This window comes from Maylandia zebra, linkage group LG9 (genome assembly GCF_041146795.1).
Source record: "Maylandia zebra isolate NMK-2024a linkage group LG9, Mzebra_GT3a, whole genome shotgun sequence".
Classification (NCBI taxonomy): domain Eukaryota; kingdom Metazoa; phylum Chordata; class Actinopteri; order Cichliformes; family Cichlidae; genus Maylandia; species Maylandia zebra.
The window spans coordinates 25,585,587-25,644,070 of NC_135175.1; the positions used below are offsets into that span (position 1 = coordinate 25,585,587).

A 58,484-nucleotide genomic window follows, 5' to 3' on the forward strand; every position below is an offset into this window, starting at 1 on the left:
TAAAATTAACAGCAATATAAATTATACGATAATTTAACCCTTGCCTTTCCTGTAGGAAAAACTGTTCAAGGGTGGACTTGTTCACAGCTCACAGGTATGTGCGGTGTGCAAGAACAGGTCCTTTGCCCTATAATATGCAGCTTAATTAAATACGGTTTGGTTGTTACCATTAAAATTAGTTGGTTGTAAAATTTGAAACTTGCCAAACTTTGTGAGTGACCTTAAGCTGCCCTCTGGGATCTGAGTCATGTTTCCCTCCCTGTCAGGATTCCTCCTCTAATCCCACACTTCTAAATACTGAACCTGTGGGGAGGCGGTCAGCTGGTCCATCTATTACGAGGTTAAACCACTTAACCATCTTATGAGAGAGAACTGAGGCCTCAAACCTCAGCTGGCACGCTGGTATGAAGCAACACATCAGTGTACCAGAGGCCTACATGAACAGCGTAAACAAAATCTAGTGTTTACTAGACTGGAGGGGGGATCGACAGATGATGCAAATGGGCTATAACCAGTGAAGGGCAAGAAACATGTCAATTTGACCAAATTTGTCAGAGACTAAGTTAATAAGCTGCCTTAGGCAGGATGATTTCTCAATAAATACACAGGCAGGTTTTATTTTGCAAAAGAAAGAAAGTTAACAACACACACTTATAACAGGACATTTGGAAAAAAAAAATCATAGAAGGCTTGGTTAACCCCCCCCCCCAAAAAATCCTAAACAATAAGTAAAGTTATTAAATATATAAATGTTAAAACAGCACTTGGGAGACTTGAGTTTACATTCTGCTGCTGAGAAATCAGACCTGAGGCATGCACTGACACACTACTGCCCTCTACAGGCCAGAGAGTAGCATCGCATGCAATTACAAAACGTGACTCAACATTTTCTGCAGACGTTCATTAACTCATCCATCACAAGCAGAGTCTCTCGGTGCAAGCAGCAGCTCCAGGGCGCTCTATGAAAAATGCAGTATTACAATACAGGTGCTACATTTATTTTATTTTCATACAGGTCATAAAAAATAGGGATTTTTTTTTACAATCATCTTCACATTGTTGAAAATATTTAAGATATTTAACTTCAGTTCACACGGCTCTTTTTCAGCCTGGAGGTCTCTGCTGCTGCTTTACGTTTACGTGACGGTGTGCCTGGAGCTTCTTCAGAGGGAGCTTCAGTCAGGTGGTACAGCTCGATGGGTGGTGTTGGCTCCTTAAGCAAAGATGGGAAAAAAGGCCATTGCTAAAAATCCATCTTTAACATTCAATTTTGTGTGGGCTGCAACATGGAAGACATCAAACGTCTTTCAAGTGAGAAATTCAGCATCAGACTCAGCTGAGAATATATAAATGAAGAGCCCTGCTAACCTGCATGAGATAGTCTGCAATGTATTCTGGCTTCAGGCATGTGACTCCTTGTGAGGTAGCCTCTAAAACATCAACTCTGAAGTCTCCGGGTTTGAGTCGACTGAAGTCTGCAAAAAGATGTGTGGCCTCTTTGTACATGGATGGGGAGGGACCAGGAAGGACCTGCAGAGAAATGACAGACTGTGTGTTTGCTGTGTTTGTGGAAAGAAGTCAAATGAAGCAGACAAACGTAAACCCGCAAACAACACAATTCTTTCCTTCAGCATACTGCTGTGATGGTTATTTACCTCCATCTAAAACAACAGCCCCATCTTCTTAGCTCTTTTTTTTTTCTCCTCGCTTTCTTTTGACTCACTAGCTCAGTTTTATCAAGGATTCCAAATTTTACATCACAGACATTTCTAAAGATTATATCAAAAAATAAATATCAACCTACTGAAGCTGTTGCTGTTTTAAGACACTTTTAGGATGCTAATCTATCTTGGCTAAAGACTGCATGCTCCTGGATGTGTCTCAGAAAAGAAAAGCACTGAGAAACCTTCGCCCCGCCAGACTGCAGCAACCGCCTGAATCCCGATTCTCTGCTCTGGTCGATGTTCAGCATGACTGTCCATCCACTGAAGGCGCCCTGAAAAATACAAATGCCTGTTTATAGAACACAAAATGCCTCAGAGCCGTGGTTTTTATTGTGTGTATGAGCCTGCTCGTACCTCGTGTTCAGAGTGACCCTGCAGGCTTTTTCTCCAGCGCATGCCGGCTAACGCTAGTCTCTTTTGTTGGGAGGTGATGGAGGGCAATGCGTCAAGGATGGAGCTATTGCCCCACTCAAACTCCTCCTCCTAGATCACAGATTTGGAGATTTTTGGGGACAAGTCAAGAAAACCTTTTTTGTGGTTTTTATTAGAAGTGACCCGTTCCTTGTCTAGTCTAAAATAACAGCCTAAGATGACGGCTGTGTGGTGATACTTGCATGAAGGACTCTCCTTGAAAGTATTGGTGTTATCCGAGCGCTTATATTCCACATTCCCAGACTTTCTATCATATTTACGTGTGACAAAGATTGCTCTTCGGATTCTGACCTGAATGAAGAGACCCACAGAGCGGCACGCCTCCAGGTACGAGCGGTGCAGGATCCATTTCCCAGCTGCCATCGCTGCCAGGTACTTCTCATTACGCAGGGGTGTCCCGACGATGATGTGTGTGCAGCTGGGGTCAAAAGACTGCTTATCCAAGACTACACCACCTACAGCAACAGACAGAGACAGAAAACTACACACATGGTACACTTGGCCTGTGCAGGGATTATGGCTGCAACACTGATAACTGAATGGCATGAAAATGCAATATAAATATGAAGTTTATCCTATTCCACTGACTCTATCAGACCCTCTGATAACATGTTTCCAGCACCATGGATATAGTCACCATCTGTGCACCTATTTTAAACTGGTAAACTGGTTTGGATCTCGAAAGGTTGGATCACAGCACATTTTCCATGACCTCACATGTGATCGCTGACCCCAGTGAGTATTTTCATATTCTACAGGTTGGAAAGAGAAGATGTGCAACTCAAAAACGGTGGAAACAGACTGGTCTTTCAGCATTTATGGCTGATGAAGTAAATGCAACATTATCAGTGTAGCAGACATTGGTTGAATGCAACTTTTTGTTTGGTTGAAACAGGTTTAGTTTTGGATTACGGTTTGCCAATAATTAGTGAAGATTAAACTCATGTGTAAGAGGACTGAGAATGCTTTACTGTTAGTAAATGACCTCACAGAGACAGCCAAACAAACACGTCTTGTAGGGGAAATGCTGGTAATGAAGTGAACTTTTAGCCAATATATGACAACCGTTTATTCTAACAACCTCAAACTCAACGCTGCACTTATTTCAGTTCCCAGCAATACACCCACCAAGTTTAAAGCCTAGCAGATGAACGGCTGTCAAGCTATTAAGCTAGTAAGATGCGCTGAGGCAGAAATACAGTGTGAAAGTTTTAATAATGATATAACTTGTCATGACCAGTGAAGATCTGAGTCATGCTTTTTTTGACAGAGGAAACAGTGCTGGAGGAACTACTTCCATATCCTGGAGGCAGATCCTCAGTTATAGTCATCAGGGATTAGCTCCTCTGACTTCCAGTCTCTGATGTGCTGCCTTTTGTACTGCAGCACGATGAAACAGCGTTAGATCGCTAATTAGATGGGAGACTCACCAAGCTCCTCTATGAGGTGACTGTAATCAATGCGCTCCTGGGGGCTGAGGGAGGACAGCTGAAATCTGGGAGGTTGTTTTTCTTCCTTCTTCTCCTGAGAAAAATAAACAACCTTTTAGCACTAGTACTTTGCTTGAAAGAGACGTACAGATTGTACACTGCGCAGTACAAATGATCAGTTCATTATTATGTAACTGAATAAGCACCAGCATGCAGCTGTTTGCGTAACGCAGGAAAGTGGAGAGAAGTGTTACACAATGCTGAGCAATTAAATTTCATTTAGACCAGATTAAAGCTTCACGTGTTGTTGTCAGTGCAAATTTCGAACCCTTCACCTGTGGTTCTGGTGCTACTGCGGGGTTGGCGAGAGGAAAAGCAATGCTGGGAGCTTTAGGAGTGAGGACGTCATTCTCTGGCTCCTCGGGAGGAGGCGTCAGGACTTTCTTGTTCATGTGCTGCTCAATGACGTCACAAGCAGCTGCGGGAGCGACAACGGTGAAATGTTACCAACATATCAGAAACAGTGTTTCCCTATTATATGCATACACAGACTTTAAATAGACCTGAGACTAACTTGAGAGCTCTATACTAAGATGCACCACTTCTTCACCGTATCGCTACATCCTCCCAAAGCTTAGACCTTTCATTTTCATTTGCATGATTCACAGTTCAAAATCTTCTTTATCTGTCCAGGTAGGTGTAAACCCCTCTATGCATTAATTTAGCCCATTGTACGCTTTCAGACAGTTGGTGCAGCTGGATCCTCATTTCTTACCCATCTCTACCAGCTCTGAGTCCGTCATGGAGTCCCTTAGCTGTGGTCCGCTGTCTGCAGTTGGAGGAGGAGCGAGGGGCTCAGAGTGCTGCGATGGGCTTCCAGGCCACTGTAAATTATCAGCGAGCTTGGCCCTCTCTTCTCTGGCTGTGGGGTCATCCCAAACTATCTGTTCACTCTGGGATGGCTCTGTGTTCATGTCCATAGCCGCTTCTCGAGGAACCCTGAAATCACAACAGAGCAGTCAGCTATGTGAAGCCAAAAGAATACCATCTATGGTATTTATATGGTTTAGATCCTGAATTTAACACAAAAGGACTTTTCAAAGCTCAACGCGCCCCTACTGCTAACATAGTTCTGTAGGTAAAATGATGATATTTACTATTTCTTCTGCTGTCACCACAGCTCTGTACCCAAACATGCATACAGCACCTTCCACTTTTTTTTTTTTAAACAAATAAAAAAGCACTTTAAATTTTTTATAGTGGACTCTGCAAAACGCCCTGAGCTGCTGCCAGATTCCTTAAGAGATTCAAGCTTCTTTTAGTTTTAACATAAGCAGCTTCTTTCATACCTCAGAGCTTCTAGAGTCCGTCTATTACCGCTCCGTCCAACTCTGCTCCCTTCGGGTGTGTGGGGGCCCAAGTCTGCCCCTCCGGATCCCATCCTAGCGAGCCTGACTGAGGTACGCCTCCCTGTCGTCAGTTTAGTGGCTGACATGATCTCCTGCAGTTGTCTTTGCAGGTTCTCTCTCATCTCTAGCGTTTCTAAAATATCAGGATAGCAAAAAATATGTAAAACCTCATATACAACCATGTATACTGAAGACCTTTTACTTCTGTGACAGGCTTGGTTTGTCAGGATTACTCCAGAAGTTATGGACAGATTTGCAGATTGGTGGTGAGCCTTGAGAGTCTTAGACTCGTTTCAAGTACATGCAGAAGCTCAGTGGATTTAATTACCAGCAACAGAAAAGACACTCACCCCTCCTTTCTGTGCTATCATTCATCTCTTCTTGGTCTGTGCTTCCATCACTCACACGGCGTTGGGTTGCAGCTTCTTGTGTGGGATTGTGCACAAACTGCGACAAAGAAAACTAAAGATCAATTAAACAGGAAAAGAAAGATAATTGTGACATCCCAGCATTAATTGAACAATACATCCTGATTTTCCTGAGAAATTCCATCCTAAACCAACACAGGTCCCCCACTAACTCTGACTTTCAAATCAGACCCACCTCGTCTTCCTTCGTCTCCCTGATGTCTTTGCGTTGTGTTCGTGTTACAGGTGGTGACCTCTGAGAGTTGCTGGGCACCTGGCTCAGGTTTAAACTCATCTTAGGGTTGTAGGTGAAAGGATAGAGAGACTCCGGGACGTGCCTTTGCTCATCAGCGCACTGCACAGGATGAAAACAGACACGTTACTGCACACAGTATTTATCTACACACCAAAACGTAACTAAATAAAACAATTATGAGGAGACACACCACTGAAACGACGATGCCTCTGAATTTACACATCAAAGACGTTTTTCATTTAGTATTCTGCTTTTGTTGATGAGATGCTAATTGCTTCCCCAGGGTGAAATGTTGCAGGAGAATACAAATAATACCCAAATGAAATCAATTGCATCTTAATGCAGCTTTGTGAATCTTTATGAAGACGTAATTTCTCTAAATGCTTGTTTAAGCAAAGGAAACAGAAGCATGTGGCTTGAACCTTTTATAGGCATGGTTTATGTGCTCAGGTTGAAAGAAACTAAAGACTGAATTGTTTCCTAACATGTGTGTGTTAATTTTCTGCAGATCAGCTGATGCCTGCCTCTTACCCACTAAATACTGGGATGGGCTTCAACAGTGTACTGTGTTTTACACTACCTTATATCACTTCAAATAACACGAACACAGCATCACTTTCACACAGCAGACTTAATCAGCTGTCACAAATGATTAGAAATCAGTGAGAAAACACTACACTACTGGGAAACCCACCGCCTGCAACCAGTACTGGGAGACCACATGGAGCCCTCTCTCCTTCACTCCTCTGTATTCCCGGGTGTTGTCCCCCACACGGCCCTGGTAAATGTAGTGTGTTACTGTATCGTCACAAGCCCACCTGAAAAGAAGTTAGCAAAGATATGTTTGTACCGTTTGCATCATATTTGCAAAAAATAAAATCAACTGATAAAGTGTTACTTTCCAGGACTTTCTTACAACATTGATGGGTTACTTTTTGATAATTCGTGATCAGTAAGCAAAACATTTCACCCATTCTTTGTACAGGTGTCATGATGATTTAGAAGCAGTATACTTGGACTTTGGCCTTAATCCTTATGTAAGCCCAGTTTATGGAACTGATTTATTGCTCAGACTTGAAGGAAATCAAAGTGAAAAACTGTCATTTCTAAAAGTCATATGATGAAAAAATAAGAACAAACAGGTAAAACCAAACATTAATTCTCATTCTGTGGTTTTAAAATGCTGACACTGGGAAAGCATGCTTAGCTCGAAATAGAGGGAGAGTGGCGACAGATAGAACCAGGATTTGAAAGGTTTAAAAAAATGAAATACAATAAAAATCTCTTAAGTAAAGTTTACAAACCTGAAGTCGGCTCCAAGCGAGGCAGCGATGGCGTTTAGTTCACTCTGCATTTTGCTCAGTTTCTTTCCCACGCAGACCACAACACCATTCAGGGGCCCGGCTTCTTTTCGTGGACTCTAACACGCAAACACCATATTGTTTTTGTCTGTCTTTCTTTTGAGTTGTTATGTTTGTGACTGGGAAATAAAAACCTGTGTGTACTTCAATCTAACACTGATAATCGCTAAGATGTGCTGTGGCTCTGTAACCACCAGGCTCTAACACATTTGTATAGCAGTACTAGTGTTTACCTCCTTCTCAGCTGTCTTTGCAAGCTGGGGACTGGCAGAGACTGCTTGCATCTCTGAGACATTATTGCGGGTGCTATTAGCCAGCGCTACTTTCAGGTTCCTGTTGATGACATCAGTGAGTGGAGTCTCAATCCTCTTCCCTGGTTTCGATGCCCCACCCGGAGTTTCCATAGCTCCAAGTGCATCCTAAATAATATAAATACACATATTTAGAGAAACATTAATCAAATATCAGCAAACATGAAATGCCAGAAGTGTAAGCTGCTCAGTGAATCCCAACCTTGACATTAAAAGAGGGTCTGAAGAGCTGGTCTCGGTTGAGGAAACGAGAAGGGGTGTCCAGCTGCAGGGAGGCCTCGTTCTGTAGTGGGTTCCTTCTGCCACCCTCCTGGTTTTGTTTTGGGGTGCTGATGTCCTCTTTGGGCTTCATCTCATCCAAAACAGATCGGAACACTTTGCTCTGAAAGCGGCCTAAATCCAGAGGAGTGACAGCCTTACCGCTCCGGGGACCCAACAAAGGGATTTCTGGAGAGGAACGAGCCGCTGGAGGCATAATCTGTTTCTGCGAACCACCTACAAAACTCTCTTCATCCCTCTCTGTGGAAGAACAAAATAAAAACAGCCAGTCTCATTAATAAGCAATGACACACTAGACAAACTTGAGTCTACAATTACATTTAATAACATAATGAATTTAATAAATTAAGCGAACTGGAACTAAAACTAAACTAAAATTAAAAACCAATAAAAACTAAACTATCGTTCTTATAAAGACCCATCCCGAGCCAGGAAAATCTCTGGTGGTAGTCATTAGCAATCAGGTCAAACTGGTGCTACAAATGAATGCCTCTTAAAACTCCAGCCAAACTCCATCATACGGTTTAATTTAATGTAATTTATATCGTGTGTTGAGAATTACAGATCATAAAACAGATCTAGCAAAGTTAGTTATCTAACCTGGTGAGGGTGGCAGATCAACTAAAAATCTTCCCTCCTCTGCTCTCTTCCCAGTTCGAGCAGACTCTAGTATCCAGTGCATGGTAACAGCAGGAAGCCCCCACTTCTTTGCTGCCTGGTACTTTGTGCCCTCGGGGCTCTGCAGCACCAGATGCGTGCTGGCCAGCATGCCTTTCTTCTGGTTGGCCAGGCGCACAAAATAATCCTGGACGCTGCAGCAAGGAGACACAAAACAAATTTAAAGATTTAACACACATATCTCCTAATGAGCAGCAAGACTGGGCTATAAAGTATGCAGCAGAGCAAGTGAATTTAAGTTACAGCAATGCACACAGGCCAGGGCAGCTTCTTCTTTTATTAAACAGCTGTATCATCCTACTGCTCAGGAGCACATACAGATAGAAAAATGTACAGAAAACAGAAATTCATCCTCATTACTGCTCTGAACACAAAGCAACTGGCTTCACATTGAGTGTTCATGCATAATAATGAATGCAAATACCAGCTAATTTAAAAGTTTAATCAAACGTTCCTGCAGTAGTTAATGTTTATGGATATTATGCCTAAACATAACGACTGGTGCATGTAAGGTAGTCATACTCGGCTCCAAGGTGCTTGGCAAGCTCCACCAAAGACTCCCTCTCTGCTCCGGTGAACTGGCTGACAGAGAGGACGCAATCTTTGAGAGGAAACTGTCCGTCCATCACTGGGACAGGAGTGAACAAAGGGTGGGAGGACAGCTGCAGGACACACTCCTTCTCCACACACATGACCTGAGGTTTAATGAGAGAAATAGGTCAATCAAAAGCATAAGGCACTCTCATAACATGGAGCACTATTAACAAACTTACCAGCCAGGTATCAGTGACCACCTCTTCCACTGTGGCCTCCACTGAGCACCCCAAGAGAGGGACCACAGCATAGTCTGCGACAACCCGGGAGCGGCCCATCAGCACTTTGCCTCCATGTTCTGTCACCAGCAGAGAGAGCTGTGCCTCTGCCTCCGTACCAAACCCCACAAGAAGGAAACGTTTCCCGAAAAACAGTCCTGCCTCGCTGGCTTCCTGCAGGGTGGATTCTGTCCCATTAGTGCGGTTTGGTACCCAGGATTCAGGTTGGAGCTCTGCAGTTGTACTAATGGACTTCCTGCTTTTACTCTCTGCTGGTGGTGGAGGCGGCATATCAACTGGAACACAAACGGATATGAGCAGCTGTACCAATATGTAAAACTAACCTAAGTCTGAATCTTATTCATTCAGCTGTCTTATACAGACTCTTGATCCCATACGAACACCGTCAGCAACAGATACTTACTCACTGTAGGGTCATCATCCATGTACTGTGACAGTAGATCCTCGTCTGCTTTCTTTCTCCCCGGAGTGCTCGGGCTGCCAGCAGGTGGACCAGTTGAGATCCGGGATTTGGGAGTGTGGTAACCCGGCACCACTACATCAGCTGGAGCAGGAGGCAGACAGTCAGGGTGGAGGTAGCTGGCTTCTGGGAGCAGAGTGCCCTTTGAGAAGCTGTCTATTAGCCACTTTACTGTTACTACATGGGGCCTGTGAATTACAGAGAGAACATAAATTATATATTAACCACATTATGTCTTAATTAGAGATGGCACGATACCACTTTTTTATGTCCGATACCGATATCATAAATTTGGATATCTGCCGATACCGATATGAATCCGATATAATGTTTTTTAATCAACAAAACTGTTTTTTAAATATCTTGCTGCATTTTGTATAAGTTCATACTCAAGTTTAAAACAACAACTACACTAAAGCTATTCTGTTATACCTGTATGCAAAAAAAATATTTCATAGTTCAGCAATACTGATCAATCTAATAAACTTAAACCTACACCATCCTCCCTATTCTGGTATTTTAAAGAGTACTTAGCATAAATATTAAGCAACCTAACTAATAGGGTTCCAACTCCCAGCAACAACAAAAATAAATAAATAAAAAATAGGGAACCACCCCTCACGCTCCACCTCATGATGCTTAATCAACGTAATCAACCTTAATTTGATGCAGTGTGAAAAAAAAAATGCACAGAAATCAATTATTTTTCAAGAAATATTAAATAGATTCAACATCTTTCTTCAACAAAATTGCAGACTGCACAGATGGTACCTTCCCAAAGGAAAAAGTACTATAGCTTACTAGGGTATATATATTAGACTTAACAGTTACTATATACAATAATGGACTTCTATACATTTTACATCAGATTAAAACTTTGGGTGTAAGATTCAGATAAATATTAAATAATTAAAAGCTCGACATTTTAAATGAGAATAAGAAAGAAAAGTATGTCTTTGTGCCCCCTTTTCCCTGTTAATGCCCTATCGGCCCCCCTGGCTAAACTTTGCTAGATCCGCCCCTGCACAGTTACCAGCCGTCAGCTACGTAGAAAAAGATCCTGGAGTAGAAAGTAATATTAAATAAATTCTAACAACAGCTGATCAAGCTTAAACGTGCTGCTGTTGTTCAGCCGCTGGTTTCCTCTTTCTGGTGCAAAGTGGGCCAAAAGCAAACAAGAGAGACGGACTTGCGACAGAAAAGCCGATCAGCTGATCATTAAGCAGTTTCATGATTGAAGTAGCAGCCGGAGAGCGAGAGGCAGTCGCTAGTTAAGCTTAACGCAGGAATGCTTTACAAACATTCAGAGATGGACTTACACACTTGCTTTACTTCTCTCGGGGTAACTTTGTCAGAGATGAAATGCCGGGTTGCTAGCGAAGCTCCACATGCTATCCAGACCACCGACAGGTCCCGCATGCCACAGCTGCTCTATCACGTGATGCATACTGCTCCGACGTGCTAACGTTCTGAGGTGAGTTACGGCGTGTTGCAAGTTTTGTGAGGTGCTTTCGTGATATTTAATGGATCGGATTACATTTTTTATTTTTCTCCGATATCCGATCCAGTAATATAGGTCAGTATCGGACCGATACCGATACGTAATATCGGATCGGTCCATCTCTAGTCTTAATCCTTGCCTTTCTTTTTTCATATTTGTGTTTTTAATTTTTTTGAGAATGCTGACATCCAAAAAGCTGGGATGTAGTTGAAGATTTAAGACCCTGTTCTAATGGTCATCAAACCACATTTTTATTGACCTATGCTGACAAAACTTGTCATTAAGGGTACAGGGAAGCTCATTAAATGTCATCTTTATGGGAGAAAGATTTAAAGGCTACATTGAAAAAGTGTGTGTGGAAATGTTAGACAGATAAAATATAAACTTTTTTTTTTTAAGTTTCAATTTTACCTGGATGATTGAGCATGCATCAAGACTTTTTTTTTTCCAACATTCTGTGTTTAAGAGCTGAGACGACCGACTATTTTAAAGACAAATGTTTCAGATTCTTGTTTAATATAAGATTTTAGCTCTTCAATGGTTACTTTGACTTACTTTTTGTATTATAATGAGTCAGTGGGTGATGGACCCATTTGCATCTGGACTTTTTTACTATAAAGCTGCTGTTTCAATACATGCAGAAAGGATATTAAAGTGGGCAAAAAGCGGCCACGATAGAGCTTTCACTCCTGGATCAAAGCACGCAATTCTCCCTGTTGCTGAATTCTGTTGAGAATTGGATAAACCTAGAATCTCCATTTCTCAGTGTGTAATAGCCTTTAGTCTAAATTATTTTGCAGTCCAACCAAACATATTTTGGTATGAAAGGAAACATTAGAATCTCCAAGTTATTGTATTAATACAGAGGATATAAATATCATGAAGGTTATTAAAGCTCTTTAGTTCAGACCTGTGAGTTGCTTTGGAAAGAAAATTATTGAGGTCCTGGTCCAGCTCGCCCATGACCACATGAGAGAGCTCCTCACTGGGTTGGTTGAAGCGCAGACCTCCTGCAGCATTTACAAGACGCCGTAACTTCTCCAGTTTATTCCCTGGCAGGCCACACAGATACAGCTGTGTGACATTTAACACAAAATGACAGAAAGCCTCAAGTTTATCATTTATAGACTCAACTAACTCCTACTACAGAATTGAAAGAGGAAATACATAAAATCTCTATAAAAAGAAAACTGCAGACCATCTACTTACCTTACAGCCATCCAATAAATCATCAGCAGGGCACACAGTAAGATCCAGACTCTCTATGGGGTCTGGAGCTTCCAGGTGGCTGACAGTGCTGTTATTGGTGAGAGCCGTGTCGTTTATTGTTCTGCTAGTGTTCACAGAAATGTTGCTCAAGCCCAACAGTGACGGACCCTCTGGAAATGAAAAACATAACTCTTCAATCATTAAAGACAAACAGGTTCTGAATTACTGTGGAAAACCTTTATCATCTTATCAAATGCGACTCACCATCCTTCTTGCTGGTAGCAGTAGGTGTGGAAGTGTGTGGTCGAGTGGTTTTTGAAGCATTGCGCTCCACAGTGTACCTGCTCTCATCTTGACAGTAGCCCTTCTCTATGCTGTCAAAGAGCCAGTGCAAAGACACGCAATACACATTCCACTTCCGAGCACACTCGTACTTCTGACCTAGAACCAAGTACGATCGATGACAATCAATGACGCACAAATGATGGCATTACATCATTTTTTTTTAAAATACTGGTGACTTACCTGTTGGTTCATTAACAATGAGGTGTGTACACTCATTCATTTTGAGCTGACCGGTGTAGTTGGCCCCATGCTGCTCACAAAGTCTTTGTACTTCTTTGCGTTCTGTGCTGGACAGACCTGTCACACAAACACTACAGCCACGCAGCACAGGGCAAAGGTAGTCCTCTAAGGGCAGGTCTGTATATCTGAAAAGACTGGAAAAGCAGTACAGAGACACCATTCATGTTTTTGTAAATGTACAGTGATTTAAAATGTGAATTTGTATCAAACAGGAAACACAAGTCTTCATTTAATAGATGTAGCCATGTAAATCACAGTACATACCTATCCTGTGATTTCTCCCAGCAGGCTTTAACCCACATAGGCAACAGGATGGGTTTACTGAGGCTGGCTGCTACCAGGTACTTTTTACTGCCCACCTCTTCTGCAATCAGGTGTGTAACAGATACGTTTAGATCCGAATAGGCCCATCCACCCATGAGCTGCACCAGATCCATCAGCTCTTCCTGGAGTGTGAGAGAAGGTATGGACATAAACATGTCTCAGTGCTTCATATTTTATTAAAATGTATATAGCAGATCTCTTACCCGTATTGCTCTGTCCATACTGGTGCAGCAAATGGTGACATCAGCCATGGCCATGTTATAGACAGGCTTCTCTGCTTTGGGGACACAACGCTGTTGCTGCAGGCAGTACAACACCACCAGTGGACTCACTATTCTGCAACCAAGCTGCACAAGAAATAAAAAAAACAAAACAAGAGTCAATCTCTGATAGAGCCTCAGGAGTGACATTTCACTGTTTAAAAGTGTAGAGTTCAACCTTCTTGCAGTGAAGAAAGGCTGGAGATGTAAAACTGGTGAACACAAACAGAGACTTGTCCTTCTTATCCATGCGCAAAACATCATCTTCTGTGATGGTTTTCAAATATTTTTCAGATTGCAGCTCCAAAATGGTCTGAATAAACCGGAGACAAACATGATTACCAATTTGTAAAACAAAGAGACAGTAAACACTAGAAGAAAGACTGGACCAGGCAGTAGAGCTTACCTCATAAGCTTTGGCAGCACAGTCTTTTTTTGATCCTTCACTTTCCACAAACTTCACAATGAAGGCTACTTTTTCTGCCTTAGACATGGTGACCCTGTACCAGCGACAAGACCTGGCATTTATTATAATGGCTGTGGCTGGCCTTAGCAGTAGCATCCAAATATAAAATGATCACCTACAAAGATTAAGTTATGACTAAGCACCTTAAGCACCGCCATACATTCAACACAAGCCTGCTATTAGCTTAAAATAATAACTTACTAGTTACTTACCTTTAATAGAAGAGCTCAAGAGCGCCAGTAAAGACAGTCTGTGTATTCCGACGGGAATCAGTATAAACTCTGATTAGTCATATGAAGCTAGTTTTACCTTAGTGCGGCTTATCAGCGAGTCTGTTGTCACTTTTTAGAAAGCCTACACTGACTTTATGTTAGCTGCGCAACATAAACTTGCGAGCTAACGTTCAAACCTGCATGTAGCTCAGTTACAACATAAAAACATCCAAAAACTACCACTGCTCATGTTATCGTAAACCAACAGTCCAACCAACAGTCCCGAGATATGGGTTTAACTAACTGACATACATTTTAAAACAATTTAATCGTAATAGTTTAGATATATAAATTGTGATCTTTGTTGATAGTGTTCGCGCCTTTGGCGCAACTTCCGGCGTTACCTGCTAATCTGACCGACTGGAGTGAACGTTTCAAAGGTTCCGCTACAGACATTAGAAAGCGAATTGGGGGTGATAAACTATATATTAATGTTTTAAAAATTAGAAACTTGAAAACTTCACTGAAGGGACCGTGTTTTTTTTTTTAAATTCTGACATAAATATATTAAAACCGTTTTCATTTTTAGCACATTTTCCCTATTCACATTGCCCTCAATGGCAGCTGTATTGACAATTTTTATGAATTTCCTTGATTTACGGTCAGGCTTATGAGGTGAGACCTAGTCCCTAATTCATGGCATCTATGTAGCTGGTGTAATCCACTATAAATTCAATATCCACATCCGTGAAAAGTTATGGTTCTCAAATAGATTGACATAATATAAATGACATAACTCTATGAAACATTTGCACTTATAAGCAAACAAACATATTGCCTGAGGCCTCAAGTATATCACATTGATTCTTGTATAAAAACATTTAACTGCAAAAGTGATTGGATTGAGAAATATTTTGATACATACCCGCCCCCCTTTTCATCTCTCTCTCTCTCTCTCAACAGACTTAACAGCTATAATTATTGTGAACAGAAAAAACAAGTAGAACAACACTGTGGGTTCCCTTTTATTCTTAAAATTTTATGTACAAGTGTCAACTGATTTTTTTTTTTTTCAATGTACATTCAATATAAAGTTTATATACGTAATATTACATTGAACATTTCACAAATTGCACTAGTCTTTCACATAGATTGGTAATCAGAGTCAATGTCATTCGTCATGTCAGCAGAAGCTCATTTCAGGTGGTTATTATTCACTCATAAATATTCTAGTGCTTTTTGCATTCTGGGGGAGAGTTACTTTAAAAAATATGAGGCAGAAAAGGGTAGCCTTCAAAGAGAGAGCAGAATGAAGTATGAATAAGATCAGAGGAAAAAAAGGCTGGATATTATGAGAGCTCTGTGTCATCTTTGACAGAAGAGGACTGAAGCTGACCTGATCAAAGCAGACCAGAGGTCAGCAGAAGTCTAAGGGGTTAAAGTGGCATTTTCTTTTGGAGAAATAGGCCAGAGAAATCATACACATCCATTTCTTCATGTCCCGTGATTTTTTTTTTCTTTTCCACATGAGAATGCGTTAATATAGACAAGTAAACAAAATGTTTATTTCAGTGGTGGATAGGTCCTGTGCGCTTGTTCGTCACAAATGAGGCCTCAGAGATGTAAGGTTAAGGTAGCCAATCAGAATATGCCAAAGAGAAAAAAAAATTAACAAAAAAGAAGCCTCAGTCTTCCCATGACTGTCTAATGAAAAAAAAAAATCAAGAGTAAAAAATATATTCATACAAAAAGTAAACTCTTCTCTGTCATTAGAAGAAATAAGAAAAGTAGAACAGAAACTAAACAAATGTGGTCATCCATTAAAACAAAGCATTTCTGAAGACTTGAGTGTCATTTGTAAGGGGCAAAGCAGAGTGACGCTGCAGGAGGTGTCGCAGAGGTTTTGGTGACAGTCAATGACGGCCCGCTCTCTCACTCGTCTTTTTTTCAGTTGTTTTGTTTTCCTCTCAACATCCCCTTCATGTGGGGAGCTGAACAGTCCCTCTCTGAGCTGCGGCCGTGAAGCTGCACTCTGGGTGCCTGAGCCTTTCAGTGTGCGTGTCCTTCAGCCTTGGTCTCCAGTGTCATTGTCCACAGGGGGTGGGACGTTGGGCATTACTGTGGTGCCCGTTCCTGCTGTAAGGTAACCTGCTACTCCTGGACCTACAATGACAGCAAGGCAGAAGAGACAGTTCAGATGTAAATTACAAGGATAGATGCAGGGCTAATGGGGAGCTAGAATGATGTACTACACACTAAGACACCAAGCATGGATGGGATGATCGCTACACTGGCTACAATGTTTTCCATGGGCTTAATTTAGTTTGACTACTGTGTAAACAACTAATGGATAATTTTCTAGAAAATCTGATTCTATTTTCTATGTTTTTCACTTGTAACTCTACATTTCAGCCTTTTAAAATGTGCTGGCTACATATTGCATACATAACACAAGCTGGCTGTTTTCCAATACATGTTGAGGATCCAGAACGGGTGTTAAGAGGTAATGAATTATTTTCAGTGTGAGTAAGATGAAATGGGTGGGAATGGAGAATGGCATGTGCAGCCAGGATGGAGGTAAAGAGGAATGATGGTAGGAGCCAGGACGGTCTACCTGCATCAGAGCAAAAGAGAGGAGGGCTGTGAGGGCCCAGTTCAGGAGTCTAGAGCCCACCTCGCAGTGGGCTGCTGGCGGCCAGGAGAGAAGGAGTGGAAACCCCTGAGGAGGAAATGTGGAGGAAAAAAGAGGAAGGGAAGGGCCAGGAAGTTATAGGACAGCTGGGTTTAAGCATAAGTGAGGAGTCAGCCATAAGGTGTTTTGCCTTTTTAGGGTAAAGCAAAGCATTAAGATCCATCATCAGCTCAGAGAAAGATGCAGAAGACTTACCTTTTAAAGCACTTTATATTTTAACAGTTTAGCTTGTTATTCAGGTTAATCACTCTTCTAATATGCAAAAAAGAAAACTTTACCTGTCAGGTAACCTGCAGTCTGAGACTCTGAGATGAAAAGATCGTGTTTCTGGTCTTTGAAGGCACTCCATACTGAAGACTTTGCAAGAATTTCATTCACCTATGGAAAAAAAACAAGCAAGAGTTCAAATATTTGATTGTTAAATAAACAATCATACCAATCATTCGATGACTTTAATAATTCGATCATACCTGCTCTCCATACTGTAGACTACGAGTCATGGACTTCAGAGCTTTAACTATCTGGGCCTTAGTAGCTGAAGGGTTTTCTAACGTCTCCAGGCCGATTCCTTCCAGTAATTTCAAGAGGTATGGAACCAGCTCCACCCTCAGAGCCTGTTAAGTTGTTATAGAAAGTTCCATTAAGGACACATGAAACATAGTGAGGGATAATAACAGCAAGGGTGACAGTGCACCTGGGCAACTAGGTCTGTCTGCTCCTTCTGGAACATGCGGTTGAGAGCTTCACAAGCCAATCCAGCCATGTCCGCCCGAACCTTCATCCCTGTCATCAGAGGGCCAATAGTCTCCAGAGAAGCCATGGACCGTACACACAGCTACACGAAACAAAGCATATCTTAGTTGATGTGGGTGAGGTGTCACTTTTACATAAAACATTTAAACTGGCTTAAGATGGTTCTGATTTTTTGTAGTCTTGCATTAAAATTAGTTTCTTACCTCATTATCTGAAAGTACATGGATGAGGCGGATGGAGCTCTTGGGCACGGCATTGTTCTTGTGGTTGAGTGCCGCCAAGATCCGAGGCAGGTGGCCCAAAGGAGGGACCTGGTCGGCCAGCTGGCACTGTGTGCTGAACAGGCAAACTGCCGCCGTGGTAACCGTCTCCAGGGCCTCACCCTGCAGAAGATAACAGAATAAGACAGAAAAAGTCTAACTTCTGCATTCACTAGAAATTTGTAGTTGTTTCTCAGTTAGGAAGCTCACATTGGGATTGTTCTTCTCCAGGAGCTCAGTCAGGGTTTCCAGAAGTGACACCAGGAACTCTCGAGGCTTGCGTAGCACCCACCCAGGCTGAGCAATAAAGATGCGCAAGAAGACTCCACCAACTTCAAGCTCGCCCTGTCCGGCTCCATAAGCCACTGTGAAGTCTTCTGGCAACTGAGCACACAGATTAGGAGTTTAGTTTCACATTCATAGTTCCTACAGATACACCAACTTAAAATAATGACTTTTCATACTTACTTTCCAGTTCACATCAGGATTATCTTTCTGCTGTTTAAAGTGCCTGGAAAAGATTTAAAGTGATTTAGTACAAGACATAAAACATCCTATTAGAGTGTCTAACTATTCGTTATCTGGTTAAAACAGTGTTTGTCACACACTCAAGCATCATCTCCCGGACAGTAGTAGACACTTTCTCCCTTGAGCTGTCATTCCAGATGAGCTCAGGGTTTTCGTGCGTTCCCTCAAATATGTGAACTGCTGCCTCAGCATTGTCCCGCATGGCATCCATGAATACACCAGGGAGGAAACGCATCAGTGTTAGACGCACCTAAAAGAGAAAGCAGAATATGAAACAGCAAAAGTGAGTTGAAGATATGTTGCGACACATCATAAGGTAAAAGGGAGAGGAGAGTGATTAAGTCTTTTATTTATTTTTTTAACTCCAATCTGACCTTTGGCCCAACCAGCTTGTCTGAAGTCATCTTTGAGAAGAGCTCTGCAGTCTGTGTGCGAACCTGGGGGTGTGTGCAATTACAGAAGAGGTCCAGCAAATAGATCAGAGCACCTGCAGGACATAAAGATTAACAGAAACATCTGTGATTCAAAATTCAGATAAATGTAGCCAGCAATCACTAAAAAACAAACAACAACAAAAACAAACAAACAGTAGAACACTGACCTTTGGCCATTGCCTCTTTGACGATCTTCGTGTTAGACGTGAGTGCATAGAGGGTTTCCAGCACCATTTGCCTGCCTGAAGGACACAAAGGAGTATTTCAGTGTGTGTGAAGATGCATTACAGGGATAGGGAGAAGAGGAAAGACAAAGAGTATGACAGTCAGTTGTGTTTTCTCACTGGAAGGAAGTGAGTGCAGCAGCACCAGAAGGTTGGACAACACTAGAGATTCAGCGATGTTGCTCACACACTCTTGATTTGATGTCACTGTATTCACAACCTGCAGAAGACACCAATATGATAACAATCCAGGGATTCACAGTAAGTACATGTAAGGACCCAAGACCTGTTGATCTCTACCTCCAAAACCAGCTGTTGCACTCTACCAGCTCCATGAACCCGCAACAAGGAGAAGAGCAGCTTGAAGTGACCGATGCACTCCGACTCTGATCCTGTAATTACACCAAGAGAAATACTTAGAAAGAAGCTCCAAACTCACAGCACTTAAATAAACATAACGTCAGTCAGTCTGGAAGCTCACCAGGGTTGTTCTTGATGACATTACGGAGGGCCTCTAAAGCCATTTCAGCAAAGCGAAGCCTTTCAGCGTGCTGCTGGGACTCTACCTTGTTACTCTGACTCATGGCCAGCAGAGTGTTGAGGTACTGAGCCTGGGAGCCAACATAGTCCAGCAGACTGGCTGCAAATGCTTTTGGGTACTGAAGACAGAGATTGTAAAACAAGTTACTTATGGATTACTAAAAGTCCAAACCTGAATTTGGTCCTAATTGTCTAATACTTTCTTCTCCTCACCTCCAGTGGAAAAGATGGCTGTTCATTGTAGACTCGGACAAAAATCTCACCCACTATGAGCTCCTTGCTGTGATCACTGAACACAAACTCAGCACCAAAGCTTTTATCATTTTCTCCCTGCCAAGAAACCAGAGAAGTTGCGTGATTCACTCCAGTTTTGGATCATTTATCGTGAAAGGCAGTCTGAAAGCACTTGTAAGTCATTCCTACTCTTTTGATGTTTCCCTCCTGCTGAATCTCTAGGAACTCCAGCAGCTCGGCTCGTGTCCCATTGTTCCAGATCAAGTAGGGATTCTCCGAGTTACTGTTCAGCAACTTCAAGACCTGAACGCAAAAAAGAGAAGTTTGCTTTGAGCACAGCATTTGGCCTCTGCTCACTGATGCTTAGCAACGTCCATTAATGTCTACTTAGCAACATATTCAACTGACCTCAGCGGGAGATGTCGTGCCCAGCTTCCTTGAGATGTATGGAGTCAGCATGGCTGCTAAGCTCTTTCGGATAGTGGGGTTCTCTGGAGGCGTACCCTCTATGCCATTGGTCTCTGAAACAGGGTTGTTTCCATCAGGGCTTTGTGGCGTTGGTGTGTAGCCTGCCAGACGGCTCAGGGCTATGAGGCTGAGTTTGGCCAAGTTGTTAGCGACCTCCTGCTGGTTTGTGTCCTGACTAGCCTGCACGCCACTCTCCTCTAGAGTGTAGTCGTAGTTGAACAGATAGACCAGCAGGTGCCAAAGCACACCAGCGTGGTACAGATGGGTCTGTAGGAAGAAATCCACCGCAAAGGAGCTGACGCACTGAACCGCCAGGGCTGCAGTCTTTGAGAGACCCTGAGAGGAAGCGAGGAAAATTGGAAATTGCTATTTTTAGTTCAAACTGCTGAAAAGAAAAAGAAGAATAAAGCACACACAGAAGATGCAAGACTGACCTTTCCATAGTACAAGATGTGACAGAGGTCTCGGATGATATTGGGCATTTCGATGATTTTTTCCCTGCATTCCTCAAACTGAGCTGCTACACTGTAGCACTTACAGATGTGCCCACACACCTGTGGTACGATTGGCATTTAGAAAGCGTGATAAAATGACAAGATCAAAATGTGCACATACAGAAATGTGACTGCAAGGAAAGGGAAATCATGTGTTTTGTCATCACCTGTACAGCCATGTCATCAGGCTTGCTGGACGCAGTTAATACAGCGACACACCGAGACAGAGCCTCCAACAATATCTGAATAAAAACAAGCACAATTTCATTATTCACATACCACAGCTTCTCCACATGCCCCAGCATACTTACACATAACCACATGAAGTACATTTTTTATTTCCCTTAAACTGCCTGATATTTCACAGCTTTTTAAGACGTTTAATACCTCAATGCCGTTGTCCCGTCGCAGTTCCTCTGCATTAAGAGCCGAGCAGTTTACAGTGTGGAAGGCGAGTTCAGCAGCAGCCGGGAGAAGAGGGGACGTTTTTGAGAAAAGCTGATTATCTTCCGTCTCCATTGTGATTGTTTTGATGAGCATGGGATAACCAGCATATTTGTAAGGCTCCAGTTCTGAGGAAGTAGTGAAAGAATCAGCAGCATTAGCTGAAAGACTGCAGCTGAAGGAACTCTCACTCTCTCTTCTTGCATACTGCGAGGCTATGTTTTACAGGAGATAGAATAAACAGCAATAAAAACAAACCTTGTTTATGCCGGTTGAACAGGATGCTCTGGGCTTTGAGGATGAGAATGATGTTTTCTGGGTCGGGGCCATCCACGATTCGCGCAGTCTTTGTGCAGAGGAACTCATAGGCTTTGTTAACTTTTTCAAACATATCCTAAAACACATTAAAAAAAAGTTGCTGAAATCAAATTCATAATTACTTTTAACCTAAGCAAAGTCATTTTTGTAGAGCTGGTGATGACTGTACGCACTCTGCCCTCTGGGTTTTTGTCAGGATGGTACTTCTGTGCCAGCCTGAAGTAGGCTTTCCTGATTTTACTCTCTTCGTGCCTAAAGACAAAAAGCCAAAAAAAGAGGGTGCATTTAATGACAGCAACTCAAAGCATTCTCTATATATCTATACATCTCTCTATATACCTGTATCTATCTATATATAGACATCTATGATTATAGTAAAAAATGTAATGCATGTTGCCTGCTACTTTGAAAACAACAACACTCACTGCCCCTGTCCTTTGGGGAGGTTGAGGACTTCAAAGGCATCGTCCACAGACATTGAAGGAGGTTTCTTCTCCACTTCCCTCTTCCAGGCTTCAAGAGTGTCTTTAAGCAGCTTCACCTGAAGGGACAATCAAATCATGATACTTTTAAAAACCAAACATTTTAAACACAAAAAAGAAAAAGTAGAAAATTTTCAATATTGACGTACGGCATCTCGGATAGGCCAGTCAGGGAAGCGGGTGCTGTCACACAAATGTCTGAGGTAGTAGATGTTGCAGAAGAGCTCATTGTCCAGCTGAGGGAAGCTAATGACTGGGATGGGACAGTACTGGTAAAGGGCCCGCGTGTTGCTCTGCAGCCTGGGGCTAAAGTCAGCAACATGGGCCGCTATCTTCTCTATCATCATCCGCCTGAAACAGAATTCAAAAAGAAACTTTTAAAACTCTCAGAAATTAGACAATGTCTATTGTTGCTGCAGTTATCTGTACATGATCTTTAAGTAAGCTAGTTACGCAAGACAGAGACTACTTCTGACCTCATCTCGCTGCTCCAAATTGCCTCAGGCGTGTCAAATTCTCCCAGAAAAATCTCAGAGAATCGCTCGGCCTCGTAGTTCTCCAGATAACACACCATGGCTTCAGGCAACACAGGTCCCAGAACACTACGCTGCACAATGTCCTGACCCTTAGACTGTAAAGACAGCGCAACAGGTCAATGCCATTTTCAAAAGGATCTAAGATTCAAAGGATATCATCTATTGTAAAATATAAGGAACTTCACCTCCTCTGATTTGAATGCTTGTTTCAGATGAGTGTACTTCAGGAATCTGAAGACATCAGACAAAAATCACAGACATCAGTATCAACACTACATACATACACAAAACTGTTATAAAACTCCTTTCTAGAAAAGATTTTGCCAGCTGACTGCGCCGTGCTTTCACCTTGCCACAGGAAGCACGTTGGAGCCTGTGTACATCATGATGAAGAAGAAGACACCAGTCAAATAGAGACGCTGCAGGTTGGGGTTGTCCTGCATCACCAGGTACAGAACATTGGCCACCTTTTCCACCAGAATGGGGTCAAAGGTTAGGAGCAGCTGCAGAGGACAAAGACAAGCATTTTATTCAGTTCAGTGATGAGTATCATCTGGTCATGTGACACAACTTCAAGACGAATTGTGCAACTACCTGGACAATGTGTGGGAGACAGGCATTGTCAGCAATCATCCTTTTGATCTTAGGTAAAGGACGGATAATGGCATTGTCTTGGTCCCTGAGTAAAGAAAAACAATTAATAAATCCTACTGTATATAATACATAAAATAAAGTTGTAAAAGAGGACAGGTGGTTTATTTGGCGCTCACACAACCATAGAGACAATTTCAATGGGTCCCACCTGCTGGGATAGTACGAGCACATCGTGATGAGCATGTTAAGGATGAGGGTTGCCAGGTCAGACTCATTCATCACTGCCTGCCCTGTAGCCAGGAGGCACCACTTCAATTGAGGAATGGCCTGCAGGGGGCGCCATCCGTCCATCCCCTGAGCCCAGCAGCGTGTCTTTGCTGTCAGCACACCTGTACTCCAAAACTCCTGCATCTGAAAAAGATAAATAAAACACAATGGTGAGCAGAAATAGAAGCTGAAAACTAAGCAACTCAAAACAAAGACAAAACCACACAGAAATAAATGTAGACAACTGCATGAGATCAACAAAAATGAACAAAATGTTGCACTGCAGTAACTGAGGTAATGCACTAATGTTATATTCAATTAAATTTATTTAATAATTGTACTTTGTTTTATTGATTTAACACAAATGATAAAAACTGATGGGATGTTTTTCAGTTCACTGAGTACTGTGGCATTTTCTTCTCTGTATAAAATGACTTTACAAATAAAATTGAAGTAAAATTCTAATGTTATATTTTTTAATTACAAACCTCCTCAAAGCTGAAAGGTCCTCTTCTCTCCTTGTCTGCATTACCAAAGTACCACTCCTTCTCGCTTTCCCTCTTCATATCTGGTGCTGCCTCCAACACGTTGCTCTGTGGAAATTGAAGACATCCTTTGAAACTGCGCAAACATTAGTTACGCAAGAGTCAATGCCATTTTAATTCATCTGAAAACATCTGGCTGTGCGGTTGAGCTCATCAAACAAATTAGAAAAATGCTACAGCCCTTTTTTAACAAGTGTTGACCTCTGGGGCTGAAGAAGCTGACGTTAAAGTGCTAAAATGCCATTCTCTCTGTAGGCGACTTGTAGATGGTTCAAAAATGGAGTCAATCCCAATTGTCGTTTTTACAAAGCCTTTTTACAGCCTGCTACAAAAATATTTGTCCTCTATGGATACTCTCCTCCTTCATAACAACTCTAAGGGAATAATGGAGTTAGGGGCACTACTGCTTTCATTGACTGGTGTCACAAAGCCTTCTGGAGACAATCCCTCTGTGCTAGGCTTAACTTCTGCTAACTCAAGTCTGTGAACTAAACCTCGACCCTGTGCACTTGCTTTTTTGACCATTTCATTGAAACTATAAGAAATAAGGTAGCTTCTTATGTGGCACAGCCAGTCTGTTACTGAGCACGTATAATCATGTATGTGCATGAGCGCATCACACCCATACATTTAGACAAGCAGCTTGATAATCATGCTCGACAGTGGTAACTCGTCCAACTTCTTTTTAAAATATGGTTATTTCTGGCACAAAAAAAGACTACTGTCGCATCTAAAGTCAGAATCTAAAAACAAAACGAAGTACAAACAGAAACCAATTAGCCTCTTTCTTTTTTCTTTTTACCTGTAGCGGCACGGTAGCTCTGCTGGTGTGCAGATGTGCCAAAGTGAGCAGGTCCACCAAAATACGAACTCCATTTGAGTCCATGACATCCTTTACGTTTTTCTATAGAAGAAAGGGGAATTAATGCACAGAAAAAACAAAACGATGGGTTAAATTAGCATGCAACGCAAAGAGACTAATTGTATAGCTTACCTTGTGGAGAATGAGCTTGTAGAGGAAGAGTATGAGTCTGTCTCTTTCCAGTCTGTCTGTACACTTTAATGACAAACGTGTGTTAGATTTCAGGAGTAATTAAACAACACAAAAGCAGAGTGAAATGAGTTTGCCAGCATTTACCCGGTCCAGCATCCCCACGATGTATTTTGTGTCAGTGAAGGGGCCAATCTCTTCATAGCACTTGCCGTAGACTATTGCGAGTGCCTGCAGGCACAGGCACTTCATTGTAACTTTGGGTGTAAGCAAAAAGCGGTGGTAGAGTTCGTTGAAGAACTCGTATCTGAAAACACAACGAAGGGGAAGCATGACTCCTCTTTATAGATTTGGGAGGGAATAATGACATGGGCGCTTGGAGGTTAAAAATCTTACGATCTCTTGATAGCACTCGATTCTTCGTTTTCGTCCTCCTCAAGCAGCAGTCGCAAGTAATAATCCCCAATTTTTATCTCATCTGAAAGGCACTCATATTTCACCTGTAACAAAAAGATGACACATAGGAGCACGGATTTGAATAATGACATGTTTATCTGCATACCACTGGAATAAGATTGGATTACAATTTTCTGGTTTTACCTTACAATCTACAGTTTTCTTTTGATTTAAATATTATACAAGTTTACTATAAAATGATTTTCTAAAGTAAATGACAGCCCAGAGACTGAACCGTACTAGTAATTGAGCACAAACCTCAAACTCCTGATGGTTCCAGGAGATAACTGTGGCACTGCCCAGCTCGCGGTCCACGCCAAAGGAACGCATCTCCCCCTCCAGGGCATCGCGAAGTTCCTCCCTTGTTTTAAAGTTCCAGATGAGGTTGGATCGCGCATGGTCAAGCTGGAATCTTAATGAAAAAACAGGACCGAGACGCTTGATCATGTCCTTTTAAAAATGTAAGTGGATCATACCAACAAGCCAAGCTTTATGATGCCTACATACATCCTAACAACGTTTTAACGTTTCCATATATAAACTTACTTGCTCATCACTTCAAAGATGACAGCTGGCCACTAATAAGCATTCTAAGCTCTGGTTGTGTAACCGATATTTCACTCAACAGTGAAAATTCTGCCCACTTCACATGGTTAGTGGTTATTTCTCCACATTACTGCTTGTTACTTCCTGTGTGGGTGCCCCTTTATTGTGCAGTATTGGCACAATAAAGTACAGCAAAAGAAGGTCCCATACTCACATCTGATTGCAATTTTGGGTTACCATAGTTAGAAATTTCTACCTGTAGTAGAAGAGCTCCCAGTTTGCTTCAATCTTTATCCTCTGCCTCCTCTTTCTCAGGATGACAGGTTTTTGGTTTGGATTCTGAAATTAAATCACAAAGGGACATCTTTGTAAGGTATTCCACATTATTCACAGACTTCAGTGTTTGCTCTGTCACATCACGGCACACAGAGTGGTAAAGACAGCGACAACATGAGCAACATTTTAGACAGAAAAGAATAATAAAGTGAAATTCAATGAATGGATAATAACATGTTGGGGTGGTTTTTTTTTAGAATGGAGGAAGTCAGATATTAGAAAAATTAAACACAAATATTAAAAACAAAACAAAACAATGAACCGTACAAACACAGAATAAAACAAACACAAAAAACCAAGGTGGGATCCCAAAGTTGGGTGTGTTCAGGAGAACCAGGTCTGTGGCATGTTTACGCTCTACATACCTATGTGAAGCTAATTTATGGTTTCAAAATTATGAACACAGTTCTCATGCATTTGATGAGTGCCTTTTCACAGCACTACCGCCAACTCCGAGTTTCAGAATGCAAAACATTGTAGTTTAGGTGCTAGAAAGGATAACAACAATTTTTCTGAAATTTCATCAAGGATATTAAAAAACACTGCTGCATGGGATATTTGTAAAGGTCTTATTGTTTAAGGCTGTGTGTGGTCATTATTTATTGATAACTAAATATGCAGGTAAGCATATATATAGCTACAAGCATACTTATAGCTGCAAAGATTCAGTTCAGCCTGTGCTCCACCCTGAACATGCCCTCTGTTGTCAAAAGGAGAAGAAAAGACATGACGTGCTCTTTCATCACACTTTTTTCCTGGGTTCTATTTTAAGACTCCTGGAAATCCCTTTTGGATGTCAAGATGCGACTGCCCGACTAAATAACACGAAACCAAACAAAAACACGCCTGATGGGTCTCGTGAAGATGAAAAATGGTTTAATCGAGAGAAAGAACATGGAGAGAATGGAAAAAGGATCCCATTGGTCAGTCCTACTTACCAGGTTATTTCTGTCCTGCTGCAAATTTTGACAGCAGAGAAACCACACAAGACAAGGGGAGGGAGGAGTGGAGACACACAGAGAGATTATTGTTCCTCAGATCAAACAGATGAATTGCAGCTAAAGGGTCACAGATCACGATGCTACTAATATACAAAGTGAGAGTCATAAAATTTACAACTAAATCTGTGATTTAATAGATGACTTTACACAAGATTTCTGTAGTACTGCATGACTAATTTTGTAATTATACTCATTTGAAAAACAGTAACAAATCCAAAAATAAAAAGGTGGCCGTGATTCACAGAGAAAGCAAACCAATCATTGTACTTCTCTGTTCAGTAAATCTGGGGTGATTATCATGCAGCCAGAGAAACAGAAAGAGAAGAAACGTAACTTCATTTTATTTTTAAGGGAGTCTTGATTTAGGGTGCACAAGGAGCAGGCAATACCTGATATAGCTTGGTGGCTGTCACCACCAATCTTGACCCACCCAAATATTTTTTGGGTGTACAAAAACAAAACAAAACACCTATTTGTGTTCAGACTGAAACACCACGCATCCAAACAGAGGTTTTCCTTAAGAGTAAGCGGTAACCCTTCGCATTCTGCACCTCGCCATACAAAGAGTTAAGCAAAATTTTCTCCATACCTAAATAAAAGATTTATGGCAAACACATATGAAAGGAGCACAAGCAGTGTATAGAGCATATAACTGAGGCACATATTTTTCAAAGAAAGGTCAAATGTGATTGCAGCAAAGCTCTAACTGCCATACATGCAAAATACCAGCAGCAAGTGGAAAGTCTGCCATTGAGTTTGTCTTTGGATTCTGCAGCACTATTCAGCATCAGCACGAGAATAGAAAAAGATGAAAGTTAAAGCAACCTGAGCAGAACACACTTGCAGCAGCAGCTCTTTTGATAGCTCAGAGGTTAAATAGCCATGAAGTCTTTTTACAAATTAAAAGATATCATTCTCACCTCCTTCTGGGCTATGCCCATTTTATCTCTCCAGTGCATCAGCACGAGATCAGCTTTCTCCTTGGCAAACTTCTCCACTTCTTTGGCTGCTTTTCCTGCTATCCGCTGCCATTCAGGCACCTTGTTTCGATTCAGCTGGTCCTGTGGGAAACAAAGATATAAAAACAATTACAGATGGCAAACATTTTATTTTTTACTGACTCCATTACATTAAGGTGCATGTCTGTCCACATACCGTAGCGATTTTCAAGTTGTCACGGACGTGCATTCTGTCCACATCTTTCTCTGGGACAGGGTCAGGACTGTCCAGGTATGCCAACAGGCCTGTTGGCTACAAGCATAGAGATGAACAAGCCGAAATGAAATAAATGAAGACTTTAAACAAGCTACCTCAGCTGCCAGCAAAAAGTACAGGCTATTACCATCATCACACTAAAAGCTTCTGGCATGAGTATTGGAACGGCATCAATTTTTTTTTTCTTCTAAGAGTCTGAAATCGGCTTACCAGTATCCTCTTGAGAAGGTTTATTGCTACAGGGTTCTCTGCTGTCCACAGTCCCACCAAGTGACGACTGAGTTGCCTGAGAAACATCATTTATTGGCAGATATTTATCACCAGTAACAAGTAAAATTCTGTCCTATGATGCTTATCTGCATAGATTTTTACTGAAATACAAATACAGTAGAGGAAAAACCTGCAGCAGCAAAAAGATAAGAAAAAAACGACATTACTATGTGTCAGTGTTCATGTTTACTGAGATCAGACCTGTTGGTAAGCATCCGCTGGTCTGCACTAATGGTGAACAGAGATGTGTGCAGATGTCTCGGCAGCGCCCCTTCACTCAAGGCCAGCTCCTGCATCTTGGTGGCTATTTCCTTGTCTCCCTCCTGAATGTAAATAAAGCTTAGTTGGTTATTATCATAAATCCTGAGGCGCAACACATCCAGACGTCACTGTATAGCACCTACAAAAAGACTTACCTCAATAATAGCTTTCATCACCAGACCTGCTCCCTTCACTATAGCCATAGAAGGATGCTAAAGAAACGAACATCACCATTCAATATATTTTACATTTTTGTCTTAATCAGACTAATTGTTGACAGTATTCCTAATTTACTTTCCTCTCCATTTAGTTTCTTGCTTGTCAAGTTACCCACCTGGAATAGCTTGAAAAGTGTTCGCCCATTAGAGGCGACCATCTCAAGCAGCATGTCAAACTGCTGCCCCTCAGTGGTTTCACTGTAGGGGGCGCAGAGTGCAAAGGTTAAAAAGTCCAACAAAGAGCTGATGACCAAAGCTCCTGTTCCATGGTCCTGGAAAATATGAGAAAAAGAGAAATAACATTAGAAACATAGTATATATGATGTGATTTTTTAAATACAAAAAAGTTATGAATGTCCTTGTATGCCTGAGCTTCAGAAAAAAGGAGAGAAAAACAGCTTGCTGACAATAAAAAGACATGTACCACATTAGTAATGAATTTTTCAAGAAGGTTTTCAAGGAACTTCTTGGAGGATAGCAGCGAGGCCTTGTTCAGCTGCTCCTGCCTCAGGTCATAATCATCATGCATCGGCTGGAGAAAAAGATCAAAGAAAAAAAAATCTCAGTCAAACTGCAAACTCCATGTCCCTGTACAGTCATAGCAAAAAGAAAGTGCACCCTCTATCAACTCTAATTTTTTTATGTAACAGGACACAGTGGGGGGAAAAAAATTCATCTGGTCTTTACAAAATTTTAAATTATTTAAATGTTGTGGAGGAATATTTGCTCACTCTTCTTTATAGCATTGTTTCAATTCAATGAGCTTTACGGGCATTTGTGTATGCACAGCTCTCTTAAAGGCCCGCAGCAACATTTCAATCACGCTAAGGTCTGGACTTGTCCAAAACCTTGTCCTTAGACTTGAAAGACGAGTGCTTTCTTTTTACCATGGGTTTAAATATGTTTGACATCTCCATACTTAGGTGACTTACACACATAAGAGCACAGAGCATGTCTATAGCAGCATGTGTCACGCCATTGTTGTTCCTTTTTAAAGCTTTTACCGTCTTTACTCCCAACTTTTCCCTGAACCTAAAACACACAGACAAATTAGCAGATTTAAAAACACAACTAAACATTCAACGTAAAGTTAACAGGAACAGAAACAGTATTATTTTTGTGTTTTTGTTTTTTTTTTTTTTACATACATTATAAAAACAGGTCTGGGGTTGGATACACAAAGAATTCATTGCTTCAGAGGTGGCTTGTTGTTTCTCGTGCTTTTCAGCCATCTTTCAGGAAAGAGTTTATTGTTTATTTAGCACAGTGTGTGTATTGTGAATCTGGCAGGGAAACACCAAGCTACGCTAGCAATGAATCTCTCAGGATAACCAATTCTGGCTCATTTGCTTCACAGGGAACAAGGAATAAACAGTAAATACAGTTCCTCTCATACATCTCAGTGACCCCGGAAGACTGCAAGGCTCCTGGCAATACAGAAATGTAAAGATCAGAATGACCGAAGCCGATAAAGGGAGAGAGATGAAGGCGCAAAAATGAGAGGAGGACATGGGGATGGTGGAAGGTCAAGACAAATCGAGGCAGACAGCTCGACCGAACAAAGTGAAGCAACACAACCTCCCTTTAGAAGTGCTCATCGTACAGCCTGAGATGAAAGCAGAACAAAGATAAAAGAAGAAGGCTGATAGACAGCTAGGACAGACTGTGGAAAAAGATCAAGAAGGATATGAAATACAGAGAAAGGGCAGACTGAGATGTATGGATTCATATTTACGTTGCATCTGTGTGTCCAGACCCTTGACCAGACCTTGGAATGACAGAGCATGCCTGTTACCAGCAGCTCAAATGTATACTTTCAGCAAGTAAAAGGAAATGGGCAAAAGTACATATGTGGACAATCTTACTTTGGCAGCTGGGTGAAAGCTTGAAAGCCAGCCTTAGATGCCACCAAGCGTCGTATGGCCTGAAAATGACTTTCCAGTTCAGTATTAAGAGCCGGCAGCTCTGTATCCTGGCTTAAAAGAGCCAGGATGGCATTGTTGATGAGCTTCTCTTTGTTCTCAGAGAAAAGACCCTGGAGAGAATGAAAAAGGAGACATACAAAGAAATTACTGCGACTCCTGTTTAGGCAAATGCATAGAGATTAATCATACAGAAAATAAATCCACTCACATCTTGGGTTACTGCATGCAGCACTCCACTGTAGGATATGTTGGCATTGAATCTGAATACTGCATCTGCAAAATTTCCATCTAAGCAAAGGGAAAAGGGAGGAAGCAATGTTAAAGAAATTAATAGGATGTGCTGTCTGACCAAACAAAAGTGTGTCTGTCTATCTCAGCAGCAACGCTGGAAGGCTGGCGATCATAGAGAGGCGGGTGAAAACAAGAGTAACCAGAACACTTTTTCTCACAATCGCTCCATGGAGATGTTAACAGTGTCATCCTCGGTTGTACAAATAACAGTGATCAGAAAAACCAAAGAAATAAAACGGACTCAATCACAGTGGGACGCCAGTGTGAATACAGGGATGCAGGTTCAAGTTAGAGATAATGTGTGACACACGCAAAACCAAATATCTCATTTTGGAAAGGCGTGGGGGACGGGAGGGGCATGTGATAAGCAGTTTGGTCAGGGAACGTTTTAAAGGTCTGTGTGGCTGTACTTAAGACACCGCGTGGTGCCGGTTTTTAACGTCATGTATAATAATTCTGTTAAAATTAGTGAGACAAGGAATTAGTGAAAAAAAACATTAAGGGGAAAAAATGTAATGTCAATTACATTTTTCATAAAAATCAAAGAGGTTGAGGAAAATATCACCAGTGCCACCGAAGAAGCACCACTTACACTACTGTGTAAAATATTAACATTTAAATATGACTGTAGAGCAGATCAAAAACAAGATCCATGAATTTGTATCAGATTTTATGAGACAAAGGGGTCTGACTCACTGGGAGGTGCTGCCAGGAACCTGAGATGCAAACTCTCCACTTCTTCATCCACAGGCATGCTCAGTAGCCCCCATCTCTGTCCTCGCTGGGTGGGAGCCATCTTGACACACACATCTCTGTTGCCTGATGCTCTGACTCCATCAAGTAAGCTGGCTAACAGGGAGTCCCTACAAGCGCACGTACAGACAGACTCAGCAAAATGCACTAATGATCAGAGGGAGTGGCACCGGAAAAATAAATTAACTTAGAGATCACGGATAGAAAACACGGATCACACATAACATCATGGCCACCTGCTTAATATTGTGTTGGGCCAACTTTTGCTGCCAAAACAGTCCTGAAATGTCAAGGCATGGACTCCATCAGACCCCTGAAAGTGTGCTGTGGTATCTAGCACTAATATATTAGCAACAGATCCTTTAAGGTGGAGCCTCCATGGATCGGACTCGCTTGTCCAGCACATCCCACAGATGTGCGATTGGACTGAGATCGGGGGAATTTGGAGGCCAAGTCAACACCTCAAACTCCTCGCTGTCCTCCTATTCTGCCACCTTTCTATCGGAACAATTTGAGCTACAGAAGGTCATCTGTTGGATCAGACCACACCAGCCAACCTTCACTGCTGGGGAAGACCCCAGAAGAGCTGCAGTTTTGGAGATGCTCTGACCCAGCCATCTAGCCATCACAATGTTGCCCTCGGCAAATTCACAAAACCTTAGTGTTGCCAATTTTCTGGCTTCTAACACATCAGCTTTGAAGAAAAAGAAAAACATTCACTTGCTTCCTAATATATCCCACACACTAGAACAGGGGTGGGCAACTCCAGGCCTTGAGGGCCGGTGTCCCTGCAGGTTTTAGATGTGTCCTTGGACCAACACAGCTGATTTAAATGGCTAAATTAGCTCCTCAACAAGTCCTGCAGTTCTCCAGAGGCCTGATAACGAACTAATCATGTGATTCAGGTGTGTTGACCCAGGGTGAGATCTAAAACCTGCAGGGACACCGGCCCTCGAGGCCTGGAATTGCCCACCCCTGCACTAGAAGGTGCTTTGATTAAGAGATAATTAATGTTATTCACTTCTTCACTTCACCTGTAAGTGGTCATAATGTTATGCCTGATCGATGTGCCATTACGGTTAAAGAGAAAAAAATTCTAACTGAAATTTAGCGTGACAAAAAACACTGTCGAACGTACCTTTCTGTGGAGGAGAACTTCCTGATCTGACCTCGGATAAATTCTACAGTAAACACCTGAGGATTTTCCACATCACAGATGAGAGCAAATATCTGAGGGGAGATGAGACAGAGCGAGAATGCCCAAAAGAGAGTGGGAGGGGATAGTTTAGCCTAATAATATATAATGAAGCAAAAAAAACAACAACATTTACCTCTCATTACAGCTGCACACAATATGCTTTTGAGTGAGTGACTTTTAGTGCCAAAATTATTCCAACTTTTTGTTAAGGCTCACCTCTCCAAAGGGTTTGATGGTGACTATGTTGTACGAAGCGGGGTCTCTCTCCACTAGACACGTCTCTGTCAGGGCCAGGATGCGCTTAACGGGTTCCTGGAAGAGACAAAAAGCACAAACATCTTAACATGAATGATACTCTCAAAAAATCAGCACATTTTTCAAATAATCCACTACATAATCAGATCAGAAACCTAGTCAATTTTTGGATAGAATGTTCACAACCACCACCCTACAACAATGAGAAGAGCAAAATAAACTAGAGCGTTCTCACCGGATGTCGAGGGGTGATCTTCTGCACCACAAACTCTGCTAGGGAAGTTATGCTCTCGTCTGAGCTGTATTTCCCCAACCTGTCTGTCATGAAACCCTCAAAAGTTAGCGCCTCCTTCCTCAATCGAAGAGTGATGCCAATAAAGTTCCCGGCATGCTCTATGGCACTGCGAATGATTTCATCTCGATGCTCTGAGGCAAACAGATGCTGAAAGAAAGGAAAAGGAAGGTGAAGAGAAACTTGCTCATATGTTTTTAAAGAAATAATGAATTTTTAAAAAGCTCCTTAATATACAAAAACACAAACTTTATGAACACATACCAGTCTGCTGAAGCCACCGTAAAGGATGCAAAATCCTCCCTGGTAATCGGAGACCTCGACAAAGCCCTCTACATTTCGGTAATCATAGGAACACACCACTCGGTTAGTGTGGGGGTCGATCTGGTCGATGCCGCCTGGTGTCACCTCTAAACTCACAGGCTTCCTTGTGTCACTCCAGTGGTGCTTGTAGCAATTGTAGCGCTGCCAAGAATGTGGCACATGTGTTGTAAGACATTGAATATAATGACCCAGCAATGGTACACCTACGCTATATGGACAAACCTGGGCCACAACTCTTAATCTTTGAATTGTGGGTGTTTTGATTCCCATTGCTACTGCTGCATAAAATCAAGCAGCTAATTTACTCATGCATTCTGCCTTTACAAACAATTGTGAAACAATAGGTTGTTTCAAAGAGCTCACTGAATTTGAACACGGTACAATTACAGGATGCCACCGTTGCAAAGTCATTTTGTGAAATTTCTTCCTTCTTAGATATTTCATTATCAGCTGTAAGTGGTATTATTGCAAACTAGCGGCATTTAAGAACCACAACAACTCAAAGTGGCAGACCACACAAGGTTACAAATTAGGGTCACTGAGTGCTGAGGTACACGATGTGTGCAAGTCGCCAACGCTCTGTTGGCAAACTGCAGAGTTCCAAACCTCATCTGACATTAACATCAGCACATAAATTGTGCACCAGGAGCTTCATGCCATGTGTTTCAGTGGCTGAGAAGCTCCTGTAGGTTTGACGTGTGGGTGGCCCAGTACTTCTGTACATATAAATGTATATTCAAACTTTCATTTTGATCTTTCTCTTTTTTTTTTTAAGCACAAAAATAAATACTTACCCTTCCAGTTATCTTCCCCTCAGAAAACTCTGTTCTGAATCGCTGTGAAAAAAGAATAATAAGGAAGTCAACAGTGTGCAACCTTACACAGCTAACTGTTGAATCATTAATGACTAATAATTGTAAAACACAACTTCAACGATGGAAAAATACAACTCCTTCCATAGGAAATACTTGTTGCTGCTTAGTTCAGCATAATGACTTTAATTCTTTACAAGAACAACAGTTCCAATGATTCATATCTTTGCACAACACTGACAGCACATCAAACGTTGTGACTTCCAAGTGTTGCATTTCTTAAAAAAAAAAAAGTGCATTGCACATTAAGTGACCTTGTTAAGACACTACAGCTACAATAGGCTACATCAAAACACCTCAGTCAGGATGTAAAGTCTATTCAGTCAATGGTGGTACTATAGTACTAGCCATGTGTTTATCCTCACCAGCGCTTCTGTGAGCAGCTCTGTCCGGTGCTCTGTTGAAAACTTGAGCGTTTCCGACTTCTTGCCGCTGCCTTTACGGAATGTGAGGCTGAACTCTGTGCCCTGACCTTTTCCTACCGGGCCAATACCGCAGATGTCTCCATAAGTCCACTACAGACATAGACAGTGAAAATACAGGATTAAACACATGTTAAAGCATCAAAAGACCAGTTCAAACATTTAAAAAGTTTCCAAGTGCTTCCAAATGTACAAGAAGCATAAAGATAAATGTCTTATAAGACGCAATGATGCAGCAGTACAGCAGGATCAAATTTTGTGCACCGATAAACACAGAAAAATATATTCAGAGCTGTGATACTAAACCGTTTAGAAAATGTGGGCCACAAAGTGCCAAGAGCAGCACATCCCACAAGCATCTGTGAGGCACTGGAGGTAGAAGAAGAGGTTCATACATCATGAAGGCGTTCTCATTCATACTGACCTGATTTGTTACTTCTAGCGTGGTTGGGTTGTAAGTGGTAATGCCATGTGTCCCCACTGAGAAGACTCGCTTGTACCTGGAACACAGAGATGGAATGAGTCAGAAACATAGCCTACCCATCACCAACCACACATCGAAGCAACACCTACACCAACCCAGGCAGTCACATAATATTCGCTGAGAGTGTGGGGAACAGGGCGAAAGTGTGGTGGTTTTTTATTATTATGCGAGATCCTGATAATCTTGACAGCCTTGAAAAGAACCACATTAACTTATCTTAAAATTCCCACTCCGTTACATGTGAGAGGGTAAGAATAATGTGAAATGAAAAGCTCTATTTTTGGCCCTCTGTAAGCCAATGACGACTCAACCAAAGTAACTTTATAAAGACTGGGTTACCTAACGGCATCAACCATATTCAGGTTGGTTAGGTCAGTTCCCCTTTTCCCCAAATAGGAATACAGGATACAGCAGCATGATTTCCCATACCATTTGGGTTGCACTTCATTCCACTCCTTCAGGGAACGGAAGTTATAGTCATAACATTGTTTTCAGGTGTTTTGTGAGTCACAGGAAAACCTTAACTCCAAACAGTATCTAGCTTCACTGGCCCTATACGACAGTGAACGTGAACAATGTGTAGTTTCCAAACATTTACACACTGCCTTCAGTGGGTTTTGATTTTTGTCTGTGTGAGTCATCAAGGTTCCATACAAAACAGTGAGGCAAATTTTGGTTATTCATTGAATTTTAGGGCAGGTTTGCGCATAGGCAATACACAGAATGCATTTAAATTTTAAGGGAAAATCCAGATAAATCTCTTTAAATCTGTGATGCGGGGATTGGGCTCGATATAGGGCATGTCACGTCTAAGCGCACGTCCTCCGAAATCGCTTTTGTTCTAAGAATATTATCTGACATATTACAACAAAAGGTTACAACCTTTTGTATCTCAGCAATTCTGTGATGACTCATTGTTAAATAGTGATGAAAACACAAATTCAAGAGAAGTTATGAGTGGTGCTTTCTAACATAACAGGAAGGAAGTGCTGAATTATGATTTCTCAGTATTCTAGTATGTTACGCTGACAGTGTGCACATGTCAAATGTGGCAGATCAATATGTGCTTGGTTGGAGTTTTTTGGCAACAGCAACATTTTCAGCTGTTTTTGCCCAATTCATACATTTTCATTTTTAAATTAAGTTATTTATGCTGTGTTTATTAAGAGAAAGAGTGCAAACACAGTGTGTTTACATATAAATTGTACCTGGTATCGATGTGCTTTCCATAAGTCTTGAGCTACCCTTATTCCTGCATATTTTGCTTTTAACACAGGAAATGGGTGAAGAGACTAATTTAAACCTGCACACATACATGGAAATACACAACATAAGAAAAAAAACAAAAAAACAGAGTTTGTACAATTCTAATGACCTTTAAAGTCCATATTTGGAACAAGCACCTTGATTCTTCAACCCAGCTTGAACGCTCTTAAACAAGTTTTCTTTTAATAGTTCTCTGTGTTTCTTGAAGGACATTCAAAGTTCTTCTTTGGATGTTGGCTGCCCTTGTTCCATTTTCATCACTGTGTTTTACCGGTGAGAAATTGTGACTGTAGCGTCACCTCCGGGCCTCTCGTGACGGCCGTCTGTGTGCAGCAACATGGCGATGGGCATGCCCACGTTCTTGGAGCGTCCGGCAACCACGACATTCTTCCCAAAAGTAGGAATACCTGTGCGTTTAATAATTTCCCAAACACTGTGTTTTACCCATGGCTGCACATACTCACTGTCTTACTGCTCCTCTGACCTCCTATGTACATATATGCAAGGATTTGAGTCAAAAACTTCAAATTTGTATTCATCACTTCACAAGATTTGTTGTCACTGATTTTAAGTCCAGCTCTTGTGTAATCTGGAATATATTAGCCTTTACTCATCATTTTTGTACCTTACAAACTGCTTCTTGACAGGTACCTGAGAGCATTTCTGCATCTTTGATTAGGCTTCACTAAATATATAATGGCTCAACGGTCTTTGCTCATTTTTTTTCAGTTTCATCAAATTTTTACAGGAAAATTACAAAAAGTCTGGTTTCTTTGAACCAAAATGTAAAGACAAGAGTGGTAGCTCAAGATATTTGCACAGTACACAGTACAGTGTGCAGACTGAACATGCTGACTTAGTTCCTTTCCTTTTTGTACATCCTCATTAGGTCCCGTTAACATGAGCTAGTCCAATGAGAAAGCCGAGTAAGAGGAAGTTAATATTAGTGGTTACTTTTACATAATCCATTTGCAATTCTGTATGAATGAAATGACTAACACAAGTTGACAGGCAGTTGCTTTAGGCAATGCCATTAGGCTCAGGCTCATCCCTCAGGCTGTCCCACCCCTTCTCCTTTATATACCAATGTCATGTCCTTCTTGGGAAGCTTCACCCTTAGAAAACTATATAAATTGCTTCATCTCTCTTGACACCACTGCCTCTTTTGCATCATTATGTTATTTTAAGGAATGAAGTCTAAAACCATGAGTCTGCCCTGATCTCAGGGTTCTGGCTCTCTACATGTCTTGACCTTGGTGCCAAATGGCTTGAATTGGATGTCAGCACAAACTTCGTTAATTATTAATTCTCTGTGGGCTGATAGACTAAAAAAAAAACAACAAAAAAAACCAAACAATCTTGGTACAAAGGCAATATCCAGTCTTCTCTATCTGGTATACACGTGGAGGAAAAAAAAAAAAAAAGCCAAATTTATGCCTAATTTTCTGATTTAACAATTAATTCATGTCTTTAAATTGAACCTGTGTTGAATAGTAGAATGTAGCTGCTAATAAATAAACTTAAACTTAAAGAACTTTATTGTCATTGTAGTTATACAACGAAATTTGTTTGGTAGCTCACAGAGGCCAGCAGCATTAAAACGAGAAACGGCATAGTAAACCAAGTAAACGTCAATGCCATTATCTTAAATGAAACAATAAAGACTTAACAAGAACTGACTTTCAGGATGAAGCACACAATAACAGGAAGAAATGAATACACAATGTAAGATGAAGCACAACTCAGATCAATTTAGGAGAGCAGATTATTAGAATGATTATTATGCAGTACTATGCAGAGATTATGAGAATGATTATTCCTATTATATTAAACAACCTTTAAAGCACTTTTGCAAGAATCCTTTAAAAACATTTTAAACATATGCTGTTGAATTTCAGATTTACATTCATACAAAGGTATGAAAATCAACTGGCCAAGACCTGGAACAATCATGTGTTTAGCCATCCATCATGGTAATAGAAGCAAAAACAGGTACAGTTTACACCACAGATATAATCACCATTCTCCTCTCTCCATTACTAAGGTTTCATAATCTTCCCATTAGGCAACTTCCTGTACCGTATGTGACTGAACACTTCTCAACCGTCTCTCCTTAAAACGTGCTCCATTTCTCACGAAGACATCTGAGCTTAAGAGTTGTTAGTAGGGCAACAAAAAATAATCTTTCGTACAAGACTCAACATAAACACTGGATAACAGAGATGCAGAAAGCAGTGAATAGAGTGCGCTCCAAAACTATAATACTATGAAGGGAGGCAATGACAAGACCCCAAGTATAAACACAGAATTTTAACGGTGAAAAAGATGCATAGCTGTACTAGCAATAAGAAAATGACTGCTTTAAACTGAATAACAAAAAACAGAGATTGTGGCACTGTATTAACACACACCAAAATGATAACACTGTCAAAACGGTGCTCACACAGCTCCTGGATGACATTTAAAATTTTAATTCCTGTGGAAGCCGTAAGGGTGAGCCTAGTTTTTCAAAAGACTGAATAGAGGTGCTACACTTGCAAATATAAAGCAAGCTATAAAAGAAAATCAATTTGTGTAAAAAGTCAGGGAAACATCTTAATCTAATACTCTCTAAAACTAGTCACAAGATTTGACTAAATCATGTTCACAAGCATATTTCAGTGGAAAACTCTACAGCAACAGTGAGTGAACTCAAGTCTACGAGATTTTCATCACTGTTAGTAAATCTGAAACTGAATCTGAAATGTGTAAAAAAGGAAGCGGGCAAAAATACAGAAACAAAACCTTTTCTTTTTTTTTTAATTTTTCCCACCACCATCCCTGCAGAAAAGACCACAAATATTGTCTCTGGCCCAATCCCTGTGTCCACACTGGAAAGCGAATGCCTGATTTATAGTACTGTGTTGAATCCCTTAAGTAATGAGCGACATTTATGCTAGTGTGCTTGTATCGCTCTGCCATCACAAGCGAAACTGAGCCATTCACACTGAACTTTGAGAAACTCTTGAACAGTTACTTTTACTGAAATGGAGGAAGGAGAGACTCTGAACAACCGGCCCTGCGTATATGGACTGTTAGAGCTATTATGAGGAAAACTTCCATCTGTCTACACTGGCAGAATACAAAGTATTCCATTTGAGGAAGTCGAGGAAGTTGAGGAAGACAGATACAGTAATAGCTTAATACATTTTGTTTCACTGCGAAATCATCTTTGTGCTAATCAATAAACTGTGTTTACTACCAAACAGACCAATCACAGTGGAGGTCTGCATCACTGGGATGTACAGTTACATTTCTGGGAAGGTACACATCAGGTACAGCATATGGTACACAGCTAAGCCATAGCCTACGCTGTAGATTTACTGCAGTTCTATAAATAAAACATAAGGGCTGTCCTACTGTAATTGGTAAAGTGCATGAAGGCTCTCTTACAGACAATTTGAGCCATTTATTTATACTTTCCTTAAGTCTCTATTTCTGCAAGCTTTGCCTATAGGAAGTCAGTTTGTAGCACAGTGCTGTTAAAAAAGGGGTTGATGGAGATGATTTAGTAAAGTGTAAGAAAAAAAAAAGTTAAACAAAAAATAGAAAACCAACCAAAAGTTATAAGAAATAATTAAAGTTCTGAGAAAAGGGTTTCATTTGAAAATGGATAAATGCAACAACTCACATATCTTCTTTATTAAATCTTTTTTTAATTTTATTTTTTTCCTTAACTGTGATGTTTTGGCAAAAACAAACTGATTAACTGACAATTTGTCCTTTTATTCCTTCTGTAAGGCAACTGGCAATGTCACATGACATGTCACAAAGTCTGTTTCTATCACACATTAGAGTGTGACTCTAAGGCACTCCTGTGGCAACCTGAAACAGCTTCCTCTTACTGCGGGTATTGCAATTGCATAATTAAATAAAACCAAGAACATCATTCCTTGGCATGCTTCGTGGTGTGGCAAAAAAGTGCTTAATTGGTTGGTTAAAACCAAATGGTATAAGATATTTCTCACTACCCACTAAAGACAAAAGCCACCCACAATAAAGCTGGTATAAAGCAAGATGAAAACCTGCACCCTAATGAGAATCTTTCTCTCTGCTGATCTATCAAAGCCCTGTGTGGCAGATCCTCTAAACTGCGTTTGACTTGCACCAGAGAGACTGCTCAACTCAATCTCAGGTTGTCTACGTTTTCTGTCTGAGGCACAGAAATGGGTTACACAAGCACCAGCTCAAGTTTCATTTTCATTTCTCTGTGATCACCCACTCGCATAATTCTCTGCCGCCCTACTCTTAACTTTCTGTCACTTTCTGTCACTCTCCTCAGTGAGTCAGTAAAGTGACCTTCAAATGTTGATGGCAACAATTTATGTTTACAAAGGCCATTACATGTGATTCACATACTTTTCCTGCTCAGAAAACCATTCCCGTATGGATGGGAAGAGACTATAAGGATAGAAATTCCTGTTCACTAAAGCATTGACCTAATGACCTGCATTTAACTTGGGTCAGGAGGGTCATGACGTGAGCCTTGCAAGTCCGATAAACCACTAAAAGGACCTTAAATTGGATCCTCGTGTTGCTCAGGCATAAGAAGGGTGAAATCAGGAAAAAAAATACTTAAGAACATGTAAACAGATTTTTTAAACCAACAATGCTTATGGCTCACTGGTATGCTTTAGTTGCAGCTTGACAAAATTATATGAAATCTAAAACATCTTTTATTTTTATTTTTTGTTTTAAAGCCACTTGGCTACTATATGTTGCATTTACTGTCAAATTGCAGTAGTACAAATACATTTCATTCATGTTGCATGAAATGCCCTGCCTAACTTCACAGTTACTCCATTTCAAAATAATCCCAAACATGATCATATTTATTTTTTACCACAACTTCAAAATTGTTTCATAAGAAAAGTAAACATCTTATTTTATTAAATTTCTATGATTTCATAGCTGCGATGAAAAGTACCAAATAATCATAACAGGCTAGTCACAAATAATTTTCTGGTCAATGTTTTCTTTTTTTTTTTAAAAAAGCCTCTTCTAACAGATTCTTCTATTAGAAGAAGAGCTGCTGACCTCTGGTCTAGGATTGAGTTTAAATCATATCTGGGAAAATGAGCTCTGGCTTTCTTGTGATGGCAGTGTAGAGCACTAGCAAACATATTCGTCCCAAGTCTCCCATAGATGTTCAGCTAACATGGGATGAATGAAAAGGCCATTACATACGATTCAAATTTTCCCTGCTCAGAAAACCATTCCCAAAAGGATGTGAAGAGACTATGAGGATAGAAATGCTCAATCATAGGATATTCACTTATGCTTCCCACACCAACAAGATTCCTCATAGAGCATAAAAGAGCCACTGGATGTGTTCACTGTAGGGGTCATCGTACATCAACGCGCGTTTCTGCCGGACACTTCAAGAAGCATTAGTGGATGAACCTCTGACGATGGCTAATGCTTTGCAGCCCTGCTTAAGTTTCCCAGGTCAATAGCAGGCCTTAATGGGACAAAGGCATTTAGAAAGCAAGTATTGGTAATGTGATCCCACCTCCTGACTGCTCAAACTAGGACTTGTCCTTTCTATTAGCTTTGAGGGCTTCCAAGTACAGGGCAGCTACTAGTTTTACACATTTGCCGGTTTAAGGGTTCAATTTGCACACTGACACAACTTAAATGCTGTATAATGTCCCATAAATCGGTGTATGATGGACTTTGGGGGCTAATCAGATACATGTTCACAGATAAGTACGTTGGCTTCATTGTATTGTATTACATCATAACCGTTTTTAATCTCCTTTTAAAAATGCATTAACATACAGTGGCTCAGTTACTTCCTAAAGGCATAGTTAGGATAAAAATCAGTTGGGTATCTTAACTTTTCTACACACATAAAACACATTAGCTTATAATTTTTATAAGGTAGGCAGTAAACATGAAAGAAGGCATGTTTCCCCAGTCCAATAGGCTCTTGACATAACAAACATGTTTGATGTCTTGTCCCAGCCAAGCTATAATACAGTGTTTACTGTTGTTTAATCTCCTGATAGGCACTCATTACCACCTACAATGTTTGACAGAAAAAGAACACTAGCTCTATCATTTAGTAAAGCAGCTTTTCATGCATGACCCCCTATATTTTCCCAAGATAAAGAAGCCAAAAATAAAGAAAGATCTAAGTGATAATTTGGGGACATTTCCGCTTTAGATCCACTGTTTTGTGAAATTATACGCATAACATCTGAAACAAAATATACCGAAGACACTGAAATACTATTTGTGAGTCTAAAAAAAGAAAAACAAAACAAAAGTTGCATTCTTACTTTCCCCTCCAGGAGTGTTTGGTAGTATAGAAACAGGCCAGGTCTCTGTTTTCTTTGACGACATTCATCTTTTCACAGGACCTAAAACACAGAAGGAAAGTTACCATGACAGGAATTTTTTAAAAAGCAAGTTTTTCACCTTCAACAAATACAAAGGTCAAGAAAAAACATGTTTTAAAGATGTTCGTTTAGGCATTTCTTTAGGGTAAGTATTATATTTCCAGTTGTCATATCAGCTGTTACCAAAATCCTTAACCCAGACTTTTGTAATTCACAACCATACCATGTTTACATAACACACATTCCAGTATACCGTGACACACATGTCACACAGTCTCTGAACATATTTTGACTGAGATTTCCACCAGATACCGAACTAATACAGTGCAAACAGTGATTATCCATTAACAGGGAAGAGTCTTCTGCAGCTGGGAGTCCATGACTGAGTCATTCTTCACTGTTATAAGCTACAGCAGGGACAACCCTGTCTCTTCATGCTCTACCTCTATCCTTTATAGTTGCATTCTTGCAGACTCGCTTTGAAAAGTGACACCCCCAAGGAACCAACTGGGATATTACAGCTTGCTCAGCATAAACAAAGGGGAAGCAAATGTCTCCATTCCATGCTGATAACCATAGGTGCAAAAACAATACAGCAGTTCACGAACTGAGAATGTGTCAATAAAGTCTGGCATGAAGCCAGCATGGATAATTGAGGCTACGTAAATATACAGAAGTTAGATGGTGTCTTAGGGTTTGGCCAGGCTCCCAATTTGAATTTACAATGGGAAGGAAAAATAAATCACTGTAATTTTACTTCCAGACTAGGACAGGTGCACAAGGATTAACAGGTTTGCTTTTCCAGCTGACAATAAAAACAAAACAGAACATTACTTTAAGTAGCGGACAGTTAACGATAAACCAGTCACCAGAACACAGTAGAGAAAAGGTGGGAAAAACTGCCTCTGCTATCCTTAGTGCAGTAAATTGTAAGCGACTGCAATGTGACAAGGGGAACCTGTGTCAGCATTCTGCCAGGATCCTGGAAAAAAAAATCTGACTCCAGTTTTCCTTCCTCTCCAGATCGGAGTGCAAATAAAGCAGGGAGCAGCAAAATTATTCATCTATGCATTTATCACAGTTTCTTGTTTTTTACCGAGGACCAGACACAATATTAGGCAAATTTTAAGTATGGCAACACAGGATGAGGAGCTTCCAAAGTTTTAAAGGTTTGACATCGCTGTTTCAGGAAGAATAAAGAAATAATTTATTTCCCTCCGAATATACCGTCATGTAACTGTATAATCTCATACAGGCAGATGTTAGCATGAGGGACTGCATAGACTGTGCTTTGCTGCAGCACAGAGCAGAGCAGTTTTATTACATTACTGGGATGAGTGTGCTGCTACGACTGTGGAAAAGAAAAAAAACAAGGCAGATTCCAGTGCTGGGTCATGTGATTTACCCCTCCCTGTACCCATCTGTCCCTTTTTGCCCTTATCAACAGCAAATTATTCCTGGTCTATCCTCAAACACATTTTAACAAAACAGAAAAAAGAAATATGAGATAGGCGAACCCAGCACACTGCAAGCAAAGCACATAATCAACATGACAACTTGATCCAAACAGATTTTCACAACTTTTCCTTTAACAAATACAGTTTTTAATAATCAAAGGTCTTGTTATGTGGATGTCTGTGACAATTTCCGCAATCCCACAGAGGATACTGGGGTGTCCTTTTTACCAAATATCTTTATCTAATACCATGTTACTCACAAGGAACTACCCAACTAGACTGCAGCCACAGGTTGTATCCATCACAACAATTTGATCAGGTAACTCTCAGTACTCTACATACTATAAAAATACTATTTAGTTTACAAGGCTAGGTCACCTGTTTCCTTTGGAAAGCAGATGGCTGACAAACTTTAGCATCAGAGTGGGTGCAAGGGTCAAAATATCATGTGCTATGACATCACTATATGGCTCTAACAGGTTTTTTAAATACCTTTAGTTTAAATTCTCTTCTCTGCAATGATATTAGTGAAGCTCATGTAAATTAAAAGGCGCAATGCTCGAGTAGGGAAACACATGAAGGATGCAGACCTTCAGAACCATATAAAATCTTATATCTAGGCCAGGCCAGGCCAAACACATAATATGAGCTTGATAATCTTATTTTCACCTGTTTTGGGTTTTTTGTGCCCTGCAGATATATTGCAACACACACCGACATTAGCCAACTATATGAAACAATCTCTAAACCGAGACGGGAACTTAGTTTGCATTATCTTCTGTGGATCTGCAAGGATTTTATGCAAATATCTTCTCGAAAACTATCATTTCTTCTCTCTTTTTTAAAAAACAGCTAACTAGAAATATAAAACTAACAGTTACACGAAATAGGCTGAAATGGCAAACAGCAATTCTTAAATTGTGTGCAGGTTGTGCGCTGGCTGCTGATCTGTCAAGTAAATCCATGACAAACAGCATTAACGTTACCAAGCAGTTAGCCAGACTGGTTCATTTCAGCAGGCCTACGCGGTTCACTGTCAGGCTAAGCACGGCGGCATAGTTTTGCGACGTCGACACTTGCTGTTCCGCTTAACTACAGTGACCAGCCGATATACTTTGTTATCAGCGTCTGTTTGACAAATGCAGAAAAAGGGGCTGTGGCAGGCCAGTGCTTGGGTTAGCCACCAGCTAACGGCTAACTAGCACATCACTCAGGTTTTACGGACGAACTAGCTAGTCGCATTAGCGACAGGGTTCAATCAAGCAAACATTGGAGAAGCAGACAGTGGCAGGCGCTAACGGCCGCGTTTACCTGTAAAATCGCTAACGGGTGTTATTCGTAGCCGTCCCTCAGCCCCCCACCCTCCTCTGACTGTGCCCGGTGCGTCTCAGTTTTCCCAGTGTGATGCTGAAGGTGCTCAGTTACGCCGTATTCCCCCCAACTGGACTCAGGACGCTGCCATATTCCTCATACCAAAAGTGTGCTACTGCGCAAGCGTGAGGCCTGCCTGTCATGCGGCTGTCAGCTGATTGGTTTGTCAGGAACCAACATTGTGAAGATACCTGATACCAGATCGGTTATTACGTCGAATCATTCTATTTTTCAATTGGTACATACCTTCGAAACTGACCTCGGAACAGTTCAGCGATGCCATATACTGCGGAAGGGGTTTATTACTGGAAATCTCTAGTTTCTTTTAGAGAAGAAATGACCGAATATGCGACCACAGACATAATACTTACATTTCCCTTTTCACCAAATAGTCGAGCACATACAGATTACACACGTAAAGAAGTGAAGGTACTATTAAAAAATTCAAGTAAAGAGGTATAAATAAGAATAAGTAGTTTGCAAAATTATGCACGATCAGGGAATGAAAACGGAGTACAGCTCCTCTACTTGCAAGTAGCCTGTTGTATAATTATTACTCCAAATAACCTTCATGACTAAAAGTGTCTGCTTATTTTTCATCAAAGTTATGTATGACGAAAATATAGCGATAGTCGAAGGGATGCTTGGTAAACTGGACAGCAGATTAAACCTCGCTGATTCCTTTATATTTTACTATTTACCTCTTAATCTTACAAAAAAAAATTTGCAGAAAGAGAGGGGAAATAGCTGGAAAGAACATATTTCTGAACAGTAGCCTGTTCAATAAAACGCAACTCCTGGGATAAATACAACTATTCTGCCCCCTAGGGACACTTTCCCATCAATGCAGCAATTCCTTTTGCTCAGGCATAGTATTCATACAGCCAGTTTCCCGCACATGGGTTAAGCCTGTTCCTAAAGTAGAAGAAACATTAAATGAGGATCTCCACTTAAAAACACTAGACAGAGAAGTTCCAGAGCATAATAAAGGACACAGATATGTCAGGCACACTCAAACAACTTTAAATAAACACGTAGAAAACAGTATTTTTCATCCTTCCCCAGTAATCCTAACATGAATCTACACACTGCTTACTGCACTGTGTTATTTTTACATCATTTTATGTATTTTATTGCTCATTATATTTCATTACTTTTTTTGCATTCATATTCATTTTTTTCTCTTTCCATTCACTTTCCATGCATTTGGTCTTGAAATGACTCACATTCGTATAATATTACATTTCTTTTTGACACATTGTTCATATTTCAGCTGCCCATCAAAGTAAACTACCTGAATACAATGTTAAACTGTGAACAGCCTACAAAGAAACAACTGAGATGTATAACAGGACCATCATAAAGGCCTCTAAGAAAAAGTAACAATTTGTTACTCTTTAAAAAGTTACTCTCGCGTGTAACTTTACTGTTTTTCAACCCCTGTCTGAATTTTTAAGTAACTCACCGTGACTGCAGGTAAAGAGGAAACATCTTTGCCTTGTTACTGACTGTTACTGACAGATGTTGCAAACTAAACTTGAGCAGAGCAGCAGTCACGTTATAAGCCATCTGATTAGGTGACTAACCATGCGCTGCCTGTTAGTCTAATTTAATTAGAGCTAGAGAGACATGAGGGGGAGAAAAAAACATTTCCGTCTTTTTCCATGGAGTCAAATGGAGGGTGAAGTTCTTGAGGATGAGAAGACAGTGCCAATCAGTGAAGCTTTTATTTGGCTCAGATGATGTCCACTGCATTTGACTGATGGAGAAACAGACCAGACGATCAACAGAATCTGAAAGACTACAAAAAGACTAACTGTCTAGTAAATGAGAAATTAAAAGCATTGCAATCTGTTGCTGAAAATATTAAAATTTGATATTTAGAACTTTATGGTCTTTACAAAATGTATAGCTGAGAGTTTGGCTTTGTTGTTACAACCCTCTGGGTTAGACTGGACAGGGTTCCTGTGTTTGTGGTTTGTGCTCCTGTCATACTTTTTTTTCTAGCCAGATGGTGCCACCTACTGCTGTATACTGTGCAATGAATGAGCTCAGGCAGGTACTTGCTGCATAATAAATACTTTGGTAGTGAGACTTGATATTATGTGTGATTTGGATATAAAGGCAGGAGGCCAAACTGGAGGTGACAGAATTGAAGATGTTAAGATTTTCACTGGGCAAAATGAGTACATCACAGGGACAGCTCAGGCTGAGTGCTTTGGAGACAAAGTTAGAGAAGAAAGGCTCAGATGGTTAGGGCATGTGCAGAGGAGGGGTTGTGGATATACTAGGGAAAGGGTGTTGAAGATGGAGCTGCCGGGAAGTCCACATAGAGGATTAATGGATGTGTGCTAGGAATAAGTGGAGATGGAGGCAGGTAATGCGGTGTGGTGATCCCTAAAGGAAAAAAAACCAGAAGAAGACAATTTAGGCTTTTTGCAATCACAAGACAAGAGACGGAAAAATAAAGTTGAGACGAAATGAGAGGAAAAAACAAATTGCATGTAATGATCGAAATGATTAATTAGTATTTCAAACTCTTACTTGCTTTCCTGGCTAATTTTCTATTAGTAAAACATTTTCAGTTCTCAGTGCAACACCTCCAAAGATTTTTACACTACATATGTAGTGTTTGGCTCATAAAAGTGTGAAGGTGCTGTGTCTCTTCACACTGTCCTCCTCTTACATGGTCTGCTTTTATTCTCTCTCTCTTTATTCCCGCATAAGGCTTCACTATTGCAACATTTCTATGACATACATCTGTCTGTTCCCACAGTCCCACACATTTTATCCTCTGTTTTCTGGGAATCACCCTATATTTTCTCACAGCTGCAAATCAGTGATGAGACACAACAAGTAGCAAGATGGTGAGAATCTCTACTCAGAGAATCTCAATGAGAGAGAAGATTTGAAAGATGAAGGGGAAGAGTTGTCAGAACATAAATCCATTCTCTCCCCTTTATAGCACAGTGCAGCCAATAGACAGCAAGGCAGGGAGAGAGTGAAGGGGAATGACACAGGGAATGGCCTGGATCAGATTCAGACCCCTGCAATGAGGACTCTAAGCACACCGGTGCTCAATCAGGTGTGCTACAGTAGCGCTGTCAATTCAGTCTTATAATGAGTTTATGACTGACCATCAGTCACATTCAGTGCAAACCCATCTGCAACTAGAAAGGGTAGAAATGTGGATGCCAAAAAAATGGTGAAACTGAATAGTCATATGATCGCCAATAGTCATCCATTTAGAAAATCATCCTGATCGGGAGATGTTCGATATCTAAATACTGCTCTAGATTCAGTAGCACCAAAAATAAGAGCTGCATTATGTGTATGTGTGTCCAAGACAGACATTAAGACACAGTATACATGCATTAATTGAATGTAGACTGGGTATATATGTATATGGAACACACACCAAAACTCTGCTTCTCATGTGTTTATAGGCTTTCACAAATGGGCTAGTTCTTTAGTGGGGCTGAAATTTTGACTGGGATGAATCTTGTCAAAACACTGAACTGCGAAGCAGACAACTGAATGACTTGATTACCGACTACTTTTGAGGCAGTTAAAGGCAGATAGCGTGTTCTATGTTGAGATCGAATTAACGTAGAACAACAACAAGACTAAACAACTACCCTTAAATTAAAATCAGTTTAAAAAAAATCTTATAGTGAATATCACACACGTGTGTATATGAAATGTTGTTAAGATGAGGCAGTTAATGTTGTTTTGGGATTCACTTTTTGTTTCAAATCTTTACGTAGCGCCATTGAATGCACCTCTGGTAACCAAGGTGATGACGCTCTTTTCCGTTACCAAGGCATTCTCAATGCAAACACTAGCTGCTAGGAGGCTAGCAAATCTGCTTGATAGTCTTATAGCTGTCATATAACCTTTGTTTAGCCTCGTCGAATGTAATTATAAGAGATTTTCAACAACACTCGATTCCAGCATTTCACCGCTGGTTTTCAGTCTGCTCACTGAATGATCTAAATTATAGCCAGAAAAACCCATTTTTTCCCTCTTTTGGAGCAGCTCAGTCTTCAAGCTAGCTAACTTAGTTACGTTAACGTTAGCTGCACAGCCATCATGGTAAGTAGCTGAAATGATTTGCTGTACAGGCCACCTGTTCGCTTTTAGGAGTTTAGCATGCTAGACGCCTAGCCCTGTGCTCTAAAGCTGAATCAAAAGACGAGTGAACCGCTAATGTTAGCGAGCAACCCTTTATATACATAAATAGTACGCTGGATGTGCAAGCCCATGTGAAAAGGCCCTGCTGCATATTAGCAAGAGAAAATCCTCTTCAAGTTAGCTAATTATCTGCTTGTTTATGTACACCTTATTTGTGTTCATTTTTTATTCTGTGTGCCGATCTTTGCTTAAAATCAAAATTCTCTTATCTTCGTGTAGGCTGAATTTGGATTTAATGAACACCATCAGAATGAAATCATCAATTATATGCGATTTGCACGTTCAAAGAGAGTTCTAAGGCTCAAAACTATCGACTCATGCTTCGAGGAGCTCAAAGATAGCAGGTGACTGGTCATTTCTTCTCTTTTCTCACGTTACTTCCGTTCAGTTGTCTATATAAAGTAGATATGCAGGGAAAATGAAATTAGAAGTGCTTTTCGGTTCAGATGTACCTGAAACATTTTCAATTTACGTGCATTTTTGTGAAGGCTTGTGGAGGAAACCTTCACAGTGGACGAGGTGAAGGAGATGCTGGACGAGCTGCAGGCGGTGGTGCGTGGGGAGGTGGAGATGGAGCTCATCAACACAGCCCACACCAATGTGCTGCTGCTTAGGCAGCTTTTCTCCCAGGCGGAAAAGTTTTACCTACGACTACAGAGTGATATCTCGGAGCTGGAAAACAGGTGGTCTATCTAGAAATTGCTTATCAGATATATATAGACAAACGGACATACAGTGCTGTGAGAAAATATTTGCCCCCCTTCCTGATTTTTTTTTATATGTTTCAGATCATCAAACAAATTGTAATACTAGACAAAGATAACCTGGATAATTACAAAATGTACTGCAGGTCTTACTTGCCTCAGTTAGGGTCAGTGTTCATTACTAAACAATAAGAAAGATGCTGGGCAAAAATGGCATCCATGGGAGAGTTCCGAGGTGAAAACCACTGCTGCCCCCCCCCCCCAAACAAAAAAAAAACACAAAGGCTTTGTCCTACATTTACCAAAATCATCTTGATGATTTATGACAACATTCTGTGGACTGATTAGACAAAAACTGAACTTTTTGGCAGGTTTGAGTGCCGTTATGTGTGGCATAAAAGTAACACAGCATTTCATAAAAAGAGCATCATACCTGTGCAAACAGTCAAAAATGTTAGTGGTGGTGGTCTGGAGCTGCTTTGCTGCTTCAGGACCTGCATGACTTGCTGTAATTGATGGAATTCTGTCGTCTACCAGAAAATCCTCAAGAAGAATATCTGGCCGTCAGTTCATGCCCTGAATCTTAAGCACATTTAAGTTATGCGACAGGACAGTGATCCCAAACACCATGACTTGGATTGGCCAAGTCAGCGTTTGGACTTAAATCAAACTGAAATGCTTTTGCATGACTTTAAACACGTCATCCATGCTGGTAAACTCTCCAGTTTGGATGAACTAAAGTAATTCTGCAAAGAACAGTGGGCCAAAATTTGTTACACTGAAGCTGAAAGAGCCTCCTACTTGAAGTCAAAGGAGCTTGCAAAGAAAAGTGTCTGGACTTCTTTAAGTTACTTGAAGACGTTTCACCTCTCATCCGAGAAGCTGCTTCAGTTCTACGGTCAAATGGTGGAGAGTCCCAGATATAAACCTACTTGAAAGCACTCTTCTGTCTGACCACTAGGTTGTGCAGGGGATGTGAAATGTTATTCATTATTCTGAGGTCTTTGTTCAACACCCTCCTCTCATACACTAACTGTGGGGGCAGCAGAGTAGTTCACAGTGCCAACCTTCCTGATCATGGCATTTTTTTTAGGCATCAATGGAAAGATGCCTAAAAAAGATGCCTTTAAAAAAAAGGAAGAATAGTCTTTGTGACATTTTTAATGTCTACATTTTTATTATGTTTATTGTGGGATTATTTATCATTGCGTGCTGAATGGTTGGCTTATCTGAACAAGCCTCTCAGCAGTTAGGCCTTTTTACATAGACAGGAGGTAGTTAAAATGATGTGATAGGGGTCATGTCACAGCAATGTAAAAAGTAAGCTTCATGTTAAAGAGAAAGGTTCCACCACACTGTATCATAGACCACTTCCTCTGCAGTGCTGCTCAGATTTAGATCGTGTACATGTTACATGCCAGGTAAAAAGGTCACTGCCAGCCCTCGCTGTCAGTTTAACCCTTTTTTTCCATTACGCTTGTTTCTCACTTTTTTTTTTTTTTGGCAGGGATGTTCAGTTAGCCTGAAAACCACAACATGCACACGCACTATGCAGTGTGGGTAAACTGAGCTGTGAATTTAGATAAGCCTTAGCATTAAAAGTAATATTAAAAAGCATAATGGAAACGTGCAACCTCAGAAAAGTGCATGACCTTTTTTTTATAATTTGCAGAGGAGACCGTTAGGCCTTTTAACATTTGAACATTTTTTCAAGGCTATTTCTGGATATGTTTAGTATCAGAAACAAATACAGATATATTTGTAGTGTTTTTTTTTTAAAACTGTGAAACTATTTGCAAAAGATTTGAATTACTTAAGTCTGCTACTTTAATTTCACAAAAATTACAACGCTAATATTTATTGACAGTAATAATCATTAGCAAGTGGCACAAAGCCATTTGCTTACAATAACATATGTATTAATTAAACCTGAAAGATAATTCTTGTGTTCTTCTTTAACAAGTGTGCCAGATGTTCTTCAGAGAATGTTTTTTTTCATATTACAAGCCCAAACATGGAGAAATGAGGGCGTGCACATGTGATACCAGAAACAAAGCTACATCACATGTGAACCGTTGTCAGAATATTGCACTCTTTGGCACAAAGGTATCAGGGCTTTCTGGCTCAAGTATGCCTATATCTCAGAGCAACAGAATTGGGTATATGAAGGGTGCACAATGGTATGGAGCCGCGGGGCTCCGTAACTTTTGTCTTGTTGCATGTGCATGATGTCCTCTTGTGGGACCTCTCTTGACCGCAGGAAACGCTCTAAATCCTCCTCCATGTCTGCTCTCGAGGGAGATCCCGAGTTACTTTTGTGAGATACCACAAATGTAACTCGGGATCTCGCAAAGCCTTTTGCGAATCTTGCAAAAGTTCATTTTCATTTTTTTTTGTCCAATGTCCCTTGCGAGCCTCCGTAGAGGCCCCAACCCTCACCCATCATCCCTCACTCCATCCCTCTCCAAAAAATAAAAAACAAACAAAAAGTTCAGATAGCAAAAACTGACAGTGCCACAGGTTGTAGGCTTCACTTCTGAAATGAGCAAGCTTTTGATTTAAAATTCAAATTTCATGGTCACGCTTAAGCCCAAACCGCACGTCGACCGGTCCTTTTTTTCACGAGTGAGGATATGAAGGCAACTTTTTTTCTTTATCTCAGTCAGATAACATCAGCTTGCTGTCCAAATGTCCTACTTACGATGACCTAATGACCCAGACCCGGGGTCCAGGTTGCTCAGTGCAGCGCCCCATGGCTCATACACAAGTATAAACGCACCGCCTGTTTTCTGTGACACTCTGATGAACTTCATAAATGAATGTGACCTCTTCTCACCTTTCACCTTGTTAACACACTGTGTGTGTTCTTTGGAAAAGTAGTTTTGTAATATGCGAACAGTGGGTGGATGAATAACCTCCAAAGCCTTTTTTTCACAGGGCTCAGCTGTACGTGACTTATACGGTGTCTAAAGCTAGGAATACGCCCCATATCACAGGCTACGTGTCTTCATCTGCTATTTAAAACCACATTACAGCTTTTCAGAAGCCTGATCTGCTCACCACAAGCGTGCATCTTAAAACATGAGTGCTAAACTGCCACCAAGAGATAGGGTGTTAAGTTTCCCTGCCAAACATTTAGATGGTAGATCGCTGTAATGTTCAAAAACATAAACATCGACATTGTGGTGACAAGTTAGCTGATGTGAGGAGATCACACAGATTGTCATATCAGTGCACCCAGTGTAGCATCTAAGTGCTGTTTACAGTAACCCTACATTTGTCATAATAAATAAACTGTCATAATTTTTCTCTGCATGTAATATTTTTCATTTTCGGTCTTATTATGCAATATCATGTCTTCACTGTTGTTCAGCACTTTGTGACTGTTAGGTCTGTGGAAAGCACTATATAAATAAATGTTACTTCTATCGTCTAATGCTTTGTTATCGTCTGACCCGTACAGGGAGCTGTTGGAGCAAGTGGCTGAATTTGAGAAGACTGACTTTAAAACCACCGATAAGGTGAGCATAAGGTGCAGTTTTGGCACGTGTGAGAGCTTCAAACATTACCGCTGAGATATTCGTCATTGATCATGTGTCCCTAGCGTATTTGTACCCACAGTTAGTAACTAGAGAGGCGTGCAGCTGCTTCTGTGCATTTTAAATAGTTTTCTGTACCTGTCTATAGTAGCCTGGTGGTTACTTACTCACACATCACTGAGGTTGACAAGTGGTTTTATCACATACCGTTTTATGACAAACAAAATGAACTGCTCTTTCATGACTCTGACGAAATGATCACATTTATGGGAAAGTGAATGACTTGCCTAAATGGTGTTGATTTTTTTTTTTGTTTTGTTTTACAGTTACATACCAGTTAGATAAAGAACAATTGACCATCTAATCTTTGTTATTTAAAAATATCCCCCAGATAAACAAAGAAACAAGCAAACCCAAGTTGGCCCCTCTGAATGAAAGTGGAGTGTCTGAACTTCTCAACAAGGTAAAGAAATGTGGTACATTATATGGATTGCTTCCATAGATTCACTGGGATGTTGGATTGTCCGCATGTTTACATAGTAAACCACAGCTACTGTATCTTTAATACTTCTTCAGGAGATAGTGAGACTACAACAGGAAAATGACAAACTGAGAGCGAGGCTCCGGACTTTAGAATCCCAGGTACACAAATAACAATTTAAACAACGTGCTATCTTACTCCTGCTTGATAGCGATAGTTGTGTTGTTAATTCTCTTCCTGCTTGATTGTTTAGGCCATGAGTGCACTAGATGAGAAATCCAGGGCAGAGAGAGCTCTGAAAGACCTTCAGAGAGTGCAAGGGGAACAGCAGGTACGTTTCCAAAAGTGGCTTTCAGTCAGCAAGTGTCATCTTCTCACTTTTTCTTTTTTTTGGGTCTCGGTTTGCGTTCCATTTCGCTACTTTCGTTTGTTTAACTTTACAGTTTTTCGTTTTCATATAAATGTTTTCTGCCATTTGCTTTTATCTGCCAACTTGGACCTAAATGGTATGTATCCACATGGTCAAAGTGTGTATTTTGTCGTCGTTAGAAATAGATTTTTTTTAGTCTTGATGTCACAACTCATTCAAAAAAAGGTGAGGTAACGGTGTTGCCATTCCCTTTAAGGTGGCTGCTCAATCCAAGGAAATCAACAGTCTAGAGGACACAGTGGCAGCTCTGAAAGAGGACTACGAAAGGTCTCTCAGCGCCAACGTGGCAACCCAGAAAGATTTGCAGGACAACCTGATCTCTTCCAAACATGAGCTTCTGCGAGTGCAAGAGCAGCTGGCCTTGGCAGAGAAAGTGAGCAACTTTGGTCTCTTCCAGGAATTGAAAGTAACGAGCAAACATATAGTTAACACCCACAAAATGTCAAGTGTTGTTGTTGCTGTTCTACCCAGTTATTATTGAAGTTGTGAGACAATGAGGGTGTCATGAAGTCTGCGAACATGACACGCAAAAGGCCTTTCTTGCTGTTTACGAATCTCTCCTTGCTCTTCATCAGCCAGTTCCTATTTTGCAAGTGGCACTGCGGAAGCAAACGTTTTTTCATGTTCACTTTCCTGTCATGAGTTTCTAAGCAAAAGGTCATGCAATTGAATGTTGTACTCGCCGCCTGATGCCATTGGGTCAGTTGGTCAGGTGCACTGAGCAATCTGTGCTGTTTTTCTCACGTTTGAATGTGTGTGTGTGTGCGTTTGTGTGTGTGTGTGTGTTGCGTGCAGGAGCTGGAGAAGAAGTTCCAGCAAACTGCGGCCTACCGCAACATGAAGGAGATTCTAACCAAGAAGAACGAGCAGATCAAAGAGATTAGGAAACGATTGCAGAGGTGAGTCTATGATTGTGAGATTATCCAAATCTAGTAGGTAAAAATGAATCAGCACCCTTGAAAATAAAATCATACGGCATCCCAGTGTAGTCATAATATATAATACTAATAAGCTAATTGTGAGATTTTCCTTCTCTTGTTCATGTTTGACTAATTTCAGATTTTGCTCTCTGTTTCAGATATGAGCCTAATGAGTGAGCTCCACCCCGGACAGCTGGTTTAACAGATGTTTGCGGGTATAAAGTGGGACCAAGATTTACGACTGTGGTTTGGATACGAAACCATCTGATCTTTTGCTGTAAGACAAGAGAGACAGAAAAAAAGCTCTTCCACAAGGAAACTGTTATTCACGCTTTGTCTGGCATTTTCACTAGTAATCGGCTTTAGTAAAGAGTAGGAGCTGGAAGCACACACACACACACACACAAATGTAGTAGTGATGGCCGAGCTTTCTTTTTCCGTGTCTCAATTCAGAGCTCACTTACAGTAGCTAGCAGACTTCCCTCTGTGCTCTATGCAATTACCAACACGTCCCAGTTTGAAGAGGCCTTGTCTGTTTGCTGAATTTGACAGATACGTTTTTGTCTGCCGGAAGCTTTGCAGTCTTATTATTGTGTGATCATAGGTTAAAATATTTGGCATTCATGCATCAGGTGATTACTGATATCCTGCTGATTAGTCTTAATCTCAGCAGCCCCGTTTTCTAGTGAACTTGGCATCGCTTTTGAGTTACATGCAGTTTCAAGCAAATCCAAGCCACAGAAAAAAGTTTATTGATCTGTTGCGGTTCATCTGATTTGTTACCTAAGCATTTAATAGTATTTCACACCAAATACCTACAGTGTTTCTTTTTTTTGTTTTTTTTTCCCAATGCGTGAAAACCCGGAGCTTTTACTTTTCTGCTCTTGCCTATTAAATGACATGAATAATGATTTACAGTGATTTCCCTACTTCCCCTTCAAAATCGCATAGAATATTTTTGTGTGGAATCTCTATCCATGTACTTTTCGTATTGCTGTGGGCGATGGAGTGTAAGAGGAAAAAAATATATATTTACATGATGTTCATGAAGTAATGCTCTTGTAGAGTATGACACATCTACCCTATATTACACTAGATGTGTGTTTGTTTGTATTGTGCAAAGTATGGGGTAATAAAAGCTGGTACTAAAATATGTCGTCGGTTTTATGAAAGTTTCTTCTTCACATTTAACTTCAGCTGATATCATACACTAAACAGACACTTTACTGCATGAACATGTTTCTAGTGCACTAGTAACCTGACCCTCGTTTTGCCTTCAGAACTGCATAATTCTTCATGGCACAGATTCAGCACGATACTGGAAACATTCCTCAGAGATTTTGGTTCATATACATGATGTGACTATCTGGTTCCACCACATCCCAAAGATGCTCTACTGGATTGAGGTCTGGTGACTGGAAACCATTTGAGCACAGTGAACTCAGTGTCACGCTCAATAAACCAGTTTAAGATCACTGGAGCTTTGTGGTACACTGATGTCTGTGGTCGTAAAAGGATTGACATGGTCAGCAACAATACTCAGGTAGGCTGTGGCATCTAAATGATGCTCAGTTAATATTAGGGAGCCCAAAGTGTGCCAATTCAATATCCCCCACACCATTACACCACCACCAGAAGCCTGAACCACTGATACAAGTAGGTCGGATCCATGCTTTCAT

At 40.8% G+C, this 58,484-nt stretch overlaps 3 protein-coding genes across 7 annotated transcripts; 1 reads left to right on the forward strand and 2 right to left on the reverse strand.

Moving 5' to 3' along the window:
* Positions 1-586: 586 nt before the first annotated feature.
* Positions 587-14,544, reverse strand: topbp1 (DNA topoisomerase II binding protein 1). Its single transcript, XM_012919341.3, has 28 exons — positions 14,138-14,544; positions 13,866-13,959; positions 13,638-13,772; positions 13,403-13,546; positions 13,140-13,321; positions 12,816-13,009; positions 12,555-12,731; positions 12,291-12,460; positions 11,992-12,155; positions 9,524-9,768; positions 9,061-9,395; positions 8,810-8,982; positions 8,210-8,421; positions 7,533-7,849; positions 7,253-7,438; positions 6,963-7,078; positions 6,353-6,476; positions 5,599-5,757; positions 5,346-5,442; positions 4,936-5,128; positions 4,362-4,585; positions 3,922-4,064; positions 3,587-3,680; positions 2,448-2,611; positions 2,079-2,207; positions 1,907-1,996; positions 1,369-1,530; positions 587-1,213 (listed from the first exon to the last, which is right to left on the reverse strand). The coding sequence occupies exons 2-28, from the start codon at positions 13,950-13,952 to the stop codon at positions 1,085-1,087; spliced, it is 4,545 nt and encodes a 1,514-aa protein (XP_012774795.3). The 5' UTR covers positions 13,953-13,959; positions 14,138-14,544; the 3' UTR covers positions 587-1,084.
* A 605-nt stretch (positions 14,545-15,149) lies between these two features.
* dnajc13 (DnaJ heat shock protein family (Hsp40) member C13) lies at positions 15,150-46,651 on the reverse strand. 4 transcript variants are annotated; one of them, XM_076888252.1, is made up of 58 exons: positions 46,478-46,651; positions 43,650-43,730; positions 36,001-36,076; positions 35,520-35,669; positions 35,077-35,118; positions 34,223-34,423; positions 33,902-34,108; positions 33,628-33,723; positions 33,352-33,443; positions 32,157-32,323; positions 31,378-31,457; positions 31,110-31,279; positions 30,980-31,012; positions 30,177-30,276; positions 29,669-29,776; positions 29,361-29,516; positions 29,182-29,238; positions 28,967-29,088; positions 28,706-28,781; positions 28,436-28,531; positions 28,201-28,341; positions 27,218-27,235; positions 26,200-26,282; positions 25,656-25,809; positions 25,338-25,441; positions 25,089-25,248; positions 24,945-25,007; positions 24,753-24,854; positions 23,894-23,998; positions 23,347-23,549; positions 23,139-23,223; positions 22,893-23,047; positions 22,730-22,775; positions 22,485-22,639; positions 22,158-22,359; positions 21,952-22,067; positions 21,700-21,778; positions 21,467-21,602; positions 21,152-21,336; positions 20,932-21,006; positions 20,705-20,824; positions 20,211-20,606; positions 19,992-20,105; positions 19,782-19,898; positions 19,510-19,687; positions 19,329-19,420; positions 19,149-19,248; positions 18,972-19,046; positions 18,745-18,857; positions 18,451-18,620; positions 18,311-18,353; positions 18,053-18,226; positions 17,786-17,965; positions 17,524-17,664; positions 17,300-17,443; positions 17,108-17,207; positions 16,752-16,856; positions 15,150-16,300 (listed from the first exon to the last, which is right to left on the reverse strand). In XM_076888252.1, exons 2-57 carry the CDS (start codon positions 43,715-43,717, stop codon positions 16,801-16,803), a joined length of 6,777 nt encoding a protein of 2,258 aa, XP_076744367.1. In that variant the 5' UTR covers positions 43,718-43,730; positions 46,478-46,651; the 3' UTR covers positions 15,150-16,300; positions 16,752-16,800. The 4 variants fall into 4 exon arrangements, with proteins under 4 accessions (XP_076744367.1, XP_076744363.1, XP_076744366.1 ...); XM_076888248.1 differs by lacking the exon at positions 16,752-16,856 and having other exon boundaries at positions 46,478-46,650; XM_076888251.1 differs by lacking the exons at positions 16,752-16,856; positions 30,980-31,012 and having other exon boundaries at positions 46,478-46,650.
* A 3,714-nt stretch (positions 46,652-50,365) lies between these two features.
* lztfl1 (leucine zipper transcription factor-like 1) lies at positions 50,366-57,958 on the forward strand. Of its 2 annotated transcripts, none has more exons than XM_004551937.3 (10): positions 50,366-50,632; positions 50,951-51,075; positions 51,220-51,414; positions 54,899-54,956; positions 55,366-55,437; positions 55,551-55,616; positions 55,709-55,786; positions 56,082-56,258; positions 56,681-56,784; positions 56,964-57,958. In XM_004551937.3, exons 1-10 carry the CDS (start codon positions 50,630-50,632, stop codon positions 56,980-56,982), a joined length of 897 nt encoding a protein of 298 aa, XP_004551994.1. In that variant the 5' UTR covers positions 50,366-50,629; the 3' UTR covers positions 56,983-57,958. The 2 variants fall into 2 exon arrangements, with proteins under 2 accessions (XP_004551994.1, XP_004551995.1); XM_004551938.3 differs by having other exon boundaries at positions 56,100-56,258.
* The last annotated feature ends 526 nt before the right edge of the window (positions 57,959-58,484 follow it).

What these genes read in the sequence shown, in the direction of transcription:
- topbp1 (XM_012919341.3), bottom strand. Translation starts at nt 13,952, where the DNA reads ATGTCTAAGGCAGAAAAAGTAGCCTTCATTGTGAAGTTTGTGGAAAGT. An exon ending in GCCAAGCACCTTGGAGCCGA is followed by an intron (nt 8,422 to 8,809) that starts GTATGACTACCT and finishes TCCTTGCTGCAG; the next exon opens with CGTCCAGGATTATTTTGTGC. An exon ending in TGATAGCACAGAAAGGAGGG is followed by an intron (nt 5,129 to 5,345) that starts GTGAGTGTCTTT and finishes CTGATATTTTAG; the next exon opens with AAACGCTAGAGATGAGAGAG.
- dnajc13 (XM_076888248.1), bottom strand. Translation starts at nt 43,717, where the DNA reads ATGAATGTCGTCAAAGAAAACAGAGACCTGGCCTGTTTCTATACTACC. An exon ending in TGCATGCAGTAACCCAAGAT is followed by an intron (nt 31,280 to 31,377) that starts GTGAGTGGATTT and finishes CATTCTCTCCAG; the next exon opens with GGTCTTTTCTCTGAGAACAA. An exon ending in GTCTCCCACACATTGTCCAG is followed by an intron (nt 23,048 to 23,138) that starts GTAGTTGCACAA and finishes TGTCCTCTGCAG; the next exon opens with CTGCTCCTAACCTTTGACCC.
- lztfl1 (XM_004551937.3), top strand. An exon ending in GAGGAGCTCAAAGATAGCAG is followed by an intron (nt 51,076 to 51,219) that starts GTGACTGGTCAT and finishes ATTTTTGTGAAG; the next exon opens with GCTTGTGGAGGAAACCTTCA. An exon ending in AGCTGGCCTTGGCAGAGAAA is followed by an intron (nt 56,259 to 56,680) that starts GTGAGCAACTTT and finishes TGTTGCGTGCAG; the next exon opens with GAGCTGGAGAAGAAGTTCCA.